Source organism: Perissodus microlepis, chromosome 1 (assembly GCF_051167445.1).
Source record: "Perissodus microlepis isolate ML-2025 ecotype Zambia chromosome 1, ASM5116744v1, whole genome shotgun sequence".
In the NCBI taxonomy this organism is placed as follows: Eukaryota; Metazoa; Chordata; class Actinopteri; order Cichliformes; family Cichlidae; genus Perissodus; species Perissodus microlepis.
The window spans coordinates 40,407,769-40,477,814 of NC_140461.1; the positions used below are offsets into that span (position 1 = coordinate 40,407,769).

The following is a 70,046-nucleotide window of genomic DNA, read 5'->3' on the forward strand; positions in this document are numbered from 1 at the left end:
ACGTCGCTTCATGACATTTTTCAGGCAGTAACTTTGAAAAAAGATCGAAGTAGAGGTGGGGGGCAGGATAAACTTCAACCCTGACCAGTGGGACATGAAACTGGTCACCCACCTGTCAGATCTGATAAAAACCAACTAAATGTGCTTTTCCCTGCAGGTCTACTTACAGCACCATGAGTGTTTGCACAGATTTCAGTGTAGAAGTATGTCTGGTTTATAAAAATGCTATAAGGCACTGTTAGGCAGAGGGCAGGTCTCAGGTTGCTCCACATCAGATGCTGCTGGACTTCACCACAGAGGACTGTGTTCAGACCTGCACGGGGATGGATTCCTCACTCAGCATGTGCCCAGGCTGAGAAGCACCGTGTCATCCTCGGGTGATTTCAGAGTCCACATGATAACGTTTTCATGACTTGGGATGAGCTAGAAAAGCTTTGTGCATCAGTGACGCCTGAAGTTGTCCACAACATTTGTGTCACTTAAGAGTCCAACTGCTCACATTTTACAGAAACCATGTAAAGTGTATTTTCACGTCCATGAGACAAACAAACAGCTGTACATGTGACAAAGACACTGGACAAAAACGTCATTTTATCTTAAGGAGTTATACAAACATTTTCAGATATACACCATGAATCCTTCTGTTCATCTTGCTATTAACATGACACCAGTTTACTGCTGGTGGTGTTAACTTTATCCTCCGTCCCAAACAGGCGTGAACACAGTCCAGGCAGTACAAGTGACACAGAATCATTCCACATAAGGCAGAGTGTTAGATGTGTTTTAAGCAAAGCGCAGTGCAAAAGTCCCATTTGTGTCCAGGTCTTCTTTAATCAAAATATTGCTTCATGTGTTCAATAAAAAATAATCTCAGGTTACGTGCTGGTTAGCTGTCGAACTCCACAGAAAATCTGCCAGCGTCCTGTGAAATCTGCTCAGAAAGACCCGAGCTGTGGATGCCAGCTCACTGGTAGTCTTCAGAGTCCTGGTTACTGCTCATCTCCAGCTCCTCAGCGCTCACCATGGCAGGGTTTATAGCAGCGTACCTTGTCCCGTGAAACTGGCGCATATGAATCTGTAGACAAGTTAAAACAACATCAGCTGACAGCGTACGACACACAACGACATGATCAGTGAGCGAGCACAGCTCATCCAACATGAAAATCATCCTCCGTCATCTAAAGCTGCAACCAACTCTCCTGCCTGCAGAAGACGAGTTCGGCTAGAATGTGTTTGTGGAGAAGTGCTACACAGGAAACAGACCTGGAAGAAACAGCCTACCTGTATGTAGAGGTTGACCTCAGCGCTCCTGCACAGGTACGGGAAGTTTCCTCCCGTTTTCAGGTGCGCTCTTCTGGCGTTAGGATACAGCTTATACATCTCCTCTTTGGCTTCCAGTGACAGAGCGCTCTGATCAAACACCTCAACATCCAGAGGAAACACCACATCAGGTGAATGGGTTCTGCTATACTTCATGACAACTCTGCTTTAACACTTACATCTATGATGGTCACAGCAACGTCCTTTATCTTGTGTGGCTCCACATACGAGTTCTGACAGTTGAGCGTTAGTCGCGATGCTAACTCACTTTGGTTCAAACTCTCCAGCTGCGGGACCAGGAGGGGAGACAGGAGAGAGGTGCACAAGGTTACACTGCTGTGTTCACAGTGCGCAGTCGGAGGGTCACCCGCCCACCTCTGGCTCTATTCAGACACGGCTGACGGAGCACAAGGATGTCACTGCACTGGTTTAAAGAAAGCTGTCGGCAGAGTTCAGGCTGTGTCGATAAATAAAGGTGCTCAAATCAAATATTGAGGTTTAAGAATTGTATACACTGCGTTTCAGCCTCATATACTGGGTTTCTGTATATCCATCCATCCACTTCTGCTTCTCCTTTTCAGGGTCGCGGGGGGCGCTGGAGCCTATCCCAGCTGTCATAGGGCGAGAGGCGGGGTACACCCTGGACAGGTCGCCAGTCTGTCGCAGGGCCAACACACAGAGACAGACAACCATTCGCACTCACATTCACCTGCACATTCACACCTAGTGGCAATTTGGATTATCCAATTAACCTATCCCCACAAGCTGCATGTCTTTCTCTATATATTTGTATAATTGTTGCACCTATTTTCCAATTTCTTGGTCCTATTCTTCAGCCTGAAAGAACACCGTGTTTAGCAAAGTGAAATATCTCTGCCTTGGAAAAGCTGATCGAGCAGTAAGGTATTCTGTGGTAACAACACTGTACAAGTAACAGACGCGCACACACTTACCCTGTCTACCATGAAATCAATTGCATCTGCCATTTTAGGGTCCACAGGTCCTTTTGCAAAGTTTCCCAGAACAATCTTCTTCAGCAGGAACGCTGGCATCAACCAGAAACTGAGGGACAACACAACACACATGAAATTGACCAAACACTTTGATCCATCCATCCACCATCCATCCATCCATCCATCCATCAAAAGCACCTGTTTGCAGTCCATGTCTGGTTAAAGATGGAGGTGTCGCTGAATGAGTTGCAGAGGATGAGCGAGTGCACTCGGGGAGACTTGTGTGTATACTCAGCAAACTTCTGAGCCAAGAATCCTCCCAGAGATGCTCCAAACAGATGTACCTGAAGAGTCACAGCAACACCATCACACACTCGAGGCACACCTCAAACCGGCCATGAGCTCTGCACCTTAATACACGTTCAGTTAAAAACAACGTGTGAACGGTAACCAGCAGGAAAGAGTGAAAGCTGTCCTAGTTTTGGGTAAACGTCTGTTTATACTGTGGCCATGATGGCGAGTGCCAGCGGTGTCCAACAGCAGGTGTTTCACGAGGTCGCAGTAACAGCCATTCAGATGACGTAGCTCTGTATCCATATTCATGTCATGGAATTCATGTCTGCAGAGTGCAGGAATTGCTTTCCCCACAAGGGGGCACTGTGGTGGTTCCTGAAGCACACTGCTCGTTAGCCTCACCTGTGTTTTAGACCCTGGCAGAGTTCTGCATGACCTCCGTTTCTGCTCTCAGCTCACGGTCAGGGTGGTCGCACTCATAAGCTGCGGTTCTAGTGCTTTGGCCAAATCCACTGAGCGGGATCAAAGCCGACTGAAGCCTGACTGACACGGACACCAGCGTGTAGGGATTTCAAAACCCGACAGCCTTCCATAATATTGTTTGTGTGTAGTCATTTGTGAGTTCTTACTGAGATAAGGTGACAGTGCAGTTTAAAAACAATGATTATTACAGAGCCCAGTGCAGTCAGAGCCCTCTCTTTCTTGACCACGGTTGAGGTAAAGTTATCAGCAGGAGGTGGGAGGACTGTTTGATCACAACTAGGGCTGCCACGATTAGTCGACCCGTCACGATTACGTCGATTATCAAAATCGTCGACGACTAATTTAATAGTTGCTAAATTGAAGCTTTGTAAGATCCTGAAAGACGCAGGAATAAGTAGCAGGATTTAAGAGTGTAATAACGGACTGAAACAGGAGACGGCAGCACTGCATGTACAAGGATGCCAGCTGCCGTCTAATGCCAAAGAAGAAGAAGCTGTGTCCAAATTTAAGGGCCGCATCTTTTGGAGGCCGCATTTGTAGGCCGTTACGTTACAGCAGGGGTCCCCAATCCCAGTCCACGAGGGCCGGTGTCCCTGCAGGTTTTAGATGTGTCCTTGATCCATCACAGCTGATTTACATGGATACATTACCTTCTCAACGTGTCTTGAAGTTCTCCAGAGGCCTGGTAATGAGCTAATCATGTGATTCAGGTGTGTTGACCCAGGGTGAGATCTGAAACCTGCAGGACACCGGCCCTCGCGGACTGGGATTGGGGACCCCTGCGTTACAGTGACGTGACAAAGGCCGTCCAAGTTCAAAGACTCATCCTAACGCGTCCTCCTTTCCCCCAGATTTGAAGGATGGCTCGGGTGTGTCCTTCGTGGCCCAACCTATCCCACAATTCATAGCACGGCCCAGCCAATTCCAGTTTCCCACAATGGCGGCAGCTACTTAGTTTTAATATTACTCTTTCTGGGTCATGAAATAAACTTTTAAGATATTTTCAGCCGAGAATGTAGCAGTGTAAACTTAAAATATCTGCCCGGTTTATCAAGACATCACATGTTTGCCAAAGTGCTCCGATGTTTTCGGAGACGTCTGTTACCCACCAGCTCGATAGCGAGCCGGGATTCAAGGCTCCTTAGAGCCGGCAAGAACAGTGAACTCCCAGCACATCGTTTTCAGACTCTGCGCAGTCTTTGGCTACTCAGATTAAACTTGATATAGAAGTCATTTAGATAACTTAAAATGTAATTGTTTGGCTTTTTCAGTGTTTTATTTGTTCCTGAATAAATCGGCTTGGCTGAGATTAAAGTTATAGTTGAAGAAGAAGTTATAGTTATAGTTTAAACAGCTGAATAAACGTCAAACAGAAAACTGATTAGTGTTAGAAGTGTTACTGAAGTGTGAGATGGTCGAGAATTTACTTCAGTGTCCTATTTTAGATAGCAAGGAGCAGACGGCCGAGTTTATTAACCTCCAGAGACAATCTGCAAATTTCATTAAAATGTAATAAACTATCATCTTGTCTTTATGTTTAGTTAGCACCTTACACACTTAAAGCTGTAAGCTAATGATAGTTATATAAGAGCAGATGCTGCTGGTGCAATAAGCTGTACGTTTTACGTCCAGTGGATGATGATCTGATTAGTCGACTATCAGAATAATCGTTTGTAGCATAATCACAACCCTGGTCTACATACAGATCAGTCACCGTCAACACAAAGTACGGCCTTACTTTATCCAGTTGCAGATGATCCAGAAGCTTCCTGAAGCCATCGCAGAACTCCATGAGATCCCAGTAGACCGGATACTGCAGCTGCAAATCACAGCACCAAAACAACGCCATCACATTCAGTTAGTGGTGTCAGGCATATTCCAACAGCAGTCTGATTATCTGGTTAGTAAGTTTGTACTTGGAACAAACTGTGTGGGGTTAGCAATGAACATTTCAACCAGGTCCATCATGTCCCTGACTCAGCGGCAGACACACTCCCACAGTTTCACAACTTCCTGACTCGGGCTGGGTATCGTGACTGATTTCTAGAATTGATTTGATTCCGATTCACAAGGTCCCGATTCGATTCGATCCACGACTCAATTAGATCCAATTTTAACTCAGACATTCAGAAATATTATGATTCTGATCATTTATCAGTACTGACACTTGTGAGACTTCATCAGAGGTGTGAGCATCACAGCAGAGGCTTTGTGTCAAAGTAACTGAGAATAAAACAGAAAAACATGGATCAACATCTGAACATTACCTGATGCTGCTGAAGTGAAGCAGAGCAAAGTTACAGAGGTTTGATTAGAAACACAGCTGAGCGTTTTGTAATTTGGCATAATTTTAAAAAGTTTGTATTTCTTCAGTATTACACAGCAGAAATGAGGCTTTGTTGTTGGAAGTCATTAAAAAAACAACAAACAAAAACAAAAAAACAGCGGTGGACAGCGATGTACACAATGTTTGACTGGTGGGTAATTAGCAAGTAAATAATGCAGAAAACAGGAAACTGAGCTGTTCAGGGATTTTATCGTGGTGGCAGCAAAGCAGCAGAAGTCAGAGGGAATTCATGACGATGTTATCAAACATGAAGTGTAGTTTGAATCTTTTGGTTCAGTGAATTTTGGTCGGAAAGTGACAAAACCTGCAGCATCAGAATCTGTGAGCTGTCAGCTTTCACCCCCGACGGCTTGTACACGCCGTCTTGTGAGAAAGCTGACATCTCACAGATGCACCTGATGCGTCAGGTCCACGCTTTGTGTTTGTGCTGAATCCACTCACCTGCTCTCATTTACTGTTTTAGCTGTTTGCTGGTTGTTGAAATAGTTTTGCGAGGTTACCTAGGGCTGGGCGATATGACCTAAAATCCATATCGCGGTATAATTTGAAGCATGTGCGGTAACGACTTACATCGTGATATATTCTGTTCTCCTGTATAACGTATTTTCCACACTACAAGGGGCAAAAGCCTTTCATTTTCTCAAAGATCGACAGTGCGCCTCATGTATGAATTCCGATTTTATGTGGTACCCGCTAGCTTCCACCTAAACGTGACATACCATGTTCTGACTGAGAGGTTTCTGAATAAATTCAAATGTACAGCTCTGCTGTCACTTCCAACATAAATGAAGACAGAAAACTAAACAGCAGTGACGTTTGTAGGGTTACTGAAGTTGGGCTAGCTAGTATATGATGATGTGCTACGTGATTGGTAGCAACACAGCTATGTTAGCATAACATAAACAGTGAAGCTGGAGGATGAACGCTAACTTTTTTCCACTCGATAAAAGTTAACGTGGGGGTCTGATGGTCAGGGACAAATGCAATCGCATGGCAGGATGCTGTACACGGACCAAACTTCAGTCAGCAGAACAACTGAGATTATTCATCCACAATACGAGGTTAGTCATTAACATACTGCTGCATGGGGATAGAGAGGAGAATTCAGCATTAATGAATCGATGGTACAGAACTGGAGGAAGCGCAGTTTTTGGCTTTCCCCATATTCCAAAAGTACTTAGTCTCTTTGCTATGACTGTCACCCGCCATAATTTGCAGATGATACTGCTTGCAGCCGCTCCCATGCTTTCGTCCAAAACAGGCGCAGCTTAATGACACCATCAACATGCGCTATCGCGGTTTCTACCGCCCACCCGTAGTTTAACCTGAGATTCTGGTGTTTCTGGCAAAATACATTTATATTTAAAAATCGATTCAGGATTGAATGAATCGATTTTGCTTTATCCAAGGTAAAATTGATTTTAATCGGAAAATCAATTATCGAAACCCACTCCTAATGCCGACTGAGGCTTTGTGCTACTGTGGCAGAGCGTCTCATCTTCCAGTAGCAACTGGACTTAATATGTCATTCAAAGAACTGCCAAAGAAATTTGAGGCAGACTATCCTGTGCAGAGTTACTGCACACTATAGTCCACTGGGACCACTCACCGAGATGACTCTGTAGCCCCAGCCCGTCAGAGCCAGCACCTGCTGGAAGAACACCTCCGCTGTGCCGCTGACTGGAGGGAGGAAGATGATGGGACAGCGGACACTCTTTGGCCCAGCGTCGTACAGTGACCACACCTTACTGTCATCGTCATCAACAATAATCTGAGGAGAGAAACACATGACAGACAGAGACCAGCTGCCGATTTAAAACAACATGCCAACAGAAAGACTGCAGCTCTTAAAGGTTGTCATGAAGACCAAACATTTTACAGTTGCCGTTTCCTCAGTCCATTCAGTCACATCTCTGTTTTTCAAAAACATTCATTATATGTTCTGATTTTTGTACATTTTATATTCATTTCATCATTCACCGTGAATGTGATGCCAGGTTCTTTGTTGGCCATTCTACGTGCCGCCCATCTGTGACTAAATGCTCACTACATGTATCCGTGTTGGACTTTTATTACAGCGTTCACTAAATACAGAATGATGAGTGCTGCAGGCCTGGCTCATGTTACATATATGCTGCGGTAAACGGACCGCTTCTACTCTACCCAAGCATTTTTCTATGCATGTGCTTTCTATCCAGCAGGATGCAATTATCCACACAGACACACACACAAATTCTGATTGGCTGTTTTGGTCTCCAATCAGCTCGCTAGCTACTGCATTCCGGAAACACTGTCCAAAGTGTAGCTAAATCCAGTGGAGTGCTTTGGTTTAAACTAGATTAAAACCCATTTTTGGGTAGTGTTTAATTATTTTAAAATATATAATTTTTAAGACCATTGTTGGTTTTATTCTAATTTAAACCAAACCACTCCACTGGATTTGGCTAGTAGCTAAATCTTTATCTAATATCTTTTATCCTGTCTTTCTCTTCTCACCCCAACCAATCACAGCAGATGGCCCCGCCCCTCCCTGAGCCTGGTTCTACCGGAGGTTTCCTCCTGTTAAAAGGGAGTTTTTCCTTCCCACTGTCGCCAAAGTGCTTGCTTATGGCGGCGGGGGGGGGGGGGTCATATGATTTTTGGGGTTTTCTCTGTATGTATTATTGTAGGGTCTACCTTATAATATAAAGCACCTTGAGGCGACTGTTGCTGTGATTTGGCACTGTGCAAATAAAATTGAATTGAAATTGAACACGTTTTACTCTCACACGTGTTCTCTATTGGGCACTGCACAGCTGTGGATTAAATGAAGCTTGGAAACAAAAGATTTTTTATCGTCCATGCCGCCCTAGTTTAGCTGCCCGAGCATGTGATACTGAAAGCAGCGGCCCTGTGAGTACTGCACACAACATCAGTATAAATGTGACCATGTGACAGATGGCTGACTGACCAACATGTGTTAAGGACAGAAGCCTTCAGTGCTCACATGACAACAAAGCAGGAAGTCTGCAGTGGCAGAAAGCCTCATGCACACCAGATCTGAGGACAGCCAGGCATTCAGTAGCTCACAGACTAACCACTTGGAGCCTAACTATTTCCTGGCACGGCGACAGAGTGAACCCATGTTCAGACAGCACCACCAACAGCAATGTGTTAGTGTGAGCAGAACTAAGCTGCTGTGACTCTCCCTGGAGGAGTATCGCTGGAACTAAAGAGAAGATGTCGTGATGAAGAGCAGCTCTAACACATGGACGGGGGAAACGTGGTACATACTAGTACATAGTAGTACTAATGTAGTAAAACTAGTTTGTGGTGCAACTCAAATGCGGCTGCACCAAAATCCTGTGGATCATATGAGATGTTGTCATGTTCAGTGCCAAAGGTCACACCGAGCACACGTCTGGTGATCTGACCACAAGAATGCTTGTGCATCCACGTGTAACCCTCCATGTATTCGTGTGCACTGTCACAATCACTATGACATTTCAAAATGAAATACACTGCCATGTCAGAAACACACGTATAACAACATAAACAACTCCAAACAACGTTTTTAGAGCGTTTCCTGCTCAGTCATCTCTGAAAACTCAGACATGGATGATGATGATTCTGAAATGATACCTTCATATATCAAAAACATTTACTTTTAAAGTCCTATCCACCCACCTTTCCCCACTTTAAAGTCCGAGGCCAAATTTGAACATGAGCATTTCAAAAACTATTAAAGAAAAAAGTCTAAATTGTCTTACATCAAAATCAGGGTCTGTAATTTAGGACAGACGTTAAAAAACCTCAAAGTTGTGTTTCTAATGCCACTTCCTGTAAACTCTCCCCGACTCCTCCAGGGTATGCTCGCAAAAATATTTAACAATCATTTTGTAATTAGTCGAACTACATGTGCAAACTCTAGACTGCCTACTGACATTTTTGTTTTCATGCTGCTCAATCCAGCACGAAAGTTGAATAAAAGTGGCTTTTTCTTCATGTTGTGGTTCAGTGGAGCAGAAGGCCTCGGTGAGCTCGGATCATAGTTTCGGTTCCAGCCCGCCTCCGCCATGCACCTGTACTAAACAGTAACCTGCCTTCTAACTGCATGCGAGTTTGTTTTTCCTCGCAGGCACAGAGAGGACATAACAAGTGTGTACTTCCTTAATGACGCAGTGGGCCGAGCAGCTCTGTGTACTCACTCTCTTCAGTGGCACCGTGCTTCTGAACCAGTTGTAGTCCGGAGACACTTTAATCTCGTCCATCTGTGGACACACAAAGTAGCAGTCACAGGATGGCGGCGTGCTTCGGCCGGGGGAGGTTCGGGGAGAAAACACCGCCCGCCGCGGCTACCTGCTGTTAGCTCCGCGGCTAACTGCACGAGAGCACCGGCTAGATGACTTACCACAGATGTTCACCGCGGCCCGAGACGCCGTGACGCTGCTGTTCCCGTGCTACCCGTGGACGTCAGTCACCGTATCCGAGACTCCAGGTCCATGTCTGGGTACCAGTTCCTAAGCGGCCGCCTGCTCATGTGACTCTTCTTTCACACACTTCCGTAAAAGCTCCTGGCTGCCGCGTTCACCGCGCCGTTTCTTCTTCGTCTGTTGGTTTACTGAAGAATGAATCGAAAGCTTCCAGCGCAGCGCCCCCTGCTGTTTCCTTTTAAGCTAATAATCTAACGCAAATATGGTGTAACTGCTCCAGGTTTGTATTATCTGCTATGATGAGGATAAAACACAGAAAAACATGAAGGAGATTGTCTTGGCCTGTTTTTTTATAGCAGCCAACCGCCTTAAAAATATTCTGCAGTAGACCAATAAGCAAGCAAATCATTCAGAAAACAGATTTTTGATGGTAAACTGTTCTTGGAGCACAATGAGAGAGAGAGAGAGAGCTGTGCAGGAAGCGTGATATTACTGCGGTGGAAGCAAAACAGCAAGAGTGAATCTATGACGATGTTTTTCAAACATGAAGTGTAGTCTCCCAATTCAGGGGGCGAATCTTTCGGAGAAGACCGATTTGAAAGCTGATTATGTCACAGCGAGGCAACAAAATGGAGCAGATGAAGAATATCGAAAAACTAAATGTTAACCCTTTGCACATTTCATCTAATTTTGCTTGGCAGTTTACTTATTTTTACTGTTTGTCCTTTTTTGTGCTCCTTTAGTTCATCTGCACTTGTCTGTTTGTGACGTCTGCACTGTGCCATGTTTTTGTTATTCAATAAATGCATTGCAAAAAAACAACAACAAAAACAAATGCGTCCTCCTATTCCCCGGATTTGAAGATGGTCGGGTGTATCCTTCGTTGTCCACGCTATCCCAGGATTCATAGCACGGCAGAAGAGTAAGCTTTTAATAGTAAGTACTCAGTTTTATGTCACTTATTTATGCGGCGAAACAAATGTTTTAAGAAGAACATTAAACCATTACTATTGGACACATGTCGGCAAAGTTATCTGACATTAGTGATGTTAGTAACTTAACGCGGTTCAGGTTCTACTTGATTTTAACGCCTTTCAAAAGTTGACTTTAATCTTACAGAGATTGTGAAGATTTTCTGGATATTTAAAGTCAGTAATATATCAAACAGAACAAGCTGACATGTAGGTTTTCAGCCCTGAATATCACGGCACAAGCAGGATTTATTGCACTGTTAATGTAAGCTTGATTATTTTCCTGCCTCTGTTTGGTGGAGTCGCGCCAAACGGACTTTAGCATTTGTCTTAATGAGCTGACAGTTAGGCTAAAAGAAAGGTGCTTTCTTCATAGGAGTCAAACATGTGGCCACAACTGGGAACTAATCTCATCTTATTTAGTACTCCTTATAACACAAAGAGAAAATACTCCTTCTCTTGTGTTTTGTAGTACTATATACCACCTGAGCCTGTCACTTTTCTGTCTGTCCTGCACTTTCACCTACTCTCTTGTTTTCTTTCTCTCTGATTGTTAAAAAGAGTGTGTTTGAATCCTGCAGCTTATCACACATTTGATTTACATATCTGAAACCTGCAAGTGTCCAGAGTCAGGACTGAGGAACCCACTGCTGCACATCATCTGTGAGGCTTTGCACCACTGATGATCCACCAGGACAAACTCAGCAGTGTGTGAGGAAGAGGAGGAGGAAGAGCCAGCAGCAGCTGAGAGATGGAGAGAATAGACAGACTGTTCCCTCTGGGTGAAGGACTGAAAGGTTTAAAATAGCTAATTATCTGTCCTGAATCAGTCTTATTAGGTGATATTTAAAATAATTTTATCATTCAAGCGTTTTCAGTGTGGGAGAAAGTACTCAGGGCTTTCAAGTTAAAAACTATGACAGGCAGTAAAACGTTTTTATATTCAGAAACTTAAAGTATGTAAGTATCAGCAGCAGTATGCACCTGAAAATGAATATCCATATTTTATAAGGATGTTATGTGTTTGTATCATTTCTGCCCAGTTTGACCCATTTAGCAGAAGTCAGCCTGTTTAAGGCTCTGATATCTATTCTGTATGAATTAAAGCAGTTATGACATGGTCTGATTTTCTCCCCCAGTAAAGGAATATTTAAAATATGAGTCTACTCTTCATTTTATCAAAAACAGTTAATCACAGCTCGAATTTTTTTACCCATATATGTAAGCATTCAGACAAATTTAGTAATGCCAACATATTTTAAAAGAATAATATTTGTCTTTTATACGCATCTATATATACACTGTAAAAGATACTTGTCTTTGAGATGAAGACATAAAGTGATAGGAAATGTAAAAAAAAAAAATGCAACTTGAATCTTTACCAAAGCTCCGTATTTGAAGCAGTTCAAGTTCAGTGCTGTAAATTTGTAATTAAATACAATAAATTTCATATTGGCCACATTATATTTGCATTACCAAAGTAAGTATGAGCATAATATAAACACATTAGTGCAGTGAAGCTGAAGGATAAACGCTAACCTTTCGCCACTCGATAAAAGTTAACGTGAGGGTTCCTGATGGTTAGAGACAAATGCAATCGCATGGCAGGAAGCTGTAGACGGACCAAACTTCAGCCAGGAGAACAACTGTGATAATCCATCCACAATACGAGGTTAGTCATTAATTTACTACTGCATGGGCTGGGCTGTTACATATTTGAGGTTTTAAAAGGATAAGGTTTTAAAAACTGAGCCACTAAAACCGAGAGAGGCCGACAGTGATCACTGGCCTTTTATGGACTAGTTCAGATTAAATACAACAAGATACAAACATGTTAAAAACACAACAGCCTTAATAAACTCAGAGTAGTTTGGACCGGCATGCAGGGTTCAAACGCCACCATTTAACAGCAGTTGAACAGCCTCGCACTTCCGGCCTGCGAAGGCCATGTACTTCGAAGGATGCGGCCCCTGAGTGGCTGAGTTCCACATTTCCGCCTGTAGGTGGCGATGATGCAGCCGCAAGTTGGTTACCACACAAACATCAAGAACTAAAGAAGAAAATCCCCGCGTACTGTTCTGTTTCAGCGGTGTCGTTCTGAGTTTTCTTCAAGGATACGGTGACTGTTAGCGGGCCATGGATAGCTCGTACCGCTCAGACACTTCGGGCTATAACAGCCGCTATGTGCACTCGCAGTACAGTCACCCCGGGCTTCACGAAGCACGGGAGCCGGACCTCACGGCTCCACCGTGGACGCCTCCGCCGGCTTACGACGCTCGTCCCTTCGGTGTGGGTTTCACGGGGCCACCTTTTGCCCAGCCTTATGGATTTGACCCCTCTGTGCCCCCGCCTGGTTTCGGCTGCCCACCCCCCGGACACCTCCTGAACGTGCCACTCCCAAGCATCCCCGGAGCCCCCCAGCAGCTCCAAACACGGCCTCACGCTCCTCGCTGTGACCGTGAGCTAGCGTCAAACCGCAGCCACACGGAGCACCGCGGCCCGGTAGCGACACGGGATCCGGACGATGATGTGACCCGGCAGAGGAAGCAGGACACGAAATGGGTCAGACAGTTCTTACAGGCCACAGGGAAGAAGAGCTGCGGGAGGCTACAGAGCCAGCACTCGCCGCAACTGAGCTCCATCTCCTCCCTCAGACAGGCTCTGTACGGGGCAGCTCAGCTCATTTCACGGCTGGAAGACCTTTGTCACACTCTGACTCACTCTCTGCACGGTGACGGTGAGTGGACGCACTCATATTTAAGGGCTTTAGGCATCAAGGCAGAGCTGGCGGACAAAGCCAGACTTCTCGCCGACACCTCACGGTTAGGTGAGCTGAAGGCTCAAGTGTCCCGGGCTGCTTGCAGGAGGCTCCGCAGACTCAGAGCCAGGAGAGAAGCAAAGACGGAGGAGAAAGACGCGGAAGAGCGCAGGTCTCTCAAAGAGACCGCTGTAGACAAATGGAGGATGAAACTGATGCAGGAAGTGGAGGAGAAGAAAAAGGTATGAACGATTTTGTCAGCCACGTGTTTAAAGAGTTAACTGTTACACTTCCCGTGGCTGTAATCGTGGCCAGGGTTTTATATTATGAGGCCAACTGCATGTTTGGGACAGTTTGTTCCACTTTTGGCTCAGATCATAGTGCTTCAAAGACTGTGTTTATGAGCGGCAGCCAATCAGACTGCAGCAAGCGTAAAGAGCGGTTGGTACTGAAACAAGAGGTGCTCCAAAGCGCTTGTGTCAGGGCTGCATCAAGTATGGAGGCCCAGAATGAAACACTCTGAAGAGGGCTCATTATGGCCACAGCTTGTTCCTGTCATCTGTCCTGTGTGGTGTTGTTCCAAATGCTAACATCAGTGTTTGTGTTGCAGGAGAAGGAACTGAAGATGGCTGCAGACTCTGTCCTTTGTGAAGTTAGGAAGAAGCAGGCGGATGTGAAGAGGATGCAGGACATCCTGAGATCCCTGGAGAAGCTGCGTAGGCTACGGAGAGAAGCGGTATCCAAGAAAGGTGAGAGTAGGTGTTGTATCGAGCTGCACGCACTCTCAGTGGACTCTCCCCCTGTCTGCCAGGTTGCAGCAAACCTGAATCTTTCTTATTAATTTATGCTGGAGTCTTTAATGCTTTAGTATTGAATGGGCTTTGCAGACTTCACCATGGTTACAGTTGGACAATTTTTCCATGCCTTAAAAACATTTGTCAGACCCCCAAAAGTCGTTGGGCAGTGGTTCCCAAACTTATTTTGCTGGGCCCCCCCACCACACACGCCCATATTTTGCTCCATTGCTGTTTATTTCACACCTCAAACACTTAGTAAACAGTTAAGCAAATACAAGTAATCTGCAATAAATGACAGGTAGTAATAAAATAACCTACTAACTCTTTTACGCTGCGTCTGCACCTACACGGGTGTTTTTGAACACGCAGCCGTTTCGTCCACGTAAACAGCGTCTCGAATCACCGAAAACTGAGATTTTTTAAACTCCTTTTTTGCGTTTACGTGTGGACGAGGAACACAGAGTTGGTCACGCAACGTCAAAGCTATGTGCCTTTATTCACGTCACGCTGTGGCCACGTTATTGTTTACATGAGATGAATTGCAGAATGGCAGATAGAGACACAATACTGTTAATCTGACTGTCTGCAGGTTTTACACACAGTTACTGTTCCTCCATTTACAAAGGCAGAGGCGTCACGGTGTGATTATTTTACATGTAGTTGTTTTTTCCTGTGTAATAATATTCAACATTGCATCAATACATTTTTCAAAAAAATGCCTCTCTGTGCAAAATGGGTTTAAAAACATAAACAGCTGTGGGATCCTGTTTGTCTGTGATTTGAACCGAGGGAACAAATCGTGGCAGGATCAGCCTGATGTTATTTGTATCCTGCTGTAACTTTACTGTATAAAGAGCAAACATCTCCATAATGTCAGGAGTAGTTAGTCATTATGAGAAGTGTTTGTGAACTAAAAATCAAGAAGGTGGGATCCTGTTTGTCTGTGATTTAAACAGCCCAGCGCTGCTCCCAACAGGGAAAACCAATCCTGCAGGGAGACCTACCTCCGCACTTGTGCAGGTGAAGCCAAAGGGAAGATTTGCTTCACCATATTTTCTAGTCTTTGTCTTAGAATGAAGTTGGCTTGGAAACATATTCAGCGATGCGTCATCTCCTGCTTTGCGTTTGTGTGGGCGCCCCGTGCTAGCAGTGTCCAAGAGTTTTGTTTTTGTTTTTTTGTTTGTTTGTTTTTTTCCCCTTTTCATACCACGCAATGGCTCTGCGCCCCCCACTTTGGGAAAGTCTGGCTTGGGGGAAGAAACTGTTTCACAGTCTGGCAGTGAGGGCCCCAGTGCTCCGGTACCTCTTGCCAGAAGGCAGCATGGTGAAGAGTGTGTGTGTATTGGTGCGATCGTGGCTCAAGAGTTGGGAGTTCGCCTTGTAATCGGAAGGTTGCCGGTTCGAGCCCCAGCTTGGACAGTCCCGGTCGTTGTGTCCTTGGGCGAGACGCTTCACCCGTTTCCTACTGGTGGTGGTCAGAGGGCCCGGTGGCGCCAGTGTCCGGCAGCCTCGCCTCTGTCAGTGCGCCCCAGGGTGGCTGTGGCTACAATGTAGCTGCCACCAGTGTGTGAATGTGTGTGTGAATGGGTGGATGACTGAATGTGTAAAGCGCTTTGGGGTCCTTAGGGACTAGTAAAGCGCTATACAAATACAGGCCATTTACCATTTGAGGGGTGTGTGGGGTCCTCCACAATGCTGGTGGCTTTGCAGATGCAGTGGGTACAAAACGTGTCTGTAATGCAGGGAAGAATGATCCAATGATCTTCTCAGCTGTTCTCACTATCCATTGTAGGGTATTGTGATCCAGTATGGTGCAGTTACCATACCAGAGTGTGCTGCTGCTCAGGACACTCTTGATAATTGGACCTCCATAGAAGGTGGTGAGAATGCATGGAGGGAGATGGGCTGCTGGGCAGCTTCCGCAGGAATTAGAGATGCTCTTGGGCCTTTTTAGCTATGGAGCTGGTGTTGAGGGACCAGGAGAAATTGACGACCTCCACAGAGGATCCCTGTTAAGTGGACAGTGATCTCTCCATGCTCTCCCGAAGTTGACACTGATCTCCTTTGTTTTTTCCACGTTTAGAGACAGCTTGTTGACTCTACACCAGTCCGTTAGCTGTTGCGCCTCTTCTCTCTATGCTGACTCATCCCTCTTCCTGATGAGACCCACAACAGTCGTTTCCTCGGTGAACTTGATGATGTCGCTTGAACTGTGCATTGCTGCACAGTCGTGAACAGCAGTGGGCTGAGCACACAGCCCTGAGGGGCTCGGGTCCTCAGTGTGGTTGTGTTGGAGATGCTGTTACTGATCCAGACTGTCTGAGGTCTCTCCGTCAGAAGGTCCAGGATCCAGCTGCAGAGGGAGGTGTTCAGGCCCAGTAGGCTCGGTTTTCCAATGAGGTGCTGAGGAATGATTGTGTCGAATAATGAACTGAAGTCTATGAACAGCATTTGCACATACGTGTGTTTATTGTTGAAGTAGGTGAGAGGTGCCAGAGCTGACAGGAGTTCAGTTAATTTGGGTCTGTTGTGTTGGTCACTGATCAGTGATGACTGATCAAACAAACAAGAGATCAACTGCAGGGATTATGGACACTTGGAACAGTCTGAGGGTTGTTAGAGTGCAGATGGGGGAACCTGACCTGATGTAGGTGAGGTTTCAGGGCACATGTACCCATGCATTCATAGGTGCGTCATGCCTCACATCCACTGGCCTCCACAAGTGTCCTGGAATCTGAGAGAGTCCGTGCAGGCGTCCCAGCGTGAAGTTATGCAGAAATGTTTAATTGCCAAGTTTAAACTCGCACATAGATTCAGACATGAGACATGTGACTCCATTTATGCCAGGTGTCGTGGAAGTTTAACACTGAAAAGCACTTCTTTAAATACAGGTCATCCTTGACCCCCTCAGAGAAAGAGATAGTTTACAACCTTTATCTCCTCTTACAGTGTCACCTAAAGACTGCTTCCTGCCTCATCCCACCACTTCCTGAGAGATATTAGAACAAAAATCTCCACCACCTGTCGAATCCCCCCACACGGCCCCTGGGTGTCTCCAATGTCCTCTCGAAGCCTAGTTGAGCGTGCAATAAAGTTGAAACTAAATGCTGTCCCACATGAATTCAACTGAGTGACACAGAAGCGATATTACTGAAACGTGTGATAAATAATAAAATACATTTCCATCACACAGGCATTGTGACGGAGTTGCAAAACGACGAGGTGTTCAGCAGCACCCTGGAGCAGCTGAGAATGGTGATAAAGAGGAGGACTGTAGTTTACTCGGCAGAGGAGAAGGCCCTGATGGTGATGCTGGAAGGAGAGCAAGAGGAGGAGAGGAGGAGAGAGCGGGAGCGCCGAGTGAGGAAGGAGAGAGAGAGACAACTGCAGAGGAAGCACAGAGCGGACTCCATGCTGTTTGGAGGTATGGCTGTGCACGTGTGTGTGCGTGTGTGTGCGTGCACAGGGTATGACTGTGTTGTCACCCACTCCTGTTGTGTTTGTTTGATAGAGGAGTTCCCAGGCCGCTGTGCCCTGCAGCCCTTCAGAGACTATTACAGCCAGGCGGAGCACTCGCTGCATGCGCTCATCCACATCAGGTCAGTCTGCTCGTCACACATCTTTGTACACTTTGCTTTCTCTGTTGGGCTCTTTGTGAGGAAAGTGTAGAAAATATGAATAATAATATAATAATACATTTTATTTATAGGCACCTTTCAGACCCTCAAGGTCACCTCACAGTAGCACGAGAACATACCATAAAAAACATAAGAAAAATGTATATATAGCAAACATGGTCGATAAAATTTAGACACAAACAGTCATAAAAGTATAAAAGCAAATATAAAAACTGAGCAGGTAAAATTGGCCTAAGACAGATCAGGTGTATGCAGTTCTAAACAGATGGGTTTGAGTAGTGATTTAAAAGTGGTGAGACAGTGTGTGGTCCGGAGAGCAAGTGGAAGTGCATCCAAAGTCTCGGGGCAGAACAACTAAAGGCTCTGAGTCCCGTGGTAGTCAGGCGAGCAGGTGGAACTGACAGAGGGGAAGAAGAGCGGAGTGTACGAGGGGGCGAGTATGTGTGGAGAAGATCGCATAGATATGGAGGAGCGAGGTTATGAAGCGCTTTGAAAGTGAGAAGCAGGATCACGTAATTGACACGGAGGTGAACTGGGAGCTGTTTAAGAACAGCTGTTATATGTTCAGTGGATCTAGTTCTGGAAACAATACGAGCAGCTGTGTTTTGAACCAACTGCAGTTTATGGAGGGATTTATGAGGTAAACCATAGAGAAGAGAATTACAGTAATCCAGACCAGATGTGACAAGAGCATTGACGAGTATGGCGGTACTGTGTGGAGTGAGTGAGGGACGAAGACGGTTAATATTACAGAGATGAAAGTAGGAAGACCGAGTGATATTATTTCCATGTGCTGTGAAGGACAGAGTGCTGTCGAGGATGACACCAAGACTCTTAATCTGAGGGGAGGGTGTGACATCAGAGTTATCGATGGATAACGAAAGACTGGTTGGAACTGTAGTCAGTTTTGATCTGGTGCCTATTAAAATTAACTCTGTTTTATTGCCATTAAATTTAAGAAAGTTGTGAGAAAACCAGACCTTGATTTCACTTAAACAGTCAGAAATGGATGTGGGTGGGAGAGTAGCTGTGGGTTTGGAGGACAGGTAGAGCTGGGTGTCATCTGCGTAGCAGTGAAACTGGATGTTATGCTCCCTAAAAATATTACCTAGGGGTAGGAGATAGATGATAAAAAGTAAAGGACCCAGGACAGAGCCTTGGGGTACACCGGAATTAACTGGAGTAGATCCTGATCTGTGAGGGAGTAACTGAACAAACTGTGAGCGGCCAGAGAGATAAGAGGTAAACCAGGCGAGTGCTGTACCACTGATGCCAATAGATGCTAATCTGTGAAGGAGGATGCGGTGGGAGATGGTATCGAAAGCTGCTGTGAGGTCAAGGAGGATGAGGATGGAGATGAGTCCAGAGTCAGCTGCAAGCAGAAGATCATTGGTGATTTTTACTAGGGCTGTTTCTGTGCTGTGACATGAACGGACGCCGGACTGAAACTGTTCGTACGAGTTATTTCCACTGAGGTGATGATGCACCTGTGCAGCCACTATCACTATGAAGGGAGAGAAAATGCCAGCGTCTGTCCTTCAGTCCATCTGTGAAGGATGGCTGACAGTGGTTAAACTGGCATCTTATGAAAAAATGGCTCGTGGTCTATTAGATAAATATTATCAGTATAACTGTATTTGGTCTTCTTTCACCAGTTGGCTCTTTGCCACTTGATGTACAGGTGTAGGTAAGTGAGTAGTGGTTGGTGTGTGCAGAACAGAGTACAACAGTGTTCCAGCCTGAGTTGGCTGGACGTCCACTCTGGGGAAGCGTGGCAGCGGTGTTGAATGTGGATGATCCTTCTCGCTGCAGAATGAAGGACTTGGGAATGACAGCAGCTGCTGACATCCTCTTCCTCGGCACTGTGTTTAACATACCTGAGTGCTGCAGACCTGCAAACTGGCCAAACTTCTGCTTTCCTCGAGGTGTTCACACGGATGATGATGAGCTAACTAAGTGTGTGTTACTCCCACTCTTCATTCCAGTGGCAGCAGCAAGGCTCGTGTGGGGACGTAACAGCTGCAGTTGCGTCTGGTGGTTGCATTTATCATAGTTTTGAATGTTCCCACATGTATAATGTTAGAAGTGACAGAGAGAGGACTCATATGGCAAAAACAGCTGTTCAATAAGAGAACGAGCTATGATTCATATACCAGCAGTTTGACTAATAACATGCAGTTCTGCTACCCACGTATTTGTGTGTTTCAGAAAAGAATGGGACACATGTTTGGTGGCAGTAGAGCATCCTGGTAGTTCATCCGTTCCTCAGAGCTGGGTCCTGCCGAACCCCCCATCAGACCAGGCCTGGGCCTCCGCCCTGCAGACGAGTGACACCGACTGTGAGCACCTCTGACTGGTCCTCGGCTGCACAGTGCAACAACCAGGTGACGGTGACGAAGATGGCCGCAGCTTACCTGGAGCTTTCAACACGCTTCCATCGACGCTTAGATGAGAGGAGCAGCAGTCTCTGAATTTGAAACAGATGTAAGCCTTCTTGGGACAACAGGAAGTGTTTTATCTGTGTGAGCGTGGAACAGCCCACAGTATGGACTTATGCCTGTTTTCTTTACTCAGTAACAGTTTGTATTTTACTCTGATGAATTTTCTAAAGACAAAATAAAATTAACAATATGAAGTTGTCACGCAGTTTATTATCCACAGCTGAACATATTACTCATGGTTCAGTGCCCATGTGTTTAGGAGAAAGTGTCACCTGTAGCCCGACTCACATGAGAGGGGTAAACGCTAGTGATGTGCGATACCACTGATTTCCTTTCCGATCCGATACCAAGTAAAATTCAGGGTGGTATCGACGATACTGATCCGATACCGATACTCTGTACAAAAACTTAATGTTTCATTGCATTTCATAATACAATATATAATTGTATTATGTAATTGTAATAATAACATAACCATATTGCTTCATAATGATTAGAGGACATCAGACAACTTGTTTTTATTGCTTAATAATGCAGAATAATCATATAGAAATAAATAAAAAACCTGAAGTTGTGCACTATTTGAGCATGTTGCCTGCCTGCAGCACTAAAGGACTCCGCGAGAGACGTCTGTCTCGCCCTAGCAGCACCTGTCCCTGTCCTCCTCTTCAGTTCGTCTCAACATAAGCTCGTCATATTCTGTGATGTGATTTACTCTGAGGTGTTTGACGAGGTCAGTGGTGTTGCCACAACACCTCACTGTCTTGCCACATATATCACAAACCGCGTCTTGGCTGTTTGTGGAGGTAAAACACCTCCACACATGACTCCGTTTGCGCTCAGCCATTGTTGTGAGTGTGCACGCCAGGGGCTGCGACACATTTATACAGCCGTATTTCGCATATGACTATGAAAGGCGTAAGAGGAAGTAGTTCCTTCCAAATTAGACAATCCGAATGGTATGGTTTCTTTCCACTGCGTTCCTTTTAATGGGAAAACTACAAATTTACCCCAGAGTACTAAAATATCGATATTATAATATGAGAATCGATTCTAGAACATAAATTGCTGGTATCGGAAGAATCGATATTTCAGTATCGATCCGCACACCACTAGTAAACGCTGCTCGATCACAGAGGTGTGGGCACAGCAGGACGGTGTCTGCGTCCTCTGATCGTGTGTTTTCTCAGCTCTGTGGTCTTCAGCAGCTTCATTTCTATACAAAGACTTTACACTATATTGTTAGGTACAAATATTACAGCACTAGAGCCCCCCCCCTTTAAGACGTCTGGTCTTCTGATTAGCTGCCCTGTATAAACATCGGAGCCAAGAGCCGAAAAGGTGTTGATCTCACAGGGATCACGTGTACTTTCTTTAACCTCTTCGGTCATGCTGCCATGTTTAATGATTGTCCTCCACTGTGAAAACATGTAATGCACCTAATAAAGTGGCCAGGAGGTAAGTGTGGCCACGATGTTGTTAGGTATAATTAGTGTGTGCTCAAGAACCCAGTCTGACATTATTTGGGCTTTACCTCACGTATTCTGTGTGTGTGTGTTAAAGATGCCATCAGATCATCAGTTCCTGAAATACTCAGGTCAGCCTGGCACCGACTCAAAGTCCCTTCAATCACCTTTTTTCTTTGTGCATTCTGATATTTAAACTTCAGTGGTGCGTCTTGATTGGGTCTACATAGCTAAAGGGATTAAGTTGCTGCCGTGTCATTGGCTGGTTATATACTTGAACAAATAGTCAGTTGTACACGTACACCTAATAAAATGGTCTGTGTATATACACATATACGTTCAGACTCACAGGTACCCTGGAGTCTAACATTTGGTGTGACTTCACACAAATATTAGGGACATGTGGGTGTCCTCGCGACTGCAGGCACCGTCTGATGTCCTTACTTGCTTCTCTTGAGCTGTCAACTGTGTACACAGTAAGTCAGCTGATGGGGGTTACTAGAGATCAGTGGATTAGTGTCCCAGGTGGTTCTCTAAGTGATGAGTGATACATCACAAACTAAGTGACTGCAGCTCTGACCACACAAAGACACAAGGGTAAGCTTTGTTTCTATTTTAAACAGTGTATTTCTTTAGATCTCTCTCTCTGTGTGTATATATGTATGTGTGTGTGTATATGTGTGTGTGTATAGGGAGAGTGGGGGATTTAGAGCACATTTTATTGTATTCATGAAAGGCACATAGTCTGCTATGTGACTTAAAGAGTAGTGAGTGTGCAGCATCAGATAATTCTACTTGTCTTAACAAGTCTTGCACAGCTTTTGAACTTAGAAATAGTCATATACACATTTGTTCTTATTTGTTCAGCAGCAGAAAGCGTCAGAGGTGACACACAAAGCCTCCAGCATCTGTGCTCTTTGCGAGTCCTCGGCCATCTGTCTGCTGGCTGTGTCTTCGTGCTGCACAAACCTGATTAGTGCTGAGTGCACAGAGTTGTCTGTACCATCTCTCTCGCACATACACATTAACACCTACAGACAAACTGTAGGTTTGTATGTGTTTGTGAAAGAGGCCGTCCATTCTCTAATCTGAGCTCGAGATGACAGAAAGGAAAAGCTCATGATGACGGTTTTCTAGGAAAGTCCTTTCTCGCTGCTTCATGCTCTGCTGTTTATGAATGTGATAAACACTTCAGCAGAGCTCCTCTTCATCCTTGTTTTCCGGATAGAAGTAGTTTCTAGGAGCCTAGAGGAGCCTAGAGGAGGATAACAGGCTGCATCATTCCTACTGATGCAGAGTAATGATGGTGTCGTGGTACCTGTGTGCTGATGACTGAGAAATGGATTGAGTGTTGTTGGCAGTCTGACATCTTTATTCAAGCCTGACTGAGCATGGAGAACACAACCGTACCTTACAACAAAAATTGTACTGTTTGACAAAAAAGTAGTTGAAGGAAGATTTATGGATTGATTGTGCTGATGAGGACAAACTGTACTCACTGAACAGCTTCGACGTCTGATGTGCATCACCTTTATGAAGATGAAAATCGCCTGCTGAAGTTTAGTGGAATCCCCTCTGAGGAGGACAAGACTGGACTTGGACTTTGTAGCACAGACTTATTACTGTAGAATCTAAACATTCATTCGACAGTTGTTGATCCAAAGTAACACTCAAAGCAGTGACGCTCTTACCTTTCTTCATATGCTGGAAAAAGTAAATACAAACAGCATTAAAAGAAATGATAATAACCCAGTTATCACATAATGTTATAACTTTATTTAATATATTAGCAATAACAATAATGTTTGACAGATTACAGAGAGAAAAAAGATACGGTGTTTTATTTGGCCTAATGGAAATGTTCAGGCTTCTCGTGGGAGGAATCATCAGGGACTCTAATATAAAAGCAGAAAATATTGAAAGGCCAGCAGAAGTGGAGTGCACACTTCTGGAGTTAGAGCGGAGGGGTTAGAACAGGGCCACTGCCTGAACGCTGCAGCTCTCTGAGCTTGTGGAAATACAGATTGTTGTGTTTCCTTTCAGGGAGCACGGCGGTCCACATTACAGATCCACAACTGGAGGGATTGTGCGAGTTGTTCTATGGCTGACTTATCTTTGTTTTCTCAGTGGACTGAGCAGTATGGATGGTGTACCTCTGAGGGTGCCTCAGAGTGCTTCCTTTCAGGAACTAAAATATTCTGTCAGTATGACTGTCCCTGACTACTTCAACATCCTGCAGGAGACAGAGGTGAGTGTGTTTCTCTCTCTTGTGTTTCCCTGTTTGTTCCTCCTCCTTGCTGTTCTGTCTGTTGTGCAGCGTACCTTCTTTGCTGCACTGCTTTGAGCTGTCACCATTATTTCACTCCTTTAAAGGGTTAAAAAACCTAAAAAACCAAAACAAACAAAACCCTATCACACTGACAGGTGATAAATTACAGGAAGAACCTTGGCTCAATATCTGACTTTTTATGTTTTTTGTATGTATGTGATTAGTACACACTTACTAGCACTGTCAAATAAAAGACAACATTGCTCTTTACAGCTTTACGAGTATATGAAAGATGAAGGTAGATCTCGGACAAGAATGTTACAGCTGATCAGATTCCATACACAACATCACAGGTCTCTGTCCAGAAGAGTGCAGTCCTAGGATCAGCTGAGATGCTGCACAGAACCCTCAAACTCGCAGGCAGAGGGCCTTGCACATACCACTAAAGGATGTACGCTTAAACAGGTCGCACTGGTATGGATCGGTCTTAGATTCAACCAGGTGCTGGAAACATTTCGTAGATTTTGGTCCATATTGACATGACATCAGAACCCTGCACAGGAGGGTAAGCCACAGAAGATCACAGAAAAGGCTGGATGCTTGCTGAGTGCTACATCTAATCACTTTAATAGAAAGTAGATTAAATGGGAATGGGATAGAAAAGGTGGTCGTGACAATACAGAACATAGTATAGTCTGTTATTTTTATTTATTTATTTTTGGTCTACCAGGTGTGTTTTTAAAGTGCTGTACAATACAAATTTAAATATAATAGTAAAATAGCAAAAACCAGACATTGCAAAAAAAAAAAAAAAAGTCAGTCACCCACAGAGTTAAAAGCCAGGATGGAAGATAAGAAACATCTGACCCCAAAATAAAGACTGTCATCAAAGCAACCTGGGCTTCAAATCACCTCCAAAGGGCTACGAGGGGATTGTCTCCATGCCACATTAATGCAATAATTAATGGGAGAGCATCCCTATCAAAGTATTTTTCATCCTCATTACTGAGTACAAATCAACATACTTTCCAGATGTTAGACATTTCTGTAAATGGTTTTTAGAGTAGTCTTTGCTAATAATGTGAGATGCTAGATGCTACCATAAGTTTCACAAGCCTTACATTAGCCAGTCAAGTGTTGTTTACACTCAACTGGCTAATGTTAGCAAGCCAAAAGACTAAACAATAAAATAATGAAAAGCCTGTCATCATTGAGTTGAATTTAAAAATGTAGCTTCAGACCTACAGAAGGACTTACACGATGTTTGCATGTTTGACAGTATGGATTCAGTCTGGAGAACTGGGTGCTAACTGGGCTGCAAAGTGGCTTTGCCACCCAGCACCAGCTTAACCCCTCTTCCTCTTCATCAAGCCTGCTGTCATCTTGTCCACCGTACTGGATGCTGTTTAGCAGCCCTCGACAGAGCCTGGACTTCTGCGAGCCCAGCCCTTGGCAGCGGTCCCACAGCCTCAACTCCTCCATCCTGCGTACCAAGTTTACCGTCTCACCTTCAGATGACGAAGAGGGCACTACACAGAAAGCCAGGACGAGTTCCATAGTGACAGTGAGTCCTTCTGCAAACTGTCAGCGTGGTCAGAGGAAAGCACAGAAGGCCTTTGTCCCTGACCTGCTGAACCCCCCGGCCTGTCTGAGCAGCCTGCCCCACCAGCGCAGAAAGAACCTGCGTCAGTGTTCACTGTCAGTGCTCGACACGCCCACACAACAAGATGCCAATGCAGAGACTTATCCCCAGAGCACTTCATCACACACAGCCTCGAACACGAGGATCCCTCCCAGCAGAACCAGCACAGCCAGCATGGTAAGAGGAACATGTGAGCTGTGTGTTTATGTGTGCATGTGCTTTTGAAACTTTTACTGCAGAATGTAATACACAGTACAATACAGCTGACGACTGTGATACAGCATCACTGTCCAGGGAAAAAACACTAAATTCACACAGCCGTCTTCCAGCTTTACTTTGTGTTTATTGTCATAATTTTAGTATGTGGCTGTTCATACACGTCTAGACTAGACTATTGATAGTTCTGTTTCCTGTCTAAATATAGCTTGAAGCTCATGGCAGTACCATCACCTGAGCTGCACGGTCAATCTCGAGTATAACTAGAACCAGACAGGCTCAGCATGATAACAGGTTCACTCTGTTTATAGTCAGGGTTGTGACTATTGAGATGTGTCAGATATTCTCATGGGATTACATTTCTTTTAATGTCAGCACTATTAACTATGAAAGGAAATAAGTTCTTCCTATCCAGCTTTTCTCCATTTTGCATTTTCAAAATGTTTTTCATGGATTTGCACTCTAAAAATAATCTGCGTAAAGTATGCTCCCTGAATGCAGCCAAGGTGCAACAGCTTCACGAGGATTAGCTAGTGTGAATTCTCACTAAAGCTGCATGTCAGGTCTACCATGCCCTGTTCTTTCTCAGCCACTCGCTATACATTCACTGCAGTCTGCCATTTCTTAGATATTCAGACCAGACACCTGTAGAAACCCCCCTGTCATGTCAGGCCCCAGGGGTTTGTCCTCCTCTGCTTTGGACTCTACAGCAGAACTCCTGTCAGCTCTAAACCCAGAGGAGAGAGAGTTGCTGGAGGCCATCACTGCAAGGGGCTACTCTCTTCATACTGCCATCACTGCCCTTCAGAGGACAGGACAGCAGACCCCAGATGAGGTCAGTGTTATATCCAACAACAAGGCAGTGCTGCTCGAAAACACTTGGTCAACTTTTGGCTCCAGCTGTCGGGATCATGCAGTCTGTTCTATAAACACTGATGCAGTACAAATACAGCTACTATAAGTCAGTGTGAAAATAGTGGTCACACTTGGACCTACAGCATTATGGGTCCATGAACCAAACAGAATAAATCTGAAAGGACAAGAAAGGATAGGTGAGAAACCAGGATCAGCCTACACTAAGCATGGATTAAATAGCTTTAAAGAAACAAACTTAGTCCTTCGGCAACATTTGTTAGTTCTGATACTGGAAGATTAAAGACTAGTGTATTTCATGATTTCACAGAGTTCACACTCTGATCTGAACTCTGTGCCTCAGTCAGTATGAGGTTCTCTATCATTGGCTTCGTCTGCTCACCCCTAACTTGTCGTGGCAGATGGTTGCCTTCCCCAGCCTGATTCTGCTGGAGGCTCTTCCTGTTAAAAGGGAGTTTATATTTCCCACTTTCACCAAATTTCTTGCTCATGGAGGGTCACATGATTGTTGGGTTTTTTTTTGTTTTCTCTGTATTAATGATTGGTCTTTACTAGAGATGGCACGATACCACTTTTTTATGTCCGATACCGATATCATAAATTTGGATATCTGCCGATACCGATATGAATCCGATATAGTTTGTTTTTTAATCAATATTTAAATTTTTTAATATTTTAATCAATCGATTTTAATATCTTGCTGCTTTTTGTATAAGTTCATACTCTGTTATACCTGTATGCAAAAAACACACTGCACCCAAAATATTTCATAGTTCAGCAAAACTGATCAATCTAATAAACTTAAACCTGCACCATCCTCCCTATTCTGGTATTTTAAAGAGTAAGCAACCTAACTAATAGGGTTGCAAACTCCCAGCAAAAAAAAAAAAAATAGGGAACCCCCCCACCCTCCACCTCATGATGCTTAATCGGCGTAATCAACTTTAATTTGATGCAGTGTGAAAAAAAATGCACAGAATTAAATTATTTTTCAATAATAATACTGAATAATTAAATAGATTCAACATCTTTCTTCTACAGAACTGCAGACTGCACAGATGGTACCTTCCCAAAGGAAAAAGTACTACAGCTTACCAGGCTATATTAGACTTAATAGTTACTATATACAGTAATGGACTTCTATACATTTTACATCAGATTAAAACTTTGGTTGTAAGATTCAGATAATTATTTATTAAAAGCTCAACATTTTAAATGAGAATAAGAAAGAAAAGTATGTCTTTGTGCCCCCTCTCCCTGTTCATGCCCTATCGGCCCCCCTGGGCTAAACTTTGCTAGATCCGCCCCTGCACAGTTACCAGCCGTCAGCTGCGTAGAAAAAGATCCTGGTGTAGAAAGTAATATTAAATAAATTCTAACAACAGCTTATCAAGCTTAAACGTGCTGCTGTTGTTCAGCCGCTGGTTTCCTCTTTCTGGTGCAAAGTGGGCCAAAAACAAACAAGAGAGACGGACTCACGACAGAAAAGCCGATCAGCTGATCATTGATCAGTTTCATGATTGAAGTAGCAGCAGAAGAGAGAGAGAGAGGCAGTCGCTCCATATATCGGTTGTTAAGCTTAACGCTGGAATGCTTTACAAACATTCAGAGATGAACTTACACACTTGCTTTACTTCTCTCTGGGATCACTTCCTCGGAGATGAAATGCTGGTTTGTTAGCCAGGCTCAAAATGCTCAACCAGACCACCGACAGGTCTCGGGCCACAGCCGCTCTATCACATGACCACACTGCTCCTATGTGCTACAGTTATGAGCTGAGTTACGCCATGTCGCAAGTTTTGTGAGGTGGTTTTTTGATATTTAATGGATCGGATTACATTTTTTTTATTTTTCAAAGATATCCGATCCAGTAATTTACGTCAGTATCGGACAGATACCGATACGTAATATCGGTCCGATACTCATGCGCCAGGGTTGTGTTTTTGCTTTTATTTATCACCCATCTGTAAACAAATGGAAAATATAAAATTACATTTTACAAATTAAACTACGCATATCCATACTACTTTTTAATCTATTTATTACATATATTTACCTGACCCAATGAATCAATCAACTGACTAACAAAAATTATTTGGCAGTTATTTTGGTTGATAATGGAGTTCCACTGGGTTCTGTGCTAGGACTAGTTCTTTTTACATCATACATGCTTCCCTTAGGCATTATCCCTAGAAGGCATAGCATACCCAGATACCCAACTTTATCTATCCGTAAACCCAGATAATGCACAACAATTAGTTAAACTGCAGGAATGTCTTAAAGATGTAAACATATGGACTACCCAAAACTTCTTGTTTCTAAATGCAGATAAAACTGAGGTTATTGTATTCAGCCATTGTATTAATTGAATCTGATTGGAAACAGTCAATAACTTTTTCCATGTGACAGCTCTTCTCTTGTCCATCCTGTATGAATGAATATTTGGCAGATCTTGAGTTATCTGGTGGCGTGTGACCACTTGTGTCAGCTGGGTTATGACATGTCCCAGGTGGAAGAGGCCTTGGAGATGTTTCAAAACTGTGAAACAAAGGTAAGTCTTTAAAGTTATCGGAGACAACAAAGCTTGGCACTTTTCGTCTGATGAAGTCAGTTCGATTAGAAACTTTAAAGAAAGTAAATGTTTTCTTTCTCGAGGCAAAGGAGTTCCTACACCTGCTGAATCAGTTCAATGAGATGGGCTTTCAGAAGAATGCCATCAAAGAAGTGCTGCTGGTTCATGAAAACCACCGAGATCGGGCCCTGGAGGAGCTTATGATGCGTGTGTCCTGATAAAACACACACACTTTTCACATTGATATCTTGCAGACAATCATCTGTATTCTAAAAATTGCAGTCATGTCTGACCTTGTGCTGGTATGAAACAACTGCACACATATAGTTGATGCTGACACTGCATCGTTAGATGATCTATTCATATTTCTGAATTAACCCATATCTTCTTTACCACTTTTTTAGATTAGTTTTGGAGCAAAAATACACTGATTAAAGTCCTGCTATGTCTAAATTTTGAAGTGACGCAAATATTTGTAGTAATTGTGAACAAACTTATTAAAAGTGTGAAATTAATTTACACCATGAGCATCTGTTTTCTTCAAGGACTGTGCAATAAAAAGTGTATATTACAGGGTGGGTCCCACAAACAAACACGATAAAAAGCTGCAAAGCAACATTAGTGCTAGCTTTGCAGCTTCATCCAGCAATCCTGCTTTGATTCCTCCGTAGACAGTCTGAACAGTAAACAGTCTGAAATAATAGTTTGGGCAGACTAAACCAATTCTTTAGAGGTGCGATTGAAACAGTTGCAGTGTTGGCTGTAATCCTTTGCCACATATTATTAGAATAGAAATCAGAATGGTGATCACCAGCTTTTAAATGTGCTGAGAGCATCCCAGGGGACATCTGTGACAGACATCAGTGTCTCTCAGGTTCTGGCTTGGGCAATTTCCTAAAAGGGAGGGAGGGGGTTTAGGAAGCCTCATCAAAAATGTATATATGGATCCAATCCTGCCAAAACCTTTCATCTCACGCCGGAGCCTCCATTTGTTCTCCTCTATGGTGTACTCTGTGGTCACGTGTCTGCTGAGCGTGAACACAGAATCTCCTCTGACCGCTGCCGTGAACAGAGAGCTCTTGCTGCTCCCGTACTGACCGGACATCACTGTCCACTGATCTGAAGTCAGGTTGTAACAGTCCATCACGCATTGTAAGAAGTCTTCACATGGTCCATTCCGCATCACATAGAGGTTATCCCTGTGGGCCACCATATGAAGACCATAACTGTGCTGGCGGATGAGTGTAGTGACCAGATTCCACCGATTGTGTTCAGGTACGTACTCATGGATGTCTGTGGCCCCTTTCCCTTTCCAAAGACAGATGTAGATCCTCTTCATGGCTACAGTGGACACCACTGAGGCTGCAGGGCACGGGAGGGAGGAAACAAAACTCCAGTTCTGATCAGACAGCCCATATCTCTCCACTGATGACAGAGCCTTCTTGTTATACTCCCCTCCTATAGCATAGAGACATCCCTCATGACCTATCAGAGAGAAGTTGTAGCGTAGCTGCTGAGGTCCACAAATCACTGACCATGAATTGGCCACAGGATCGTAGCAGAATCCAGTCTCCACTACCTTCTTACTTAAATCATACAATCCTCCGATTATGTACAGTTTGTTGTCGAGGACTGCCACGCCTGCCATGATGGTGCTGGTGCTCATAGGAAGATGTGTGAGGATTCGCCACTCTTTTTGCTCTTCATCCAGATGACACACTGTCCTCTGGGCATCCTGGAGCAGCTCAGTGGATGGAGAGTGACTGCACACTGCCATGTAGCTACTTGGGAGAAGAGACTCAATGTACTCCAGCAGCTTACTGGGTAAGCTACGAACCTCCTCCCCTAGGTCAGCGTACATGTCTCTGATGAATAAAGCTGCTCTGTGGAACAACTCCCACACTCCGTAGGTTGCAGCTGTATGAAACATGAGCAAGCAGTTTTGGGAATTTATAATATTGATCAAATGCTTGGTGAGAGCTGGCACCTGGAGAAAAGCCGTACACTCTATTGCTTCGACGATCTCGTCACTGTTGAGGATGGGTCGCTTCCCATCCAGCACCTGCAGCAGAACTTGAAATCCCAGATTCCCCACACATTTCAGCTGGACCTCCTCCTGTTTAGACTCTCTCATTCCTGACTGGAACAATGCTCTGAAGTACTCACAGTTTTTGACTACAGTGGGTTTATCCACAGTGAAAACACAGTCTTTAATGCTGACTCGCAGGCTGTCTGCTCCCTTATATTGTCCTGACTGTTGGCTCAAGTGTGGGCAGCTGCCGGACTCCATGACATCTGTTCCATAAATCTTCATTACATCTCCGGTGGAACTGGAAGCTAACGACGAGAAAAGTTTGAATTGCGCCAAACTACAGCACGTAGACTGCGTCGTACCACAAGCTTGAGCGAATCCCTCTGATCCAGACCAAGGGTATCTGACACTGTATAAACTATTTGTTTGCAGAGCTCTGACAACAGACTCTATACATAGCAGCTAGAGGTGTGTCACAGTTCAAGTACATTATGAGGACATGCAGCCAGAGCAGAAAGAGGAGCTGGATAGTAGCTGTCAGTGTGCTGATGATTCGCCCTTCATTTGTGGCTGACAGTTCTGGAACAGCTGAAGCTTTGTCCTTGATCGACATAAGCAAGCAAACTATGACAATGGGCTTTTCCCCAGGGGCAGGGAAAGAAAGAGTGCAGGACCTCCACTGGTGTCTTTATCTTATGTTTATTGTGTCTTTTTCCAACGTGTTTCCAACACTACAGTCGACATAAAGGCAAATGTACAGGTCTACACAGGTTATAGTAAGATTCTGCTCATAATTTCAAAATTAGAGTGAAGTATGAATATCTTGATCTCACTTTGGAGCCTACTTTAAAGGTTAAACACGATCATGCTAAAACTTGTTCAGCATTCTAAAATTTATCCTACAGATTTTTAAGTAAAATAGGCCTTTCCTAACAACTAGATTCCTTGTTGTGTTGTGCGTAGTGCTGATGTGGGACAGTTTCCATTGTCACTGTACTATTGTACTAGGTATGACTGTGCAATGACAATAAAGAGTTATCTTTTCCAGAATCGAATCTCAAATCCTTCTCTTCAATGGGTTAGATAAGTATGAGGGGAAAAAAAACTTTGAGAAGATCCAGGTTACAATCAAGTAAAATAATCTGCCAGTCCAGCAAGATAATTACACTTGATAAGATTTCTTGAAGTAAGAAAAAATATCTAGACTTTAGATAAGTGAGAAATATCCTAAAACACTCATTACATGTACGTTAAATAAAGCCAAAACCTGTCAATGATTCTTTCACGATTGCTTCTTTCTCCCTTCGAGGCTTGGAGGCTATTCCAGCTGCCATAGGGCAAGAGGCAGGCTCCACCCTAGACCAGTCACCAGGAAGCAGATAATGTACAACTACGGACAACTTAAAATCACTACTAACTGCATGACTTTGGAAGGAAGCTAGAGTACCTAGAGAGAACCCACAAGGACAACATACAACCTCCACACAGAAAGGTGCAACTGCAATCACTACTGTGATGCCTGTGTGTTAATGTTTGTACAGTAAATGTCTAAGTGTGTAAATTGCTGCTGAGAGGTCCTGAAGCAGTGTCTTGGTGATATAATTTAGCCTAGTATGTATTTAAAGTAACCAATTTTAGGAGTTAGAAACTAAGTAAGAAATAAAAGATCCCAAAACAAGATTCATAATCTTATACTTTCTGCTCTTGCTTAGTATTTCACTTTACAAACAAGATCAAAAAGACTTTTTGGCTGGATATAAGATTGTAAGAGTTGGTTAGACTGCCAGTTTTTGCAGTCCAGGTATTGAATAATCACACCCCATCTTATCTCAATGACCTTATAGCTCCTTATCACCCCAATAGAGTACTTCACTCTTTCCTAGAGTATTTAAAAGTAGAAGGTGAGGCAGAGTCTTCAGTTTTCAGGCCCCTCTTCTGTGAAACCAACTCCCAGTTTGATTTCAGGAGACAGACACCCTCTGTACTTTTAAGATCAGGCTTAAAACATTTCCTTTTGATAAAGCATATAGTTAGTGCTGGATCAGGTGACCCTGAATCCTACCTTAGTTATGCTGCAATAAGTGTAGGCTGTTGGGGGATTCCTATGATGGACTGTGTCTTTCTCCTTCTCTCACCCCTTTTTACTCACCATATGTTTATTCACCTCTCTGCATTTAGTCATTAGTTATTATTAATCTCTAGCTCTCTTAGTCCTATGTTCCTTCCCTCACCCCAAAACAGTTGTGGCAGATCCCAAACAGTTTAATCTGTTCATCTGGACATGGCGTTTTCAGTGGGAGAAATGTTTGGTCACTCACCCAAGTGTCTCAGCTGACTGCAGGTTTCCCCAACCTTATAAACAGTACATTGAACAATGGGCCGTGAGGTGAGTTCACTGATCATTAATCTGCAAATTGTCATTACCATTGATCAACAAGCACTGATCAAAGACCATTGATCATTGATCAAAGGCCATGAGTCCCATTCACAGAGAGTTGGGGAATGGCTGCAATCACAGCATTGTAAGATGGTGACAGATGTACCCTTAGGCCCCTCCTCGATTCAGAGATGGTCTTTCCCTTTTCACGTAAATGGCCTCCTTGACTCCGCCCTCAAACCAGCGTTCCTCCCTGTCCAGGATGTTACATCCTCATCATTGAAAGAGTGTCCACTGGCCTGTAGGTGTGAATAGACTGAGGAGTCCTGGCCTGACGAGGTAGCTCTTCTATGTTGTGCCATCCGCTTCGCTGATGTATAAATCATGGCAGTCCTCCTGGCACTTAACAGTGTACACTATGTAACTCTGTTTGTGTCAGGAGACCCGATCCTTGGGGTCCCCTGACACGCTTTTGGCAAAGTGTGTTTTGAGGTTTCAAAGCCACAGAGACATGGTGTTTAGAAAAAATGTGTCTCAACTGTTCCAATATTCCTGACACATACAGGATCTCTAAGTGTTTTTACTTGGGCAGCAGTTGTCCATCTCTCCTGGATCGGCTGGAGCTTTCTTTAGGTGCCTTCTCAGCTTTGACAAATGACAAAAACTCAGGGCCTCCTTGATGTGATGTTCTTCTGCTTCCCTGGCTGCTGTGTCAGTGGGGAAGGTGTTTGCTCTGTGTTGTAGCGTCCTGATGACACTCAGTTTGTGCTCCAGTGGATGATTTCCACTTCTTCCATGAACAAGTTGGCCACAGTGGGTGAAACTGGCGAACCCATGGCACACCCATGTAGTACTGACCCTTGTATGTCAAATAGGTGGAATTAAGACACAGTTCTAAAAGCAAACACACTTGGTCGGTGCTGAGAGTGGTCCTGTTGCTGAGGTGGGGGTCATTCTGTAATATCTTACAAGCTACCTCCAACACTTCAGACAGAAACGTGTGTTCCAGTCGACCACAGCATGTCCATCTGAAGAGCTGCCACTCGGACAACATCCTGAGCAGCACAGGGACGCCACAGGGGACTGTCCTATCACCCTTCCTCTTCACCCTCTACATGTCTGACTTCAGGTACAAGTCTCAGTCATGTCATCTGCAGAAATTCTCTGATGACTCTGCCATTGTGGGCTGTATCAGGGATGGACAGGAAGAGGAATACAGGAGTGTGGTGGACAGCTTTGTTGAGTGGTGGGAGCTAAAGCATTTACAACTTAACATCACAAAGACAGAGGAACTTGGACTTTAGGAAGCATGCTCCTCCTCCTATCTGTCACCATCAGAGGGGCTGACGTGGAGGTAGTTGAGGACTACCGGTACCTGAGGGTACACAATGACTGTAAACTGGACTGGTCCAAGAACACCAATAACGTAAAAAGATGGCGCCTGTGTGTTTGGCACGCCGTCAACCGCTCTTTTTTATCTGTTTGATTTTATTGTTTTTAGCTAATGTTGTGCAACATGTCAGTTCAACACTGTCGTATGATCGCCAGACTTTATTGAAAATCGGCTGATCCACCAAAGTTTCAGTTTGGTTTGGTAAAGCCAGGGTTTTCTGCCTCCCTACCTGGAAGCAGTACCATTGCGCTGGCATCCCCTACCACTGCCACCAGATATGCGGAAGCGACGCAGGAGACGGGGTACCCGTGGAGGTCGCCTCGTTAAGCTGAGAATCCGAATTTCTTACCTTCCTCACGATCTGCGCTCCGTTCGTCAATCTTCTCCACGACTCTTGGTACCATCGCGTGCTCTGGATCCTGTGGATTCCTGGTTGGTCCCCAGCGAGTTTCTCGCTGACTGGTCATCCCGGTGTTCCAGATCTACTGCCGTTTAGATCAACTGGCGTTGGTCGAACAGATGTGTGGCAGTCTTGCGTTTCAGGAGTTGCTACCGACAAACCAGCATGCAAATAAACCTTTGAAATGAATGAAATGACACTAATATTTCACTAGTGTTGTAACATCACATGTCGTTAGCGTAGTCTGTCTGTGTCTTTTCTCTGCGAACAAACATTTTAGAGTTGGTTGTTATATACAGTCTGTATAAGTGTGGTTAATCTAACGAACATTTGTAAGGAGATGGCAGTTACTGTGAGTTCACAGCAGTTACACAGTGATTAGTAATAAACAGAGTGAGTGGATTTAAGAAAGTCAGTGACTCAGGTGTGTCGATTGGTTTGTCATCTGTTTTTGTGTCTGGAGGAGACGTAGAAATCTTTTGTTTTAAATCTTAGTTAGGAAGATTCCTGTTTTAAAACAAGCACTTTTTGTGAGAAATGCAAGAAGTACATCTGCAGAAAGCACACAGTTACATTCTGTCCATCATGTGGACAAAACTGAAAATGTTGAACATTGAAAAACTGAGTACGTTGGGCAAGTTCAACAGAAATGTGTTTGTTAGAACGAAAAACCAAATTGTTCCTAAAATAGTTTTGGAAATTCTAACTGTTGTATGCCTGTGTTCTACATGTTTATCTCATGGAAAATAAAGGTGCTATTGTTTTATTGCAGTTTCTTGGTAATTCTGAGTGAATTTACACAGTACGGGTCAAAATGACCGCAACAAAATCAATGTCAATTGTTTGTTCTTCAACATAATACAAGGGTTAATTTCCAAAACTTGCTTATGATCTTCAATTTGTAGCAGATCCACTATCACACAGCAGCTGGAGCAGTCTCAAATGAGGTCAGTCCACTGCTGCCACCTGTGGCCAAGTACCACAGCCTACTACTAGATTAACTTGTGACACATCTGCACCTGCTGCTATGATCACATTGAGTAGAGGCTGAGTGGCTGCACTTACCCCTGCTACATCCACATCTACCCACAAACATGTTGAAAGATGCATTGCCAGCAATGTGGATTGTCAACACTAAAAACAATCAGTAAGCAAAGACAACAGGGATCAATTTTTTCTGTTTATTTAGCACCCACAACATTTGTAGTCGCCTTCTGCACAGGGGAAGTCCACACACACTGTGTGGTACCACTTTCCACAGAAGGTGCATTCAATCTGCAAGATTGAATGAGATTGTCAGAGTCATTGTCTGACTGTTTATTACTAATCACCTGCTGTACATTCACAGTAACTGCCATCTCCTTACAAATGTTCGTTAGATTAACCACACTTATACAGACTGTATATAACAACCAACTCTAAAATGTTTGTTCGCAGAGAAAAGACACAGACAGACTACGCTAACGACATGTGATGTTACAACACTAGTGAAATATTAGTGTCATTTCATTCATTTCAAAGGTTTATTTGCATGACGCACAAACAGACACAATTGAAAGGTACAAATGTGCATGAAATGAATTCAAACGTGCTGCAGATGTGTGTCACAGGTTGATCTGGCTGCAGGCTGCGGCACTTGGCCAGAGGTGGTGCTGGTTAACTCGAGTCCACGTTAGTGCACAAAGTAAACTGCTCGCTTTAGTTGTGAAGCAAAAACGCTGAAACCGGAGAAATAAACCGTGCGAGGGAAACGATAACGACGACAAGAGTCTCCCGATCGTTTACTCTTGCTGTCCTGTGAACAACATCGGCGTGGTGTTAATTGTTTGCTGTTTTCGCGGTCGCGTCGCGCATGAGGACATCACCAGGTAAACTCGAGACATTTTTAAACATTTTGTTGTTCAACAGCTTCAAGACTGACGGAGTGTGTTTGAGATAACCTCACAAGTGTCACAGGTGACACATTTGGCGTTTTTTTTTGCTGGTTTGTCGGTAGCAGCTCCTGAAACGCTACACATCTGTTCGACCAACGGCAGTAGATCTAAACGCCAGTAGATCTAAACGCCAGTAGATCTGGAACACCGGTATGACCAGGTCCTGCTACTCTGTGATTTCAATATACACGTCTGTTGCCCAGGGAAGCCCCTGGCTAAGGAATTCATGGACCTGGTGAACTCTTTTAATCTTGTTCAATCTGTTAAATGTGCCACTCAAGAACGTGGTCACACAATGGATTTGGTGTTATCATATGGGTTATCTGTCTGTAACTTACATGTGGAGGATGCTGTATTCTCTGACCATATGCCCATTGTATTTGACTTTGGTCCTCTTAGTCCTGTTGTTAAACGGCTGCACCTGTGCGATGTTATCGTGCCTTCGGCTCAGATGCTGCTGAGCATTTTTCAACACTATTTGAACAACTTGTGTCCAGTCCCTCTGAGTCGTCCTCCGTAGATGGATTACTCTCTCATCTGGACTCTGTTTGTAAATCTGCCCTTGATGTTGTTGCACCTCTAAGACTCAGGCAGTGTAAACCCAAGGCCAGTCCTTGGCTAACCGATTTTACTCGAGCCATTAGAAGAGACTGTAGGAGATGTGAAAGGCGATGGAAAAAGGACAGACTGTACGTCTCTCTGGAAGCTCTTAAGACGAGCTGGAAAGCTTACCAGAGGGCAGTAAAGACCGCCAAAAACTCCTATTTTTCACAACTTATTGCTGTTAATTCACATGTTCTGTATAATACCATAAATTCTGTACTGAATGCAGAGGATCGTGTTCTTTTGCAGTATTCTGAGGTTATGTGTAATAAGTTTCTTAATTTCTTTGTGGATAAGGTTGCCAGTTTGAGACCCTCCACTTTATCTTCTGTTGACCTGGCTGCATGTTCCCTGTTTAAATTTGCTTATTACTTTCCAACCAATTGTTCTACCTGAACTAGAGAAGCTTGTGTTAACTGCTAACCCGTGTGGTTCTCTGAATGATGTCGCTCATCCCCGTTTTCTAAAAAAGGTGTTTCCTACTGTTGGACCACATATTCTGAACCTAATCAATACCAGCCTTTTGTCAGGTCAAGTACCAAGCGAGTTTAAGCATGCAGTTATTCATCCCTAACTTAAGAAGCCAGGCTCAAATATTTCAGTTATGCCAAACTTTAGACCCATCTCTAAACTTCCTTTTCTGAGTAAGACCTTGGAAAAGGTTGTTCACACTCAGCTGATGGATTATCTAAACAACTCTCAAATGTTTGAAGTTTTTCAGTCCGGCTTTAGGCCGTTTCATAGCACAGAGACAGCTCTCATAAAGGTTATGAACGATATCCTGGTAGAGACGGACTGTGGTAAACACGTAGTGCTTATACTACTAGATATGACTGCTGCATTTGACACAGTGGATCACGACCTGCTGATCTCTCGATTACAGCATTGTGTGGGCATTTCTGGCTTGGCACTCCTGTGGATAAATTCATATCTGTCAAACAGGAGCTTCTGTGTTAAGTTGGGTTCGTCATCGTCCTCTGCCGTGGGGTGTACCACAGGGATCTATTCTTGGGCCATTACTGTTTTCATCTCCTGCCACTGGGTGCGATCTTTCGTAAACACAAAGTCTCATTTCATCTATATGCTGATGATTGCCAGCTTTATTTTCCTTTCAGTCGTTCTGATAGCTCCCCAATTAGACTCCTGCTTGATTGCCTCAGTGATGTTAAGTCATGGATGGCTCTAAACTTTTTAAATTTTAATGAACGTAAAACGGAAGCAATTCTGTTCGGCCCGAATCGTTCCTCTGATATCCCTGATGTTGACCTTGCTGCTCTGACCCCTCACCTGAAGAGCTCGATTACCAATCTTGGGGTAAAAATCGACTCTGCACTTACCTTTGATGGCCACGTGAATGGGGTGGTGAAATCGTCATTCTATCACCTCAGGCGTCTGTCGAAGGTCGAACCTTTTCTTTCAAGGCGTGACTTGGAGACTGTTATCCATGCTTGTATAACCTCACGCTTAGATTATTGCAACTCCCTTTTAATAGGGGTTGGACTGGGCACTCTGACACGCCTGCGGCACGGTTTTTATCTGGTAAAAGGAAATTTGAGCGCATTACTCCGGTTCTGGCCTACCTGCACTGGCTTCCAATTGAATTTAGGATTCCAGGGCTCGCAAAATCGCTAGCACAACGTCCCGGAGCTAGCGATATCGCCGGTCGGGCGACCAAAATCTATCTCAGCCCCGCCCGTCGGGCTATATGATAACCCGATGGGCGGGGCCGAGATAGATAGACAAACCACGGCTGAAACTGAGAGGAGACCGAGCGTTCTCTATCGTGGCTCCTAAGCTTTGGAATAATCTTCCTCTTCACATTAGGCGATCGGCATCAGTGCTGGTTTTTAAATCCAGATTGAAAACGCATTTTTATTCACTGGCTTTTGACTCAGTGGTTGACTGACTTGTATTTACTTATATTTTATTGTTTTTGCTATGTTTATTATTTTATCGTATTTATTATTCTTATGGTATCTATTATGTTTCTATTGTTCAGCACTTTGGTCAGCCTTGTGTGTTTTTAAAGTGCTATATAAATAAACGATGATGATGATGATGATGATACTGTCTTCAAGAAAGGGCACAGTCGGTTGTTCCTACTAAGGCGGCTCAGGTCTTTCAACGTATGTAGGAAAATACTGACCATGTTTATCACTCTGTGGTTGAGAATCCTGTGTTCTTTGTAGCTGTGTGCTGGGGCAGTGGGGTGAAGACAGCTGATGCTGAACAAGCTGATTAAAAAAGCTGGTTCTGGTCAGACTGGAGAACCTGGTGGAGGTGTCTGAGAGGAGAATGCTAAAAAAGCTTCTCTGTATCATGGACAACCCCTCTCACCCCATGCACGCCTCCATGATGGGCCATGTTATTGAATGTTTGTTTCACCCCCCCATCATACGCTGCTACCCTCTTTTTATTCATTGCACAATACTATGTACCAAATTTCCCCTTGTGGGACAATTAAAGGATTATTCTATTCTATTCTATGTCACTTTTTTATAATCACCTGCAGTGATAGTTATTTATTTAACCAGATATTGTTATATTGTTACTTGTTAGAGTTATTTTGATGTTATATTTGAACTATCCTACACTCTAAAAACTATTGTTTAAGCTCAACAAAAAAAAATTAATGCAACAGTTTCCATTACTCTTTTTGAGTTACGATAACTTATGTTGAAATTAGATTGAACCAACAAACTATATTGAGTTAGGGGAATCAACTTTTCCTCCATAATCAAAGGTGATTTTAATTACCATTTCGTAATGTTTGGTAGCTTAAAAACATATTTTTAAGTTGTTTACTCATAAAAATTTTGTTCCTCCAATTACTTTTTCCACATTATTTAAAATGATTTTTAAGTGTTATGTAATTAATTACAGCAATTACAAAAACAATTTTTTAAAGTTCATTATTTAAAATATTAAGTTGCTGATTTTCTTCATTATTATCATCATTTTAGCTTTCTCTTATTTTTTTTATTGTAATAGCTTTTAAGAAAGGAATTCATTCAACATTTTTTTAATCAAATAACTTTTTTATTTTTTAACTGCAGGCATTTCAACACTTTGTATTTAAAAAGTGAAAATAAACCACAAATTTAGATTTATACCATCACAGCCAAGTTATAGAATATGCCTTTATGTATTTAACACCACAGAAACAAATGTGTTCAATTGGTAAAAAATGTACTTAGAAAACATTTTGTTACAGTAATACTTCCATGCAAGTGTTCAGTAAATGTTAACTTTCAATGCCTACCAAACTTTACAAGATCTTGCATCTTTCTATTACACAATGCAGCAAACACCTTTAAGATCAATGTTACACATACAGGATTCAAAACAGTTAACAATGTTTGAAACAGAGTCAACATCTTTAACATAATGATGGTTCCATCAAGGTCAAGGAACAGCTTCTGAACAACTTCAAAAGTATATTTCAGATCCTTGCATTAGCTCAGATTGAGAGCATTATGCCCATGAGTAACACACAGCACCTTGGGAAATTCTGGCCCTCCATGATTTTTGTTCCCTCCACCACAATCGTTGCAGTCTTATGTTAGATCCAGGGGTGTGCCGGTCACTGATGATGGCAGTTTTCATCACCTGCCTCTCAAGGTTGGCCTTAAATTCTTCGGTGTCCTTGTAAAGCAAATTTTAAAAAAATAGGTTAGTGAATTATAGATTAGACTTTTATACTTACTGAATCTTAATGAATTCAGATGATCAATGGAACACACACACACACGCACGCACACACACACACGCACACACGCGCGCGCGCGCACACACGCGCGCGCGCACACACACACACACACACACACAATGCTGAATTACTTAGACCAAACTCCATGAAAAGGTCCTCTTCCTTCTCTCCAAGGAAGTGATAAGGCAGCAGATGGCTACTTCTCTGTGTGTTTCAATTGTCTTGTGCTATTTAAGAAAAAATAAAGTATGCGTATAAACTACATGGGTGACTGCCAACAAAGTGCATTTCAAAGCTACCCAAAGTCTAAATAGTTGTCCTAAAACTATTCACAGCTTAAAGGCTTCTGATTTTGGTAAAAAGAAAAACAAAATCAGCCTATGATCGAAATTAGATTGCACTGTGTAGCAAAACTTTAACCATGCTTTTCCTAGCCACAGCAGCACTCTCTAGCTGAAGACTTTTGTCCAATGAAACTTTATAAGTCTTATCCTCTCCTATGCTAAAGTTTAGAATGGCTAGCATTAGCTACATGTGGTAGTGCAAAGTATTTCCTTATCTGTATGAGCATCACATCGTACACAAATCCACTACAGGTGACTAGCACAAATGCTTTGCTTTGGTAGAACTGTTATTTGTAAATGAAATGTTACTTACCTTGAAATGTCTTTTACAAAAGCTTGCACCATGCAACACAACATGTGTGAATTTGCCCGGGCTAGTTAAGTGGGTAGGGGAGGGAATTTGAAATCAGAAGTTACAGTGGAAAAAAAACAAGTTATCTATTCAATTTCTTTAAGTAATTACAACTTGAATTTTATTTTGAACCCACTAACATTAGGATTTAATTTCAAATTACATATAAAATTAATTTAATGTAATTACCAACATTATTAATTCAACACAACCCCAAAAAAGTTTGCAACTTAGAAGGTCTATCTTAATCAATAAATTAGAATTTTTATGTTGCAGCCATGGATTTAATCAAGTGGTGGCAAAAGGCCTGATGAATTACTTTTTAGAGTGTACTGTATCCTACTGTATCCTACAATTCTTATTGTATATTATTGTATATCTTTATTCCCCTGTTCCTCTGTTTCTCCTGCTACATTGACCATGTTTATGATTAAAGAATTTCCCTCAGGATAAATAAAATTCATCTCATCTCATCTCATCTTTAAACAATTTTATGTAGTAATAATTTGGCTGCTTTCCAAACATTTGCATCGATAAGGTTTATCTTGTTAAAAGGAGGCTGCTAATATGATCACAAATGTGCTTTCTTTTAATGGGAGATTTTAACTTGAAATGGGAATGAAGATGTGCTACACAAATATCCTTTGGCTCCCAGAAAAGCTTGGACTGTCCCTGTACAGAGGTAAGAGAAACACAGTTACAAATATATGGTTTATTTATGAAAGGATGGACTTCTGAGCCCTCTCTTGAGTGAAATCAGACAAGCAATTGCTCCACTAGCATGGGGACAGCATCAGCTTAGTAAACCTGGTGGTGCTTCCATCCAGTTCAGTTTAGCTTTTTCAGGCTCCGCTTGAAATCTTTTTCCTAAAATGGAGAGGTCAATGCATCATTTGCACACGACACCGTTTCTGCTTTCCCCGGAGCAGTAGAGGCGCACTGTGATCACAGCACACATCTGGATCTTATCGTCTTTTTATTTTCAGTATTTTCATCTGAGAGAAGAGAAAACAAGCATATTTCTCAGATTCAGCATGTTTGTTAGCATCATTTGAAAGCAGGGGCATCTGTGTAACGGTCTGTCTGAAGATATTCCTGTCGATGATGTTTGGGAAGGTGAAGACGTGTAATCCTGCTGAATGTAACCTGGTGATTCTTGGTGTGATGGGCTGCGGGAAGTCAGGTCTTTTAATCTTTCACTTCAACAGATGTTCAGATTTTTTTAATCTTCCTTTTTAAACTGAGGGCTGACTGATTTGCTAGATTATTTTTGCCATTTTGCTCTAGTTTTTACTTGCAACCAAATAACTGTTTTAGCAATTCATGTTTAAGAATCACAAAGTTACAAATTCAGTGAGCCTGCATGAACACCAGATCCACCAGGAAATAAAGTAAAAGATTTTCAGTAGTAAGTAGAAACAAAACATTTCAACTTTCCAGAGGAAGTTGTTTCATGAGATGGACAGTTCCATAATTCCTTGGGTGGTTTTTATTTAGCATTTTCCCTCAAATGTTCAATGTGTTTTTGTAGCAGTGGTTTTCTCATGCCCCGCACTGACCCTGGTCTCTTGAGGCTCCATGGTCACTCCCATAGATTCTCTTCTGTCTTTGTTCTTGTTTTACAGCACTGACAGTAAAATTTCTCACAAAGCGCTTCATCACTGAATATGACCCTAACCTAGGTAAGAAAACAAACAGCATTGCTGGTCGATGGTGATGAAAGTGCTTTATTTAAAGTGAAATTTCCACCCAATATATTTCCCCTTCGTGCTCTAGTATTGTGTCTTGGAAGCCAGTTTCACCATATTGTTGTTTGTGTTTTACAGTTGTAATTGTCTTCAGCCTGTTGTGTTTCCTTTTAATGTGACTTTTGTTATGTTTCTGTGGGACACATTTTCACTCTTGAGTGCATCACCCCACCCCCATGCTGTTCTGGAGCCGATTACGTTCAGAGTTTCAAATGAAAATGGACTGAATACGTTTCATTTTCATTGATTCTTTTACTCGCAGTATGCTGTAAGTGATATTTAGCATCTCTGCTGAAGAGAGTCATATGTACAACCTGTGGAGCCTTAACGTTCTCACTGGGATTTGTATGCGCAGATGAAACATTATGAATGAGAAATGACTTCGATTTGTAGATTTGTTTAAAAACAAACTTTCACATTTTAGACATTTTGTACACAGTCCCAATTTTCAGAGGCTCAGAAGTAGCTGCAGAGTCAATGGTTTTGTTGTCAGGAGAGTGGCCTGGCTCCAGTCAATGAATCAGAGAGCAGCCTGGGGTTCAGTATCTTGCCCAGCGGTACATTGGCATGCAGACTGGAGCAGCCATGTATCGAACCCTAGTGGATTACCTGCTCTACCTTTTGATCTACAGCTGCCCCTAGAGAGGCATGTTCCTCTGTGACAAACTGAGTAAATAAATGATCTAGAGTTTATAAAATATGTTGTGTTGAGCTTCTATTTGGTGGCTATTCACCGAAAGTCTTAGTAGGAGTTCCAAAGAGATGCTGGTGAGTAAAGGCCAGAGGTGGAAAGAGTACTAAAATATTTTACTCAAGTAAAAGTACTATTACTTTGCTGAAATTTTACTCAAGTACAAGTAAAATTACCTGTCTAAAAATGTACTCAAGTAAAAGTAAAAAGTAGCTCATTTAAAATGTACTCAGAGTAAAAGTTACATCAGGAGGACAGCCGCTTCTGAGTAGTGCAAAAAAAGACAGTGGATATAAATCTCAAAGTAGTTCTTTTTTAGTGAAAAGAAAAACTTTACAAATTAAAGTGCAGTGGCAGTTAAACTGCAAGTCTATACATGAAAATGGATAATGGTCACCAAACCAATCAACCAAACTGTCAGGTATCACAGTGTTTTCAATACAAAACCATATCATTCTTTCACATGAGAATGTGTTCTAAACTGTCAAATAAGAGAACAAGTCCTGAACTGAACGGCAGCTGCTTTAAAAATGTTTTTTAATTTTTTAAACTTGGCCCTGCCCTACTGTACCTCTAGAATAAAGTTCCTTTGTATCCATCCTAGAGTGTTACTCTCTGAACTTCCTGTTAATTTTGAGGAGCAGTTGATTTTCAAAGTTAGTAGAGTTCATCCTTGCTCACTTTGCAGTGAACAGTAGTCCAGCACAGCTAAAGAGACGCTCGAAGGCAGCTGAGGCAGGCAGGCCAGTGTTAAGTTTGAGAGAAAGTTTTTTGACGTCCCTAATAAGACATCAATGCATTACATAGCTACCGCTGGTAAATTATACCAATATACCTCGTGTTTTGTTTTATTGGACAGTAACAGGCTAGTTAACGGGAGGTTGCAAGTGCTAATTAACAAGTAACAGAAGTCAGCTGTCTTTGACTAATCTAAGGTAAGTGAGCGCTCTGTTATTCTTTTGCCTGCAGTGTGAACATATGTGGGTTAAGTAAGAAAGTAGCCGCTTCTGTCTTTAATTTAACTATTTTTTAAAATAAATTATTATTATTAACAAACAGGAAAAACGTAGGTAAACACATTTTCTTTTAGCAATTTACCAACCCAGTAAAAAAAATGTAAGTTGCGTGGACAACAACGTGCCCGATTACAGCAAGTTGCTCGTACCAACAACGTTATCTGTGTTCTTCACAGATGTCTTAACGTAATGTGATTAATTTGAACACAGCCTTTTTGCTACCATAACGGTACGAGTTGTATTTAACTTACCTCTACATGCTTGCGCAGGTTTGATGTGGAATTTTTAAAAGCTGCTAACTCGGTCTCTGTGGGCAAACACAGCTTACACTGCATAATAAAGCTGTTGCCTTTCTTGCACTTGCAGCCGAAATGGTCCCTTAAATACGGCCAGGGGTTCACATCCGTTTCTTCGAGTTCAGGGTCAGCAGAATTCGACGGGGCTTCTTTTTTCACTGGATCCGTAACACCGACGTCAGACTCCATCTTTAACGTGACCTTAGCGCCGATTTGTTCTACTACCCATCATTCCCTGCAGTATTTCTGAAGCGCAATGGTTTTTTTTATTTTTAATTTACTCAGTAACGGGGGTGATTGAAAACGTAGCGAACTACAATACTTTTTAAAAAATATACTTAAGTAAAAGTAAAATTACAGACTTGAAAAATTACTTTAAAAAGTACAAATACACAAAAAAACTACTCAATTACAGTAACGCAAGTAAATGTAATTCGTTACTTTCCACCTCTGGTAAAGGCGGCTGCACTTTAATCACATCTTGATGAATTGAGTTAAAATCCTCTGTGATGGTGTACAGAGGCAGAATTACAAAAACTGTATCATGGTCTAGAAGCACTTATTATTCTCTTTGACCTGGTGACAAACAAAAGCGATTTCTATATCTCCTCTTTTCTCGTGTGAGGGACAAAGTCAGACCTGAAAACAGTGACTGACATGTAATGTTTAAGCGTATGCACTTTAACGTTTTAGACCTTTAACCCTCAGCTGTGACGGAACAGACTCATTTATTTCAATGAACATAATTATTTTTCTATTCTTTGTGATGAATTCATGAATTTCTGCACTTTATTTTATATGCAGTAGCATTGTTGCCTTTTACAACATTTTTATGTTCTTTATAGCTCTCTAGCATTCATTCATCTGATGATGCCAATGGCTGCACTCAGTCGATCCCTTTTAAAGTAAAATGATGCATCAAAAGCCCCTTAATATGGGTGCACTTAGAGACTGAAACAGAATGCCCGAATTAACAAAGAAGCTTGATAACCTTTATCTGGAGATACCTGTTTATCTGGAGTTTTGTCAGATTAGATAAAGCAAAGAAAGCCTGGCTATGTTGAATTTCCTTCTTTGTATAGCCCTAAGGTGCATCTGAATATGCAGATAATCATAGAACCTTCATGCAGTGGGCTTCTTTCTTTCTTAACTTTCAGACTGAAAACAACCACTGAACATGATCAACGTTTTTTCAAAAAGCTGCAAGAAGCCTTTTCTCCTAGTATACTGTGCAAGCTGCATTTCCCACAAGCTACACAAGATTATAAAAGTTAAATTAAAGGACATATTATATTTTACACAGACAAGGAGCACACAGGCCAATGGAGCAGAGCTATTGTTATAATTAAAATCAGAAACATTACACTGATAATATTCGGGTTCTTCTTATTTTATTCACTGCTCCGTTACTGTGTTTACTGGAATTGTTTACTTCCTGCACAGCCATAGAAAGTCTTTGAAAAGTTAAACATGGCTGTTCTGTGTCCTTGCATATACAGAAGACATCTACTCGTCTGAAGAGGTGGTGGACCAGCAGCCGGTCACACTGAGAGTGATGGACACCTGTGAACAGGTATGAGCCAAAATTTGGTTTTCATACAGGAAATTATTCTGTGGCCTATGTCTGGTTTCAAAATAAAAGCCCCAGAATGGTTTGCACTTTTCCTAAATAGCTTGCAATTACTTACTGGTTCATATTAAGATGTGTCAGTGGGGCAACATTTTCAAAATAAAATCTTCTAGTTAATTTTAGAAAATTTACATGATACCTAGGACTGTGTCTGACTTGTTTTTCTTTCCTTTTTTCCATTGTCTTGTCCTGCACTATCAGAATTATTGTCTGAATTCCAAGAAAAATGCCCAACAGATGTGTCTGTGAAGGTTCTCAGTCATTCAGGTGATTGTAGTCTAAGGAGCTTGGAAAGAAAAGCCTTTGGACAACTTTAAGTTTCTTGAGGATTGTTTCACTTCTCATCCAAGAAGCTTCTTCAGTTCTAGGAGCAAATGGTAGAGAAGCTTGTCTGTTAAGCCCTATGGGGAGTGCCCCTAAGAGGGTCATGGACCCCCTATTGATCCTCTACCTAATCGCACAAGCCAAGGTGTGAAAACAGGTGTGTGTCACAATCAGCCAAGGTTTCGAGTGAACCCATTGTGAAACCTGGCCCCACCCTATCATGTGACTTACTGAGGTCAGATGGATGTCACTGGGCCTAAAGGCGTCTGGGAAGGATCTCAAAACTGGATTGTAGATGGCAGACAGTTGGTGTCGTAAGCCATCGCCTCTGTTCAAAGATGGTCGCTCACAGTGGACATAGATGGCTTCTTTCACTCCTCTTTCAAACCATCTGTGCTCTCTGACCAAAATGTGAACATTGGCATCCTCATAAAAAGTGACCTTTGACCTTTTTAGGTGTAGATGGACAGCCGAGTCTTGTCTCGTTGAGGTGGCTCTTCTATGTTGTGCCATGTGTTTATACCAATCCTTGCTGCTCTGTACAGCATACACTACGTTGTCAAGTTTGGGTTTAGGAGTTCTGTGTTTGGGATGCACCAGTTTGTGTCTGAGTGTGTGGCTGGGTCTAAAGTACACTGGGATGTTGTGCTTGGAAAAGACTCCTGAGTTTCTCTGATAAACCTGCTACATAGGAGATGAGAATATTGTTCCGTTTGTCTTTCTGATCCTCCCTAGTTGGTGTCTGATCTTCTTTTCTGTGCATCTTTGCTGATTTGGTGAAAGCCCAATTAGGATAACCACATGTTATAAGAGCTTCCATGTTACATGTGTGTGTTCCCTCTTTTTCCCTTCTGGCTTAGTGGGAACATTTTCTGCACGGTCTTGTGAGCTGCTTGTTTAAGTGAAAATACATTGATGGGTTTGGTTTTTTTGCACTAATAAAGTTGAGGAGTTGTAAAGTATTTTGTCTCGTGTCAATTATATCGTCAGTTATATCGTTATCGCAAATTTTCAAATGTATATCGTGATAAATGTTTTTGGTCATGTCGCCCTGCTCTACTTCAGATATCCAGCACCAAAACTCTGAACTGGTGGAAAGAACCAAAAGAGCCTGGATGTAATTGTCAGGTGTATTGCCTTGACAGTGTGAGCAGTTGTTAGATGACGTAAAGCCCATCTTGAATATCTGTTGACCTGTATAGTGCACTCTACGTAGTATTTTGTATTGTATTAATAGTAGAGTGGGATTTCTAATCAATTTAAAGGTTTTTCAGCATATCTGACACCAGAAGTTTTGGTCTAAGCCGACTGATAGATGCAATTCCCATTTTGCACGGGAAAAGATATCGATTCATCTATTTTTGAGAGTGTCCTGTAGATATCTGACTTTCAAAATAAAAGCTTGTCTGCATACCCAAGGTATCAAAATGCCCCCCACCCGCACGTTTTGATTTTTACTTTTTATTTATTTATTTATTCATTTACTCTGCTAAATCTGCTCAGCTTTTTATCCAACTTTTTTCCATCCAAGCTTTTGGCAGCAAAACACTGGTCAGCTCCATTAGCAGCAACATTGGACATTCATTTCTCTAGAAATTGAGATAATTAGTGCACTGTGCTGATAGCAAAATCTTTTAGTCTAGAATCTAATGACAGCTCACACAGTAATTTACAGAAAATGAAATTGAGTATGTGTGTGTGTTTGTAGGAAGGTCCAGTGAACAGTGAACGTTATCTGTCATGGGCAAACGTCTTCCTGGTGGTCTACAGCATTGATAACATGGAGAGCTTTAATGGCTGTCAGCTGTACCTGCAGACACTTGCCTCACACAACAAAACCTTCAGGCCACAAACTCCCATCATACTTCTGGGCAACAAGAAGGACATGGACAGATACAGGCTGGTATCTGTGTGTGTGTGTGTGTGTGTGTGTGTGTGTGTTTCTGTGGCAGCATGTAAATTAGCCTGTAGACCTTTTCACTGAAATTAGCCACATGAAGAAAGCTTTGTCTCAGACGTCCCTGGAGAAATGAAAAAGACACCAAAGTCCTAATTTGTAAATTTGACTAACTTTAGAACACCTTTTTGATATACACTCATTAGACACTTAATTAGGTACAATTTGCTGGTACTTTGGTTGAACCCACTGATCATGAGACACAAACAATTAACATATGTTTAACTTCCATCTTTAATGCAGTGGACTCAACAAACCATTGCGTTGACGGTTAGATACTCAAAAATAATTGGACAAACTAGTATAATTTAAAATAAAAATTTTTGGATTAAAATGCTTTGCAGTCAATGACTGCCTAAAGTCTTGACACCACGATCATCACCAGGTGCTGAGCTCATTTACAGCAGTCACTGTTTTTTCTCTCTCTGCCTTTAGTTTCGGCTTTAGCAACTGAAAAGCTCTGTTGTGCTGAGAACGAGTGACTGAGCTGAACATTGAAAAAATATGTTATTTCTTTGTCTGCACAAACTCTTGGGTTGGTGTTGGAGTGTCCTTTGGGTCATTATCCAATTGTACTGTGTGCTGTCTGATCCGTATTGCAGCATTTCTGTGAATCTGAGCATATTATAGGCCTGCATGCGTCACATTTCATTTTGCCACTTTTACCTGCAGTCATCAATAAACACCAGTGACCCAGCTCCACTGACACCCATACCCTTACCAAAACATCTGGCCTTCTCGCTCTTAAGTGTAACGAGTGGTTTGCACCTTGTTATAAACCTGTGTTTTAATTCATGAAGACATCTGTTGATTGCAGACTATGACAGTGATACTTGTTGTAAAGGTGTTTTTCCTAATCAGAGAAATTTGTCCTATCAGACAGGTGCGTCAGTCGGATGGTGAGGCCTTGGCGTCTCATTTTGGATGTGTATTCTTCGAGGTGTCAGCCTGTCAAGACTTCCACTCTGTACAGCAAGTCTTCCACGAGGCAGTGAGGAGGGCAAGGAAAGGTGGTGCCTGTGGCTGCTTGGTCCCCACCATCTATGCCAGCGAGGACAAAGCACTTCTGGGTGTCCCATCCTTTACTACACCATGTTACAAGGAGCTGCCAGTGCCTGCCAACGCGAAGCTGATCACAGTGAAGACATCCAGAGCTCAGAGCAAACGGAGAGCTTCCACTCTCACCTTACTCAAAGGGTTTAAGATATTTTGACACATTCTACTGCATGTCCTGTGATACTGTAAGAGAGTTGTAGGTCCTTATGTAGACAGGCTTCTGAAGCAGCAAGAGCAGCTCCACCCTACAGACATTTGGCAGGTTCAATGAAAAAGCCTGAGCAATCTTAACGGAGGCTTTTCTTAATATGTTGATTTTATGTTGAGGTTTTACACTGAAAAAACGGCCATGTTGGATTTACTTAACTCAATAGTGGACATTGGTTGCACACAACTGTTTTGCCTTGGCAGAAATTTAAACAACTGAGATAAATCAACACAACGTATTCATGTTCAGTAAACCTGTGCATTTTGTGTTGATAAAACGCAACTGAAACATGTTCAGATGGAGTAAGTTGAGCTCTTGGAATATTTTAATCCTTCACAATTTTGTCATTTTATTTCAACACTTAAATACTACATGTTGTCTTCATATTACATAATGTTCAACAAAGTCTGGTTAACATAAAAATTGAATGGATCTACAACAACTACCATCCTCCTGTCTTTGTTGCAGGGGGGCTGGGGCATAACCCTGAAGTGATAGAGTAAGAGGCAGTGTACACCCTGGACAGCTCACCAGTCTATCAAATAGAGACAAACAACCACTTGCACTCACATGTAATTTAGAATCACCAATGAACCTAAACTAACGCTAATGACTGCATGACTTTTAACTGTGGGAAGAAACTAGAATACCCAGAGAGAAACCACTGTAAACTAGCCAAGCTGTGGATTTGAACTCAGGACCTTCTTGCTGTGAGGCAACAGCACTAACCTCCATGCCACCAATCCAGGCATAACAAAAGTAGGAAAGCAATGATTTCATGGCTTGATGCAGAATTTTCTGTACATTTTTGTCCTTGACAGGTTAAACCACAGTAAATAGCGATAGCACACACGTGGTGTGTCTGTAGATATCTGCCTCTTATAATTCCAGTGATTTTCCTGCAGTTTGAAATCTCGTGTGATCTTGGGAATTTTGTGAGTCCAGCAACTAACCACTCTCACTAGATTGGGAAGGACACTGTCTCAGCTGAACTCTGGACACACACATACACTGCTACGCACTCATCCCCCCTCCCTTTCCAAACGCCTTCGATGCTTGTCCCCTCCTGGAGAATACGCCGGGTCTGGGCCCAGCGCTGAAAAATAGCTGCAGGGCAGGGTGGCTGCTGTGTTTGCTTCGGCTTACTCCTCACCCCCTACCCACCCCTGTTGCTGGTCACGTGCTCCATAATGTTGTGCTGTGGACATTCATGTGCTTTCTGTGCAGAGGAGTTTTTTGTTTCCTGTTCTCATGCTGTCCTCCCAGGAGCTCAGCATGAGTAGGGGTCTCTTTTTTCCCTCTTGGACTTTCCCATTGTTTTGTATTTCAGTGTTTTTCCGTAATACTACTGATCTCCGACCCCATGTGATGTCTGTGTTGTGTATGTAAGGTCGGGGGGGGGGGTCCCCATTTCACTGCAGGGCAACTTGCATGTGACAAATAAAGTTCTGATCGATTGATTGATTGATTGTATCAGGTCATCTCAACAAGAAGAAATTAAGTTGTTGAATTTCATACAGATCCTACATGATTTCCTAACGTTCAAGATAGAAACATGAAATTTTTGTGTTCAAATTACAGGTAGACTTTTTTTTAATGTAACAACCACCCAATTTACTTTATTCGGTATACCAAAAAAAGTAGAGGCAGGAGGCTCGGCTTGAGATGGATGCCTTCCTCAAACCACGATCCAAAGGTGTAGCAAGATTTAACATCGCTATATTATTGACTTACTTCACTCGAACATGATTTAATCTACCCTCTCTGCATATCATGTAGTTTCTACATGACACAGTTACACTAAACTTTAAAGCATGAGGCAATTGTGTTAAATACACGCAAGATGCTTACATAAATCCAAGAGATGGCCAATCCCTTTTTTTCAGTGTAGTTTGTTTATCTTATGACCTCCTTAATGTTGTCATACATCCACTGAAATGATGGATAAACCAAACCATTATGTCACTGAGAAAAAGACATGCATGCCTTTTAAGCTTGCTCTTCCAATGTGGTGAGCAGCATGAAGGAAATTCTTTCTCTACGCTAAGCAATGTTTTCCCATATTAGAGACATTTATACGAACAACAAGAAGTCCGAAAGGCCTTCAAAATCAAAGCAAGTGATTTATTGTGATGCAATAATATCTGAGGCATCAGCACAACACACAAAAGTACTCAAATCTCATTAAGTTTTTCCCATTTCAGTTCACAACACAGGATTCAATTCAATTCAATTTTATTTATATAGCGCCAAATCACAACAAAAGTCGCCTCAAGGCGCTTCATAGATACAGAGAAAAACCCAACAATCATATGACCCCCTATGAGCAAGCACTTTGGCGACAGTGGGAAGGAAAAACTCCCTTTTAACAGGAAGAAACCTCCGGCAGAACCAGGCTCAGGGAGGGGCGGGGCCATCTGCTGCGACCGGTTGGGGTGAGAGAAGGAAGACAGGATAAAGACATGCTGTGGAAGAGAGACAGAGGTTAATAACAGATATGATTCAATGCAGAGAGGTCTGTTAACACATAGTGAGTGAGAAAGGTGACTGGAAAGGAAAAACTCAATGCATCTTGGGAATCCCCCGGCAGCCTACGTCTATTGCAGCATAACTAAGGGAGGATTCAGGGTCACCTGGTCCAGCCCTAACTATATGCTTTAGCAAAAAGGAAAGTTTTAAGCCTAATCTTAAAAGTAGAGATAGTGTCTGTCTCCCGAATCCAAACTGGAAGCTGGTTCCACAGAAGAGGGGCCTGAAAACTGAAGGCTCTGCCTTCCATTCTACTTTTAAATACTCTAGGAACAACAAGTAGGCCTGCAGAGCGAGAGCGAAGTGCTCTAATAGGGTGATATGGTACTACAAGGTCATTAAGATAAGATGGGGCCTGATTATTTAAGACCTTGTGAGGAGCAGGATTTTGAATTCAATTCTGGATTTAACAGGAAGCCAATGAAGGGAAGCCAAAACAGGAGAAATATGCTCTCTCCTTCTAGTCCCTGTCAGGACTCTTGCTGCAGCATTTTGGATTAGCTGAAGGCTTTTCAGTGAGTTTTTTGGACATCCTAATAATAATGAATTACAGTAGTCCAGCCTGGAAGTAATAAATGCATGAACTAGTTTTTCAGCGTCACTCTGAGACAGGATATTTCTAATTTTAGAGATGGAGGAAGACTAGAACATTCGGTGTCTATTTGTCAGACTCCCTGTGGACAGAACCTTATTGAAATCATCAACAACACAAGAGGAGCCCTAGAAACTGAACCATCAGCAGGGGCAGAGCTGCCTCCTTTAGCCACCCCAAAACAAACAATGGCGAAGCCCATTGGGGAAACACACATAAGCAGATCTGAACTTACATCCAGAAACTGTTTTTATAGAACACCAGGGAACCATTTTTATACAACTTTTGTTCCCACATGGACACATTTTATGAGCGCAACCACCCACTGAAACTGTAATGTAAACTGTTATGAGCTTTATTAGGAATGAATAAAAAAAAGAGACAAATGTTTTCTGATCATTTGAGGGTTTCATAAAATTTCACTCTGAAGTCATGAAAATAAGAATCATCAGAAAATTATTATCAATTATTAAAGCAAACACTGTGCCACTCCCACTGGCCGCTGGTATTCACTGTGACCTCTTCAGCTCATAATCTTCACTTCATCTGGAGAGTCGAGCTCAGCAGCTGTTATTTCCTCTTTCCTCTCTTCCTCCTGTTTCTCTTCCACCGCAGGATCTGGGTGCAGGCAGGAGGTGTTGCCATCTTTCCATGTGACCACAATATTTCCTGCATTGCTCTGCTCGCTTGTGTCACTGTTGGACATGTGAGGCTTGTTTCCCTGCAGTGGCATGTCTGATGCTGGGTGTGTGGTGTTTTCTTTGAGCAGCTCCTGATCTTCATTTTTCTGAAGCAGAGATGTTGCAGCCTTGTACTCGGCTATCTTCTTCCTGCTCCTGTTTGAGTTAGTACAGAAACCTTTAATATAATATACAGTATGTTCGCTCTCAAAAAAAAAAAGCAGTCAAACAACTTCGGGTCATACTTATTTGCCATGGCTCCCATTCCCAGCAGAAGAAAACCAACAAGAAGGCAGACAAAGGCCAGTCCCAGCAGTACAAATGTCCATGTGGTTGCTGCAACACGAGGATAATTAAAAAACCTGAAAACCTCCCTGCCCTCTTTCATATGAGAAAATCATATGCACACTGCAGAATCAGTAATACACACACAAGAGTTAAATAAGGGCTTGTCAGTATTTCCCAACTTTTTATTTTTGATAATCTGTAGAATATTAGCCTCAAAACAAATGCGTATCTACAGATGTGAGATGTTTCCCTGATTAGAAAATGTAAAAATTTGTAAAAAATTTGACATAAAAGTATTTTCTACATGACAGCATTACAACACTAACCTTTTAGTCAGCGAATTTTTCTGGATTTTTGAATGCTCGCTTTCTTACTGAAATATGTGGTATCAACATTTTTGCCAAATGTGTAAATTAACAGCATTTTGTCCGAGCTGTTCACAGCTATTCCCCCTGACAGCCTAATGAGTAATGAAAATGAACCAGTGCCAAGACCCTTGTGGTCTGGTTCACCAGCATGAAGCTGAGAAACTGCTGAGCAGAATTCTTGCTCTGAGCTTTATCATTTAGCTTCCCCCCCCCCCCCCGAAAAGTTTCCGTTTTCTATATGGAAAAGCTTTCAGCATGTGGCAAAGTGGCTGGGACAGAATTCATTTGCCATTTGTCACTTGCATATATTGTTATTTTGTGTTCTGTTATCTTATAGTCTATCATAATGCTTTAATGTAGTGATGGGTCCAGCAACACTGACGCACCGGCGCATGTCTCAAGCTCACAGAGTGAAACCTGTAACGGTGCGTGCGTCGCTTTAAGAAAAAGTCACGTGATCGATACAGCTGCTGTATCGCTCATTGGCAACGCGCCAAGCTGTTTAAAAGGTGCCGAATTTTTCTGAATAAAAATTTATAATAAACTCTGAATCAATTACATTTAAATGGGTAATATTACATTCACAATACTTTCATTTTAATTTTCACTTAATGTCATTCGCAATATATTTTAAAGATGTCTGCAATAGTTGCAATGTAAAAGATATAAAATGATTCCATGGAAAGTACAATAGCTTACAGTGTGTACAAGTATGACTAGGTCATTGAATCAGTGTCTGTTGAGTCTCAAGTAAGGTGCCTGCAATGATATTTAAGGTCCAGCAGGTGTCAGTATGGAGCAAAACAGCAACACTGTGTCGACACGGTGTTGATACAGTTTGGGGAATGTGCTGAAACGCTTCACGAGGCCTCATCTACCCATCACTACTTTAATGTAAACACAGCACATGCAACCTTGGCTCTACATACTATCCCGGGTCTGTTTGTGGTAGCATTGGTTATATTCATTTCATCTTAAAGGTAAATGTCACTTCATCATTAATTGATTTGAATCTTTCATTTGTTTATGTAGCTTGGTTATACTTACCATTGTGTGTTCCTTTGAGCAGGTCCTATGTGTAAAACAGGTATGTGGGAAGGGCCCCCAGTACTTCCTGATTTTATAGGATATGATGTCACTGATTATGTCAATTGGATGTAACCAAATGAAGAGGTGTTTCTTTTGTATAAAATTGTTTATTTCATTTAAAATAACCTCATGAGTCAGATTAAGTGAAGAGTTTGACTTTTAAAACTGTTTAGTTGGGTGAATGAGTTAAGTGTAAAAATGATTTTATTCCTGTTTCTTTGTCTAGACTGTGTTACTTAGTCTACCCTGTTTTCCCAATGGTAGAGGTTAATGAGATCCAGGTGTGAGTAGAATTCTATATAAAGCAGGTGAGAGTTTGACTGCCAGGTTCTTATGTTTTTGTGAAACAATTGTTGAAAGGCGACGCCAGAAAATAAAGAACACTTAAAGGAAACTTGAACAGTCTGCAGATGCTGTCTTCCTATCACCTTCCATGCTGCTTATGTTATGCTACTTCACACAGCATACTATGTCTCAGGAAAAAAAAATATTGCAGACTATCCAAATTACCAAGTATTTCATGTTACACATGCATTTGGATCAAGTATTCTAGCAGGAGCAGCACTTACGGTCCTCTGTGCGGTAGAACCAACGTAGATACTCTCTTTGTTCCTTTGTCATAGCTGTCAGCTCTCCTGTTTGCGCTTCATCCTCGTACGTCGAATCGTCAGAAGCTCTCCGATGTCCTTAAGAGGACACACAGACAGACCCCACAGAAGCTTTGATTGTCAAACACAAATGTAGCAAACTGAGGATTTCAGTATCAGCTCTTAAATTTGTCTCTGTACCAGTAATGATAAAGTGGCAGGAGAGCAGGAGAGCCGGTCCTCTACTGCCAAGTATGCATGCCAAGTATCACTGGGCAAGATACTAACCCCAAGTTGCTCTCCGATGCATCCATCACATTATAAATGTGTACGCATGTTAGGAAGCACTAAAAAGCTTAGAAGAAAAGTGCTTGTGTGATTGGGTGAATTTGGCATGTTGGGCGCTTTGTGTGCTCTGGGAGAGTAGAAAGGCGCTATGCAAGAATTAGTCCATTTACATGTGCTGTTCATTAAACATACTCTTCTGAATGTAATATATTTTGAGTTCCTTAGTGATAAACTGTAAAGATTTTGTTGGCCAAAGATTCAGGTCACTGTGACCTGACCTCCTCAAAGCACTTTCTAACACAAGTCTCATCCACACGATCACACACACATTCATACAGCTCTTATCTATACACTTTGATCTAACACTCACACTCCAGTGGATATATCAGGACAACTTGGGATTCTGTATCGTGCCCAAGGATACTTTGACACATACAAAGTACGTTATGTGGATCCAACTTTCTAACTGCTAGCTGACTCACAGTCTCTCATGACAAGAATGTGCTGCAATGAGTTTTCTTTGCTTTTCTATCTTTACTGCAATCAAAAAACACAGGTCACTAATAAGCACAATAGTATGGACAAGTTTGATTTAGACAAGATTAGTGAAAGAAATTCACTGAAGTTTAAATGAGCTCCACCTTTTTCAGCTTTTTTAACACTTTAATAGAATACTTAATATTAACTACTTTTTGACTACTTCAATATATTTTCATGAAATCACATTATTGCACTTTCACTTTAAATTTGTCCGAGTTCCTTTTCTACTTATATGTGAACGTGTTGCGTATTGCTAAAGCAGGATTTACGGTGTGTCCGCGTACATGTTTTCAGTCGAATGGTGGGGGTTCCACCCACCCTAGATACAGTCCCGTGCAGTCATCCAATATCCTGACTGCATGTTGTTGGAAGCGTATGACATAAGCATCTGCCAAATGTAGACTGGTTAATAAGTGAGTCAGAATAGAGGAAAGAGTGATAGCAGAGTTCACTAAACTACAAAAATCCAACATAAAAAAGCACAGTGGCTGCGGTGGACATTTTCATTGCTTTTAACTCTCTTTGTGTGTTAGAACTTCTCTGCTGCCGGCTGATAGACCAAAATCTAAAAGAGCAACAGTGGCCTGCAGACCAGCTGTTACACACACTTTGTACACTGCCTCCATCTGACAACAGAGGCAGACTGCAGGCCTACAGGCAGGCCCTGGACTAAAGTGGGCAGTGAACATGCTGTCTTTGGTGGACCATAAATCCTGCTTCAGTGTGAAAAGTCTGCAAAGAACAGAAAAGCTGCTTTCTGTTCAATAACTACTGAGTCTTACTGAATCTTTCCTGGCAGATGTCCCCCTGATCCAGAGATCTCCACTTTGGGTGTTTGCTGTGTTGTACAAGGATCGCATGCTGGCCATTGTGTGACAGAAGCATTGATAGCTTTCTACTGATCAGTTGGTCCCGGTCACAGTCCCATATTAACCAAGCAGCATCCACCTCGGGTCCATGGCAATCCTGGGTGTGCACTGGCCCTTTGTGCTGGGCTGACAGACACCTAGATGATGCGACACACATCAGCATGTCCCGACTGATCCAGATCCACTGTTGATATTCAGAGTCTAGGTTGCATGTCTTCAATTGGACTTCACCTGTATCTGCTGAATCTTCCAGACACAGGTTGTGCTGGGTGTTGTGGATCATGAATGCTCTTGCCCCTGCAGGTGTTGACAGTATAACAACGTTAGATATAGACCACTTAAAAAATGATATTTTGCATGGTTGGAGCTTAACAAGGTTCCAAGTAGAGCTTCAACATGGAACAAGACAAAATGCGAGTGAGACAAAACATTTTTTTGAGCATGCAATTTATTTAAAATAACGCTTAAACTGAAACAGGCTGTTTTACAGCTGATCAAAAGTTTAGGACCACATGCCTTTAAAAGGCCATATCTGTGTAAAAATGTCAATTCATTGTCATTTTCTGTCAGGCAGTCAAACTGTCATGATGTTCTGACGGCAAAGGCAAAAAAAACTTTCCCTTTTTGAAGGTGGTTGGGTTGTTGAACTGCATAAGTAGTGTCTCTCACAGCGTGCCATCGCTGCTGAGGTGGGACACAGTAAGAAAGTCATTTGTAATTTCTTCTTAGATCATGAGGGTTATGGAACAAAAAAATCAAGTGGTAGACCCAAAAAAATGTCACAAGCACTGAACCAGAGGATCCAATTGGCTGTCCGTCAAGACACTGGACAATCCTTGACCCAAATTAAGGCTTTTACTGGTGTCGACTGTAATCGCATAACCATCAGACGACATCTGAGACTGAAGGGCTTTAAAAACAAAAAACGTCTTCAATGGCCTCGTCTCTGTTTTGCACTTTGCAAGAGACCACCAAACATGGGACATTGAAAGGTGGAAGAAAGTTTTACTCTCTGATGAGAAAAAAATTAAACCTCGATGGTGCTGATGGTTTCCAACGTTACTGGCATGACAAGCAGATCCCACCTGAGATGTTTTCTACACGCCACAGTGGAGGGGGCGCCATAATGGTCGGGGGTGCTTTTTCCTTCTGTGGAACAATGGAGATTCAGGTGGTGCAGGGGCGTCAAACGGCCGCTGGCTATGTCCATATGTTGCAAACGGCATCCCTCATGACTGAGGGCTCTCATCCGTGTGGTAATGACTGGGTTTTTCAACAGGACAACGTTGCAGTACACAATGACCGCAGGACAAGGGACTTATTCCAGGAGAATTTTGGACCATCCATTTGCACCATGGGGAAGGATGGAAAGGGAAATTTACAAAAATGGACAACAGTTCCAGACAGTAGATGCCCTTCATGCAGCTGTCTCCACCACTTGGAGAAATGTTCCCACTCACCTCATAGAAACGCTTGCATCAAGCATGCCGCATCGAGTTTTTGAAGTGATCAACAATAACGCTGGAGCTACTGATTACTGAGTTCATGTTTGGAACTTTGACTTCTGTTTTGGAGGGGGGTTACAGGTATGGTCATTAAACTTTTGACAAGCTGTCAAACAGCCTGTTTCAGTTTAAGCGTTGTTTTCAATAAATTGCCTGCTCAAACAATGTTTTGTCTCACTCCCATTTCTTCTTGTTGCATGTTGAATCTGTACTTGGCACCTTGTTAAGATCCAACCATGCAAAATATTGGTTTTTTTGGGGGGGGTTTTGTTGTTGCCATTTTTCAACTTTTGATCGGGACTTATATTAAGTATTAATAAAATCATTTCAAAATGTGTTTGAATAACAAGGTTATTTACCAGACAGGAACAGCAACAGTAAGATCCTGGCATCAAACATATCTGAAAAAGACAGAGTAAGGGGATTCTTTCAGAACACTCAATAGAAGCTGTACAATATAATGCCAAGTGCAGCAATATTGCACTGTTGATATCAAACATACATTGACTATACATTTATTTATTATCAGTACATTTCTTTTATATGCACATTATTTCATCTCTTTTATTCCTTATCTTGCACTTTTAATCTTTTGTACCACTTACAGGAGGGTTACATTTTGTTGTGCAATGACAGTAACGCTATTCTATTCTATTCTATTCTGATTATAAGACTATAAGACTACACTAACTATGTTTTTTATACATGTTTGGGGCGTTGTTTCAAAACACCTTTAGTGCTTGACTGACATATTTCAGCTTGTAGGTGTCACCAGAATCATCATAAAACTATATAAATAAAACATTTCAAATAATATTTATTTTTTTAATAGGCAACCATATAATGTATGGGTCAGAGAGACAAAGTTTAGACCATGTGCCAAGATTACCCACTGGACCAAATGTACCGATGACGCAACACAACTGTTCAGTCTAAAAGCATCGCCGGACATGCTTTCATCCATGCAACTTTGAAGAGTGTCAGCTGTGTCAGAAATCACTTCTCTGTCTGGCTCACAGTGAACAAATCTCATTGTAAAGATCTATTTGAACAAGCATGTGATGAGCCAGTCAACTCCAGATATATACCTTGCATATAAATATAATATGGCGAGCAAAAAACAACTTAAACATAAAAAATCACAAAGAAAGAACAATACAGTATCCACATCTGAACCAAAGCGTAAAACAGTGAAATGTGGATTATTAAATATTAGGTCTCTCTCCTCCAAGTCTCTGTTAGTACATGAGTTAATAATTGATCAACAAATCGATTTACTCTGCCTTACAGAAACCTGGTTGTAGCAGGATGATTATGTCAGTTTTAATATGTCAACACCCCCGAGTCATTCTAACTACCAGAAACCTCGAAGCACAGGCTGGTGTGGCAGCAATTTTCCACACCAGCCTATTAATCAACCAAAGACCCAGACACTTTTAATTCAATTGAAAGCCTGATGCCTTGCCCACCCTAGCTGGAAAACTCAAAAATCTGTCTTATTTGTAATCATCTATCGTCCACCTGGGCCTTACAGAGAGTTTTGGTCTGATTTCTCAGCATTTTTATCTGATTTAGTGCTGAGCTCTGATAAAATCATTACTGTGTGATGTTAACATCCATGTAGATGCTAAAATCACGGCATTTAATCTCTTATTAGACTCCGTTGGCTTCTTTCAAAATGTAAAAGAACCCACCCACCACTCACTAATCACACTCTGGATATTGCTTTACTTTCGCCAAAGTGCTTGCTCATAGGGGCTCATATGATTGGATGTATTATTGTAGCGTCTACCTTACAATATAAAGCGCCTTGAGGTGACTTTCGTTGTGATTTGGTGCTGTATAAATAAAATAAAATTGAATATAAATCTCCATAATGTGTTTCTAATATTACTGACCACTCAAAGCACTTTTAGAGTACAAGCCGCATTCTAACCATAAATTTGAATATTAGGTCAGTTTTATGATTGTTACATACAAATTTTCAGCTGGTATGATTAATGATTATGAAGGCTGGAGAAACCTGCGGTCAGCTGAGAATGAAAAAGTCACCTGGTTGTGACAAAACATTTCTCCATCTCAAAATGCAATCAACTTTCTGGGAATGTGGTCAAAGACATTTATATGGGATGTGGCATTGATAAGCTTCAGTCTGACTCATTATCACTGCTGATTTTCAAAAGGTTCAGCAGCTAACCTCTCACCATCATCCTAATTTAAGGGCTTAAAATTATTATTAGTACTAATCATTCATTTTATCCATAACATATTTTTAATGTCTTTATCCCTCTTCCCTTTTTAATTACTTCTATCAGACTACCCCAAGTATTTTGTTTCTTAGTGCTGTTTGACTGCAAAGAAGTCTTATTTTCAGCACACCTTTGGATCACTTGCACAGATGTAATACTTACTTTGTTTCTGATAAAACATGTCCCTCTCTTCAGAACTAGTCTGTGGCAAACAGCATGTAACAAACTGTGAAACAACTTTCCCCTTCATAGAAACCTGCTGGTTACACTTATGTAAATCACGAGAAACAGTCTATATTTACTGATCCTTTCATTTACTATTTGTTAGTGTACTTACTTTTTTTGATTCTCCAGCTCTGGCAGAAGAAAGGAGAGAGTATCTGTGTGCTATGCAGGCAGAAGGCTAAAAATGAGACTTTCCAAAGTGAATGGGGAGGAGACTGCCCAATGTTTCATTACTCCGCCTTCTTTTTCTGAACGCTGATTGCGTTAAAGCCCATAAACAGAAACACTGTGATATTTTGTTGAATTATTAAACAAAACTATTATGTGAAGCTGAAGCTGGTTGCTGTTCTGCTATAACTCAGTCATGCTGTCCTGTTAATCTTTGATATCAATATGAAACTCATTCTCACAAAAGTGCTGCAAAGTCTTTAAACCAAAGTTCAGATGATTGCTTTTCAGGTCTTTGACCCTGTTGCATAGTTACTATTTATATGACCTCGTTGCAACCTTGGTTTTTCTGTTTGTGAAGGTACATGACTCATTGGTCAAACGCCTGCGGGCTAACTGCTGGCTGTAAAAAGATTCATTTTTATAGCACACTTGTGGAGAGGTGAATAACCTCTGTGTCAAGAAAGAAAAGCACATCTTGTTGTGTATATAAAAAGATTCTGGAAGGTATATTAATGGGTGTTTCTCCCCCTTTTCACTCGTGTTTATACTCTGCATTTAATCATCAATTATTAATCTCTGGCTCTCCTCCACAGCAGGTCTTTTGTCTTGTCTTCCTCCCCTCAGCAGATGGCTGCCTCTTTCCTAAGCCTGGTTCTTCTTGTTAAAAAGGAATTTTTGCTTCCCACTGACGATGTGCTTCCTCATAGGGAAATGGAATTAGATTGATTCTTGGGGTTTTCTCCATTTTCTTTGTATAATTTGTAGGGTTACAAGTGGTTTGAGGAGATTGTTGTTGTGATTTGGTGCTATATAAATAAAACTGAATTGAGTTGTATGTGAGGCCTGGCACTAAGGAGAAAATGACTTGCACTGTTTGAGAGAACGAGCTGGAAAGGATGTGCAGCAGATTAAGGATAGAGATCAAAATGTGCTTAGAAGTGAAGAGCATGTGTTCAGATATGAGAGTACTTTGATGAACTGAAAGAGAGGAGGACAGATGGAGCACAGCTCCTGAATCAGGAAGAGCAGAGGATTAGTAAGGAGGAAGTGAGGGAAACTATAGAGTATAATGTCAGTAGAAGCAAGACAGAATACATGTATGTGAATTAGAGAGAGATACAGGTTTTCCACCTGAATATGTAACATGAAAGGTGACTGTTGTAAAGACCCACGTTTTAGCACATCCCAGCACACCCACTCACTTCACCAGATGCACCTTGTTTACTTCTCTCACCTTTGATTGGGTGTGGTGCTTGTCCTTAATTGCACTCACCTGTCACACGTTATATAAGGACTGCATTTACTTTTGGCTCACTCTTTCTTCACTCTCACACGGGGCGGCAGCAGAGCATTGGCAGTCCATGTGTGTCTTTCCTTTATTGATTTTAGAATAAAAGGAGAACCCTGTGAATGATTAGATGACTGCTTATTCTCATTCTAATCGGATGAGCCCATGATGCTGATTACTAGTGATGGCCAAATGAAGCTTTCTGAAGCACTGAAGCTTGTGTTGAAAAACGGTTCATTACTAGGGATGGGTACCGGTATCCGGTGCCATCATGGCACCGGTTCTGTCATAAACGGTAGTAACCAGACCAAAAAGCAGCGCACATTTCGGTGCTTTATTTCGGTGCTTTTTTTTCCTGAGCTGTGATACACTTTAGATTCTAGCCAATCATTTTACGTTTCCGAGGATAGTAGGCGGGTCCAGGTACGTACGTTCTTTTAGAGCAGAGCTACAGATTAAAAATGCCCAAGGAGGACCGGTCAAATGTATGGCTGTACTTCACAGCAAAAGATGCAAACTCAGCAACCTGCAACAAGTGCTTTAAGCTGATACTGTGATACTGTCAAAGGAGGTAACACCTCGAATCTGATGAAACACGTGGCGACGCATAGCGTTTTTTTTAAAAGCCGAGAAATGCGCCGTATTTGATAGCTCGCTGCGAGACCTCACACCGTGCACATCTACTGCGGGTGTGGTGCCTGTTATCAGACCCGGAGTTAGCAACATCCCCCAAAAACCCGAAGAGGAGAGTCCTGGCCCCTAGCCCTGCCAGTGTAGCAGGGTGACGGATGATGATGGCAGCAGCAGCCGTTCTTCTCTGAGTGAGTAGCTTAATGTTGTTCGTGTGTAATTTACGTTGAGTAGGCCAACCACGTTATTACATTAATGCATGTAAGGTGAACTAGCAAACATCATCATAGCCACATGCGGCTGTCTTCTTGTTTGATGGCAGATACTCCCTTCACCCTGGCCAAAAAGGCTAAAATGACCAAAGAAAAAGTGGGAAACAGCTAAACATGAGAGGTTTTTGGACAAAGTTTGTGTTTTTTCCATTGTTTAAGCACTGCTTCCAGCCAAGAGTGATGCCATATATGCCCCATAGCTGCAGAAAAGGCTAACATTGTTATCTTTTTACAAAAAACCCCCAGCTGAACATGAGAGGTTTTTGGACAAAGTTGGTGTTCTCCATTCTTTAAGCACCGGTTTGAGCACCGGCACCGTTTCAAAAGCACCAGTTTGGCATCAGTACCGGATAAAACCTAAACGATACCCATCCCTATTCATTACTCGAAGCTTTTCAACACAGTCCTCTCTGGTGACATCTGGTGGCCTAAAATATGAAGAGCAGCTTGAATCCACAAAATAAAACCAACTGCTTCATTATGATTGCCCACTCTACAGAGCGGTGTCCTGTCTGATATTGGGCCACCGTTGTGTTGCTTTGAACGTGTATTTTTTGGTGGTTAAAAAAATGTGTTTTATTTGTTTAATAAATAGTTTTGACCAGTAAACTCTCCTTGTTATGCACCATGGTGAGGGCTTTCTTTGTTTGTGACTTCTTGATGTTGGTAAATACAATAATTGAAAAATACCACGTTACATATAATATATACATATAATAATGTACAACACATTATGGAGTATGCTTCAGCTGTGAGGTCCTGCCTCCATGCACTTATGCAATTAATCGCTAGAATCAGAATCAGAATAGTCTTTATTGGCCAAGTATATGTGCAGACACATACAAGGAATTTGGTTCCGGTAGATGGTGGCTCTCAAGCACAGCAATGTAAATCACACACACACACACACACGTGTCTATATATACATTACACATACGTACACATACATGCACAAAGCTGTGTAAACCAACTATAAATAACTAATCTAAACTTATATACATAAAATACAGAAATTAAATGAGGTGGAATGAATACTACAGAATGTACATAAGGTGCAGTTGCAGTCTGGCAGTGGACGGGTGTATTTATAAATAATATTATATTAGGGAAATTTCCCCAGACATATTTTTGACCTGGGGGTAGAACTGATTGTGAAATGGAAAAGGAAAATGCTTATGAACTTGCAAATTAAAAAGACGATGCATTTAAAGTAGCCCTTTTTCATTTTTATTTAAAAAGAATTGTTCTAGTGTGCGATGGCCGAACCTGTTCCTTTTTGTGCAGATAATTTCTCCTGCCTTAAGGAAAATCCCTTCACATGGCACAGAGGAGGCTGGAGTGCAGAGAAACTGGTAGAGATGCAGTTATACAGTCTACCTGGGCCCCACAAACGATCAGATAAAGAGAATAAATAAATTCAATTGCTGCACATTTGGCAGACTAACATTTTCAGATTAATTAAACAATAATATATATATTTTTACAACATTACATGTAAAGAGTCAAGTGGAAGTTTTTCTAAAGTTATTTAATGATATTTATATTATGGAAGCAGATTTTTGACATTTTACCTTTTTCCCGTTTTCAGATATAATAAACACGCACAAAACAAAAGCAAACGGCCAGAACACAAAGCTGGAAAACCCACCCGATTGACAGAAATCAACTCAAAATTCTCCCACACAACAGAACCTCCTTTATTCCTCGCTGGCTCCAAATCTCTCAGTGGAATGATCAGTGGTTCGCTGTCACCATCAAAACACTCCACAACTCCCGGGAATGATTCGCTTCCTTATAAACCATTGAATCAGACACCGAAGCAGTTAGGCTCTAAATGAAGCTTCGGACGTCACTGATCACGTGACTCTGGCCAAACGAATCAAGCTTCGACACAGTGCTTCTGAAGCAGTGTGTTGTTTTTTTTGACACACGCACCGGAGCGTCAGCTTCAAGCGGGCCATCGCTACTGATTACCTAAACCCTGAGCCTTCCTTCCTTCCTAACAGTGACAGTGAAGACAGATGAGTTTAAATATCTAAGTTATAAGGAAGTCAATTTTAATTTATATTGCACTTTTCACAGAAAATTAATAAATCACAAAGTGCTTCACAATAAAATATTTGTTTGGTTGATATATGGATTGGAGACAGTGGCACTGAGCTGAGGATGCTCAGATGATGGACAGAATTAGAAATGAGTCCATCAGAGTGACAGCTCAGAGTCAGAGAGGCTGAGATGGTTTGGTGCAGAGGAAGGAGGGTGAACAAAGGATGATGAAGAGGGAGCTACCAGGCAGGACAAAAGGAAGACCTCAGCAGAGGTTTATGGGTGTAGTGAGGGAGTGCATGCAGATGGTTGGTGTGACAGAAGATGCTGGAATAGTGTGAGATGGAGCAGATGACCCGTTGTGGCGACCCCTTCAGGGAGCTTCCAAAAGAAGAACTATCCCTGCCATTTTGGTTGCGTCCACATATGTTAATCTATTTTGTATTATTCATTTTAAACAAATGCAACACTCCACAGCTGCAGGATGTACTGTAGGTGGAATCCCTTCTCTACACTTGCTATAGTACATGGCACTTTAAACACCACATGTCCAAATCTCATTGAGCTGGAATGTGCTCCTTAGCGGATACTCAAACTGCATCTTGTTTGTAGTATAGTTCAACTGGATTCTTGTTTTGTCCATCCTAATTGTGTTTACCATTTTTCCTTTATGTAAATCATATATGCTTTCCCATTATGCCCAATAATTACACCTTTAATATTTCTTTACCTGTTACTTGTTATAATTCTGTCCACAACTTTGTTTCAGTTTTTCATGGACAGTTTAATATCTCCTCACTGCTTTAGTGTGGTTGTCAGTTCAGTGCTTCTGAGGCTTGTAACTTTATCGCAAACACATCTGGGCTTTGTCTTGATGCATGTTCAGTTATTCAGGTAAGTAAATCCCAAAAGGTAGACCTGCTCGGAGGTTTCTTCCTGTTAAAAGGGAGTTTTTCCTTCCCACTGTCGCCAAAGTGCTTGCTCATAGGGGGTCATATGATTGTTGGGTTTTTCTCTGTATCTATGAAGCGCCTTGAGGCGACTTTTGTTGTGATTTGGCGCTATATAAATAAAATTGAATTGAATTGAATCTTCTGTCCAAGTATTTCGATGTGACCTGAATATCAACAGAATGTATTTGAAGGTAAACAAAGGCTTAACACAGACCCACAGCTGTCAAATACAATTAAATCTTTATTATCCAAATCTGAATACATTTGTTCTCCAGAGCTGGATTATATCACTCAAGATGATTATCATGTTCAAGTCGTACTCAGGAAAGGAAAAAAGACTATGAAGTTTTCCAAGTCTAGTCAACTGTCTGAATGCATAACTCAAAAGCTCCTCCTTGTTTTTAGCGTGTAATGTGCCTTTATGGCATTATATAAAACAAAGCAGAGGTGCTCTCATGTTCGAGTGAGCTGTTGAAAGGATCTAAACCCTTCGAACACCTCGACATCTTCTCACTAACACAGATGAATGCACCTGAATACATTTGTGATGGACTGACAACTGAAGTACAAAGCCATCTCAGTCTCGTGAGTGCCATTTATCCCACAATCACTGTGTTGTCATCTGGAAACTCGTAGTAAGGTACCTCCAGGTTGAGGGGGGCGGGGCCTTTCCTGATGCGGCCAGAGGCATCATAGTGCGAGCCGTGGCAGGGGCAATAGTAGCCGCCGTATTCGCCGGCATTGGCGATGGGTACACATCCCAGATGTGTGCACACTCCCAGCACGATGACCCAGCTGGGGTTGATGACTCTGTCCTTATCATGCTGAGGGTCTCGCAGCTCTGTGAGGCTGACAGCAGCCTCGGTAGCGATTTCCTTCTCTGTGCGGTGACGAACAAACAGTGGTTTGCCTCGCCACTTGAAGGTCATGTTCTTGCCTTCAGGGATGTCACTCAGTTTGATTTCTATCTTGGACATAGCTAAGACATCAGCTGAGGCGCTCATGGAAGAAACAAACTGAGTGACCACCGTCTTGGCAGCGTAGACGCTCACCACCGCTGTCGCCCCAGTAACCAGGTAAGAGAAGGTTCTCCTGGATTCACTGCTGTCCTGAGACGACTTGCTGGGGTCAAGCACCTCTGGACGCCTGTAGTCAGAAAAGTCTGGTACTCTGATGTCTGTATGAGCAAATCTGACTCCTGCAGATCCTGCAAAAACAATAGCTGGAAGTTAGACTGCTGGGATTAAATAGAGTAAAGATTCATCACCAATGAATGGTGCCCAAACTATTAATTCAAAGCAAATTAAACGAAACTAGAGACTACTAAATGATTTTCTAAAAACAGATCTGCCTCT

At 42.3% G+C, this 70,046-nt stretch overlaps 7 protein-coding genes across 7 annotated transcripts in view; 3 read left to right on the plus strand and 4 right to left on the minus strand.

The window, feature by feature from the left end:
- Positions 1-571: 571 nt before the first annotated feature.
- On the minus strand, positions 572-9,952 carry spg21 (SPG21 abhydrolase domain containing, maspardin). Its single transcript, XM_084923836.1, has 9 exons — positions 9,788-9,952; positions 9,585-9,647; positions 7,007-7,168; positions 4,789-4,869; positions 2,472-2,617; positions 2,274-2,382; positions 1,500-1,607; positions 1,282-1,422; positions 572-1,075 (listed from the first exon to the last, which is right to left on the minus strand). The coding sequence occupies exons 2-9, from the start codon at positions 9,645-9,647 to the stop codon at positions 965-967; spliced, it is 921 nt and encodes a 306-aa protein (XP_084779962.1). The 5' UTR covers positions 9,788-9,952; the 3' UTR covers positions 572-964.
- Positions 9,953-10,106: 154 nt separating this feature from the next.
- On the plus strand, positions 10,107-20,608 carry pdcd7 (programmed cell death 7). The gene is made up of 5 exons (XM_084923811.1): positions 10,107-13,780; positions 14,149-14,287; positions 17,529-17,759; positions 17,847-17,934; positions 20,182-20,608. The coding sequence occupies exons 1-5, from the start codon at positions 12,917-12,919 to the stop codon at positions 20,324-20,326; spliced, it is 1,467 nt and encodes a 488-aa protein (XP_084779937.1). The 5' UTR covers positions 10,107-12,916; the 3' UTR covers positions 20,327-20,608.
- A 2,987-nt stretch (positions 20,609-23,595) lies between these two features.
- Positions 23,596-30,096, plus strand: ubap1lb (ubiquitin associated protein 1-like b). The gene is made up of 5 exons (XM_084923822.1): positions 23,596-24,128; positions 25,429-25,968; positions 26,636-26,842; positions 29,330-29,431; positions 29,536-30,096. Exons 1-5 carry the CDS (start codon positions 24,021-24,023, stop codon positions 29,668-29,670), a joined length of 1,092 nt encoding a protein of 363 aa, XP_084779948.1. The 5' UTR covers positions 23,596-24,020; the 3' UTR covers positions 29,671-30,096.
- Positions 30,015-31,876, minus strand: kbtbd13a (kelch repeat and BTB domain containing 13a). The gene has a single exon (XM_084923801.1). It carries the CDS (start codon positions 31,764-31,766, stop codon positions 30,270-30,272), a length of 1,497 nt encoding a protein of 498 aa, XP_084779927.1. The 5' UTR covers positions 31,767-31,876; the 3' UTR covers positions 30,015-30,269.
- An 11,736-nt stretch (positions 31,877-43,612) lies between these two features.
- rasl12 (RAS-like, family 12) lies at positions 43,613-53,024 on the plus strand. The gene is made up of 5 exons (XM_084923861.1): positions 43,613-43,779; positions 44,222-44,278; positions 47,847-47,920; positions 50,010-50,200; positions 51,138-53,024. The coding sequence occupies exons 1-5, from the start codon at positions 43,698-43,700 to the stop codon at positions 51,469-51,471; spliced, it is 738 nt and encodes a 245-aa protein (XP_084779987.1). The 5' UTR covers positions 43,613-43,697; the 3' UTR covers positions 51,472-53,024.
- Positions 53,025-53,734: 710 nt separating this feature from the next.
- LOC146394298 (uncharacterized) lies at positions 53,735-63,692 on the minus strand. Its single transcript, XM_084923848.1, has 6 exons — positions 63,444-63,692; positions 61,217-61,258; positions 59,266-59,649; positions 57,638-57,754; positions 55,569-55,659; positions 53,735-55,479 (listed from the first exon to the last, which is right to left on the minus strand). The coding sequence occupies exons 2-6, from the start codon at positions 61,254-61,256 to the stop codon at positions 55,167-55,169; spliced, it is 945 nt and encodes a 314-aa protein (XP_084779974.1). The 5' UTR covers positions 61,257-61,258; positions 63,444-63,692; the 3' UTR covers positions 53,735-55,166.
- Positions 63,693-68,914: 5,222 nt separating this feature from the next.
- uqcrfs1 (ubiquinol-cytochrome c reductase, Rieske iron-sulfur polypeptide 1) overlaps positions 68,915-70,046 on the minus strand; it is a 3,041-nt gene continuing 1,909 nt past the window's right edge. The window contains exon 2 of the mRNA XM_084923871.1: positions 68,915-69,898. Coding sequence (XP_084779997.1) covers positions 69,288-69,898 — 611 coding nt within the window. The 3' untranslated portion in view covers positions 68,915-69,287. The remainder of the gene's footprint in view (positions 69,899-70,046) is intronic.

Bases quoted from the DNA above. Each gene is read 5' to 3' on its own strand.
- rasl12 (XM_084923861.1), top strand. From the start codon at position 43,698: ATGATGTTTGGGAAGGTGAAGACGTGTAATCCTGCTGAATGTAACCTG. The intron at 43,780-44,221 runs GTCTTTTAATCT...CTTGTTTTACAG, and splicing joins GATGGGCTGCGGGAAGTCAG to CACTGACAGTAAAATTTCTC. The intron at 50,201-51,137 runs GCTGGTATCTGT...TTGTCCTATCAG, and splicing joins AAGGACATGGACAGATACAG to ACAGGTGCGTCAGTCGGATG.
- ubap1lb (XM_084923822.1), top strand. From the start codon at position 24,021: ATGGATGGTGTACCTCTGAGGGTGCCTCAGAGTGCTTCCTTTCAGGAA. The intron at 24,129-25,428 runs GTGAGTGTGTTT...CATGTTTGACAG, and splicing joins ACATCCTGCAGGAGACAGAG to TATGGATTCAGTCTGGAGAA. The intron at 29,432-29,535 runs GTAAGTCTTTAA...TTCTTTCTCGAG, and splicing joins TTCAAAACTGTGAAACAAAG to GCAAAGGAGTTCCTACACCT.
- pdcd7 (XM_084923811.1), top strand. From the start codon at position 12,917: ATGGATAGCTCGTACCGCTCAGACACTTCGGGCTATAACAGCCGCTAT. The intron at 14,288-17,528 runs GTGAGAGTAGGT...TCCATCACACAG, and splicing joins AGAAGCGGTATCCAAGAAAG to GCATTGTGACGGAGTTGCAA. The intron at 17,760-17,846 runs GTATGGCTGTGC...TTTGTTTGATAG, and splicing joins GGACTCCATGCTGTTTGGAG to AGGAGTTCCCAGGCCGCTGT.
- LOC146394298 (XM_084923848.1), bottom strand. From the start codon at position 61,256: ATGTTTGATGCCAGGATCTTACTGTTGCTGTTCCTGTCTG. The intron at 55,660-57,637 runs GTAAGTGCTGCT...CTCGTGTTGCAG, and splicing joins GTTCTACCGCACAGAGGACC to CAACCACATGGACATTTGTA. The intron at 55,480-55,568 runs GTATGACCCGAA...TAACTCAAACAG, and splicing joins ATGGGAGCCATGGCAAATAA to GAGCAGGAAGAAGATAGCCG.
- kbtbd13a (XM_084923801.1), bottom strand. From the start codon at position 31,766: ATGAAGATTTATGGAACAGATGTCATGGAGTCCGGCAGCTGCCCACAC.
- spg21 (XM_084923836.1), bottom strand. From the start codon at position 9,647: ATGGACGAGATTAAAGTGTCTCCGGACTACAACTGGTTCAGAAGCACG. The intron at 2,618-4,788 runs GTAAGGCCGTAC...GTGACTCTTCAG, and splicing joins ATCATCTGCAACTGGATAAA to GTACATCTGTTTGGAGCATC. The intron at 2,383-2,471 runs GTGCTTTTGATG...GTTGTCCCTCAG, and splicing joins CAGACATGGACTGCAAACAG to TTTCTGGTTGATGCCAGCGT.